At 47.1% G+C, this 71456-nt stretch overlaps 3 protein-coding genes across 3 annotated transcripts; 2 read left to right on the forward strand and 1 right to left on the reverse strand.

Annotated features, from left to right (window-relative positions):
- Positions 1-5892: 5892 nt before the first annotated feature.
- On the reverse strand, positions 5893-23030 carry LOC140905469 (olfactory receptor 52P1). The gene is made up of 3 exons (XM_073328879.1): positions 22955-23030; positions 8809-8892; positions 5893-6875 (listed from the first exon to the last, which is right to left on the reverse strand). Exons 1-3 carry the CDS (start codon positions 23028-23030, stop codon positions 5893-5895), a joined length of 1143 nt encoding a protein of 380 aa, XP_073184980.1.
- A 5295-nt stretch (positions 23031-28325) lies between these two features.
- On the forward strand, positions 28326-29285 carry LOC140905533 (olfactory receptor 51G2). Its single transcript, XM_073329018.2, has one exon. The coding sequence runs from the start codon at positions 28326-28328 to the stop codon at positions 29283-29285; it is 960 nt and encodes a 319-aa protein (XP_073185119.2).
- Positions 29286-62974: 33689 nt separating this feature from the next.
- LOC140915597 (olfactory receptor 51G2-like) lies at positions 62975-63910 on the forward strand. Its single transcript, XM_073355531.1, has one exon. It carries the CDS (start codon positions 62975-62977, stop codon positions 63908-63910), a length of 936 nt encoding a protein of 311 aa, XP_073211632.1.
- The last annotated feature ends 7546 nt before the right edge of the window (positions 63911-71456 follow it).

Below are 71456 nucleotides of genomic sequence, written 5' to 3' on the forward strand. Positions count from 1 at the left end.
AATTAAAACTGAATGCCACTATTGAAAAAGCAAGAGACTACATGGATTCTTATGTGGCTCAGGACAGTAAATTATGAAAAAATAGGAGATAGAATAATGTATTTTAAATTAATAGAGAAAAATCATGTTCTGGAGTCTAGATGGGTTGGACCTTTTTCCATCCTGGATAAAATTTCACCTACTGTGGTGAAGATCAACAGGGGTGAAAAGGGAAAGTGAGTCCACACATCACAGTAAAAGTGGTGTCCTAAAGATTAAATAACATTCCTTTAGTTATTATGAGAACAATCTGAATATGAGTATTATGAACTGTACCTTTTTGAGCTTGGGATTTGATATAGTCACCCTAGATGTGACTAATGAACAAGAATTGGCTAAGACATCAGATGGAATGAGTCAACGGCTCTCCGTTTTTGTGAATGTGGGGTACTGGGAAATCCTTCCATGATGATAAGATTGAGTTGCTTCAGTAAAATTAATTGGGGAATATATTTTCAGGGATAAGTCAAGTTTTATGTTTATTACCAGATCCCAGTAAACAAGATTGCACCAGGAATCATGGCAGACGAGAAGTAATGGAGGGGAGAAGTAATTGAAGCCCCAACTATTGTGTACCAAATAACTGGGTTGGGGAGAGCGCAAGTCAATATAAGGGCACAACATCCGGAGCGTATGCCATCTGCCGCACCTCTATCACAAGCATGGCAACAACAGTGGGGAGATGGTATAATACAAAATAAAGGAGGTAAAGGGGAAAATATTGTAGATGGCATTGGCGCTGGAGTTTTAAACTCATTTGATATTGAGACGTTACAAGGGAAAATGTCAGCCTTGGGTAAGATTTTTGACGGCTGTACAGAAAGATGTGATACCCAATTTTGGTGCATTATCGGAACAAGGTATAAGAAGTGGGGAACTCCAGTTCAAACAAGCCCAAACCGTCACAACATCTCTAAATGTGAATATATTTGGTGTGTCTGAGATTGAGAGTGGAACTGTGCCAGCAATATGATGTGTGCAGATGCAAATGTATGGGCTATATTATATAGAGAGAATAGTTAATCTGTTAAATAATGGGCAGTGGGCTTCTGAGTGGTTCAAAGATCCTCATATATGGAATCAACAAATTGTAGGATAGAAGAAATATATGGAATTTAATTGGAATAAAACCACCCTTGAGGGGAGAGTGGGAAGGCAGAATGCTGTTACACAACACAGGGAAGCAAAGAAAACCAATAATGGCCTGGGTGTTGCCAAAAATATTAATGGAGAGTTATTGCAGAAAGAAATAAGTGGGACACATGACTCAAGAAGAAAGGGATTATAAATTAGGAAAATTCAGGAAACATTGTGAAGAGTGGGGATGAAGTAAATGGGTGTGTCCAGAACTAATTTGGTCCCTAGAGGGATGCCATTTGAATCACTCAAGTGGACAATGTACCGTGGAATATTTAGCCTCTGGTGGCACAAGAGTGTGTCATTTAGGCAAGGGGTGTATTTGTGTGGTAACCACTGAAAAACATGTATTTTGAGGAAGTATGACAGAAAAAGGCCCAATTGAATCATGTAAATGTAATGTAACAGAGGTAATTATTAATGGGATCATTTACTGAGGACTTCTATTTCTATAAAAGGACATTATCTGGGAACCAAAAGATGTAGATTGGTCATTTGATTTGGGAATACATTGGGAACAGAGGGGAAAAATGATGGATAAAAGTGAAAAAAACCAAGCAATATGCAAAAGATTTATCTATCTAAGTCTGCTCAGCTGGGAAAAATCAACATTCTGATACACAATGATCAAACATTAAACCTGGGGAAAGAAGGAGAAGAATTGACAGTCCATCATTGGTTTGATGTTTTTAAAGGATGGTCTCCCAGTCTCATAGCTTCTAAATTTAATGCTACATCCTATTGTGATATTATTTGTGGCACCTTAGAGACTAACCAATTTATTTGAGCATAAGCTGTGAGCTGTAGCTCACGAAAGCTTATGCTCAAATAAATTGGTTAGTCTCTAAGGTGCCACAAGTACTCCTTTTCTTTTTGCGAATACAGACTAACACGGCTGTTACTCTGAAACTTGTGATATTATTTGCATTAATGATTTTGTTAACCTTTATTATGCTATGTTTATACTGCTGAATAAGAAAGTGACAAGAAGTTTCACAGAAAGTGGTATATAAAATTGAATACCTTGAAAAATTATAAAGTGATATAATATTTCATAGAATCATAGAATCATAGAATATCAGGGTTGGAAGGGACCCCAGAAGGTCATCTAGTCCAACCCCCTGCTCAAAGCAGGACCAATTCCCAGTTAAATCATCCCAGCCAGGGCTTTGTCAAGCCTGACCTTAAAAACCTCTAAGGAAGGAGATTCTACCACCTCCCTAGGTAACGCATTCCAGTGTTTCACCACCCTCTTAGTGAAAAAGTTTTTCCTAATATCCAATCTAAACCTCCCCCACTGCAACTTGAGACCATTACTCCTCGTTCTGTCATCTGCTACCATTGAGAACAGTCTAGAGCCATCCTCTTTGGAACCCCCTTTCAGGTAGTTGAAAGCAGCTATCAAATCCCCCCTCATTCTTCTCTTCTGCAGGCTAAACAATCCCAGCTCCCTCAGCCTCTCCTCATAAGTCATGTGTTCCAGTCCCCTAATCATTTTTGTTGCCCTTCGCTGGACTCTCTCCAATTTATCCACATCCTTCTTGAAGTGTGGGGCCCAAAACTGGACACAGTACTCCAGATGAGGCCTCACCAATGTCGAATAGAGGGGAACGATCACGTCCCTCGATCTGCTCGCTATGCCCCTACTTATACATCCCAAAATGCCATTGGCCTTCTTGGCAACAAGGGCACACTGCTGACTCATATCCAGCTTCTCGTCCACTGTCACCCCTAGGTCCTTTTCCGCAGAACTGCTGCCTAGCCATTCGGTCCCTAGTCTGTAGCTGTGCATTGGGTTCTTCCGTCCTAAGTGCAGGACCCTGCACTTATCCTTATTGAACCTCATCAGATTTCTTTTGGCCCAATCCTCCAATTTGTCTAGGTCCTTCTGTATCCTATCCCTCCCCTCCAGCGTATCTACCACTCCTCCTCCACAAATTTAATGGCATTAATCATGTATCAAGAGTGCAGAATGTTGGAATCTCTCTCTCTCTCTCCATGTAATATGTTATGGGTCATTGAGGCCTGGTATGAATGACACATGCTGATATGAATACATGTGTTGTGACATAACAGCTGAAACAAGAACTTAAGTTCAAAATGTCAAGAACTATTAGAACTTTTGTGCAAAAAAAACAATTTTGCTCTGTTCTGGGATAAATACAGAGAACCAACAGCAATGGAAACAACAGCTACACTGATAAGAATTGGAGGACATGGTGGGCCACCCAGGATTGTCTCTACGGAATTGCATGGGTAGAAGACCTTGTAAACAAAGACAAATGGGCGGAATGGACTATAATTGGTCCTTCTGATTTTTGCAAGTCGGAGATTTTTATTGATCCAAAGCCCTGTGTGGAATGGTTATCTATGTGTTTTTCACCGGCTCACCACATCTTATGATTCGAAGGAATCTTGAGTGGCCATTCGGACTATTCTGGTCTTTTTGAGACTCCAGTATAATATGTTTGAGGTGTGACTGTAAAGTGAGTAAGGTTTGTTTTGTAATCAATTAAGAGTGTATCAAGTATTATATACCGACACTATGTCTGGTAACTTCATGCTCCATGTTGCATAGAGAGACCTCTATTGTGGGGTTTAACACTACTCCTTGTATTCCAATAGAGTTTTGGCAGTTGTTTCAAACAAAAAAGTAGCTAATGGTGGCATAAAACTAATCCAAAAGTAGCGCAAAACATACATAGTATAAAGACAACAATAACATTATTACATTATTTATGTCTAATGGCATTCAGTGATGGTGGTCAAAGTCCACATTTTGTGTTGAATTAGTTAGTTACTGTTAGTTTTTATTTGGTTTATCCTCCAGCTTTCCTGAAGGATTGGACATAAAAAAAAAAATCATTTAAATTGTACTCACATATCACAAAGAAGTTCAGCATTGTAGTTTCTTTCTGTTCTCTTTGGCTATCTGAAAGTGTATGATTATATACTGCAGGCTGTACCTCTCTACACCGGTAGTCCCTGGTCCGGCATCATCCGTTGTCCAGCATAGGTGCAGCGTGTCAGCAGATCCCGCCCAGGGTCACAGATGCTGGCCCCAGGTCCCCGCTGCCAGCACTTCTGCAGCCACCCAGGTCCCAGCTACATGTCCTAGGTCCCTGTCGGCCCCCTCCGCAGCTGCCCATGGTGCCGCTGGCCCCAGATCCCAACCGCCAGCCCCTCTGCAGCCAGCAGGATCCCAGCCACTGGGCTCCACTCCTGGTCCCGACCTGGGGTCCCACAGCCTCCCCCCGCTGTGGTCCCAGCCTGGGCCAGTGAGGGGCATGGACAGAGGTAAGGCTGGGTGTAAGGAACCAGACATATGCATGGTAACTTTGCCTTAGCACAACATACAGGATGTTGCCTGTAAGTTTCTTCTGTTACACCCAAACCACTTTAATATAAACCTATTATAACCTACTATAATAAAACAAATAATCAAAACCATAAAGAAATAAGAAATCTGGAAGAAAATATGTCTCTATAGTAGAGCAAGCAGGTTAGCCATATAGGCTACGAGCCCTTTTTGTTGGGATGATTTGTAAAATGAACCTCGTCACACAAATACAGATGTGGATGGTCAAGCATTTGTGGGGATAGTTTCATTGCTATTTTGCACCTCTCAGAATGGAGGAAGAGTATCATAAAAATGATACTCTGGACCCTGGTATGTTTTTTGGGATGTGTACCATATATATAGGCTCCATCATCAGTGTTTGGTACTGACCTAGGTCTTTGAGGTTTTTGCTTATATTCTTTGAGTTTGCACTAGGTACATTCATAAATAATTCATCTTGTAATTTCTTAGACAATAACCCATCCTTTTACTTCAACATCTACGTTAGGGATTCTTGAAAAATTATTACCTTTACTCATTAATTGGGTAATAGCTTGTTTGGCTTTATCCATATTGTTAGTAATTTCTATGAGGTGGGTCTCCTTACGAGCCAACAATGACTTTAATTGTAATCCTAGCAGGGGAATATAGACAAGAAATGCGGGTGACTTTGGATAATTAAATCCTGAGAGACTGGGTTAAACGGGATGACGATGATGTTTTTAAAGGTGGGAATAGGGGAAATTACTTGATTCCCTAACAAAATAAATTGCCTTGGAGTAAAACAAATTTGTGTCTGTGAAAGGACACTCCAAGGGACCATATTGGTACCTTTTTGATTGGTTACCATGCAAAATTGGCTGTTTCCAGCATAGGTCACCCTCTTCGTCAGCGTCTTCCCCTTGGTCAGCCTCACCAGAAACGATGATGATGATTTATTCTGTAAATCCTCTCCCTATAGGCCACACAAAACAGTGTCTGTCTCAAACACATTACACCTACAGATGTACTGAGGGCCTTAACCAATATTTTCAGCTCCCCAAATATTCAAGGTTTTCCATTGGACTGTTAGTCTCTACAAAGCTTATTTAAAGATCATAGGCCTCAAGACTTACGTTAACTAGTTAAAGCTAATATCTTACAGGATAGTGGTCTGTCAGTTTCTTGCATTACTACTGAATCTCATGAAAAACAGAATATAATGCAAAGCAGTGAATATAATAGAGCTGGGCTACAGTAGCAGTGAATATGACAAAGACAAACTCGCCCAATGGGCTACAGAACTCAGCCAAACTGGGACATAACACCCTTCATTAATGAGGAGATATCTTTTCCCCCTCTTGTCACACAGGTTTAAAGTCAGTCGCCCACACTGATCACCTTCTGCAGGTGTATTTGCCCACTTTGTCATGAAGCTCTTTGGTTTTGATCCCATAAATGATAGGGTTCAGCATGGGAGGGAGGAGCAAATAGAGGTTGGCTAAGATGATGTGAACATGGGGAGCGATGCCCTGACCAAACCTGTGAGTCACGCTGGTGAGGAAGCCGGGAGTATACATCATCAGCATCACACAGATGTGGGCTGTGCAGGTGTTGAGGGCTTTCTGGTGGGCTCTCTTGGAGGAGATTCTGAGGATGGCCCTGATGATCAGACTGTAGGACAGAGCAATGAGTGTCAGGTCGATCCCAATGACCACAAACACTATAACAAAACTATACATCTTGTTCACTGTGATGTCCCCACATGATATCTTCACCACAGCCATGTGCTCACAGTGTGTTTGGAGGATACTGCGGTCAGCACAGAATGGCAACCTGCTCAGGAGCATGGGCAGAGGCAGCATGCAGATAACAGATCTGATCAAACCCACGAGCCCAAGCTTAGCTATTCGTGCATTGGTGAGGATGGTGGCATATCTCAGAGGGTTACATATGGCAACATAGCGATCGAAAGCCATTGTCACGAGAATGGCTGACTGCATAAAAGAAACCGTGTGAAGTAAGAACATCTGAGTGAGGCAGCCATGCACTGTAATGCCTTTCAAATTGAACCAAAATATACACAGTGCCTTTGGCACGACGAAGGTAGATGTGGCGATGTCTGTGAGTGCGAGCAGGCAGATTAGCAGGTACATTGGCTTGTGGAGGGTCTGCTCTTTACTTACAACAAAAAGAAGCATAATATTTCCAAAAAGGCTAATAAGGTAGGAAGTAGAGAAAGGGATGGAAATCCGGATGTGTCTAGCTTCCAGACCAGGGATACCCATTAGGATGAATGTTGAAGGGTCAGATGTGGTGAAGTTGAAAATTGCCATGAAATCATCAATGTGTCGATCAACCTCAGAAATGCTCAAGGTGCCTGTGAAGGGAGAGAAGCACAGTGAGGGGGGTTACACACTTTATACAACAGTTGGTATGGTAAATGTTTTATAGTTATTAACAATCTAGAAAGGGGATGAGCACTGTGGTCATAGTCAAATCCAGAGAAGTCCCCAGAAGGAGCTAACCAAGCCAGGTGAATGGGCAGCAGGATAGCAGATGAATTTTAATGTCAATAACTTCAGAGTGTATGCCCATTCACGGGAAAAGTTGAACTCCTCAAACACTTCACAAGGTTCTAATTTTACTGTGTGAATGCAGGACAGGGACCTGGGCTTCATGGTACACAGCTCTGTGAAACCATTCTCAAAATGCAAACATGGACAGAAACTAAGCAGAAACATTGAATTCCAATAGGATTGGGATGGAGAATCATACAGAAAATACAATGTCATGAGATCAGTCAGTCAGTGCTTCACTCTCCCCTAGACTCCTCTGTGTAGTATAGGAGATCCTTTTCACACAGGATATTGCAGAAATAGAGGGGTTCAGGCATGTGCAACAAGAATGACCAAGAGCCTGGGGAAACTCTTGTATGGAGAGAGATTGAGAGACTGGGATTGTTACTTTACAAAGGATATGAATAAAAGGGGACATGAGAAAAGTCTATAAAATACTGATTGGGGTCTCATAACACAAGATCTAGAAGTCATTGGGAACGTACAGACCTCTCCCCAGGAGTCAGCTGGAGACATTTTGCCTGCAAGATCGTGCCTGAGCGTGCTGAAAGCATTTTTACTATTCATGACCCTGTTGAACCTATCCTAAGGGGACAAATTCTCATGTGACCATGGTGCCTTGAAAGTATTACACTAGGTGTGCGTTTCAGGAGTCTGAGGGATCCCACGGCGTACTGCATGGATGAACGTTTTTGGGGAGAAAAATAATGATTTGACCAAATTAAATCTCTGCACAGTGGAATGTATGTACAACTCTCACCATGAATGACTGGCTAGCAAATGGTCACAGAACATCCTGGGTTTAACGTGTGTGTCCCGGTGGCCCACTGTTTCTGAGTGCTGCCAGTGGGTCCTGCACGTGGCACCTGTATTTATCTAGGCCCTCCTTTGTCCCAGAGACTCTCGCTTTCATTATATAGTGTGCATAGTTCTCAGCTGGTGATTTGTTCCTGTTCTGCACCAAGATCAGTAGCACATGTGTGCTGGTATTTGCCACTCTGTGAGATTTCTCACCGGTGAGACACAGTCATTGATTACCCCACAGCCAATGGAGAAGGTGTGACTGGCGACACCTCACCCCCTGCAAAGGAAGAGCTGTGGGGAGCATGGGGTGGCTTGGAGGTTGCGGGAGCCAGGGATGAGTGGGAAACATGGAGAAGGCACTGGCGACCAGCGTGCTTTTGGAATTGGGGCACCCTGGGATGGGGAAGGAGAGTACGGACAGGGGGTCAGAGTATGATGGGAGATAGAAGCAGCAATCCCCAGCACAGCCCGCTTCTCTGTGTACAGCCTGCTCCCTGCCCCCGTAATGCTCATTACTGCCTGCCTGTCCAGGTACATCTCACTCCCTGCCCCAGAATCTCCGTGATGGCCGCTTGTTCATGTATGTTTCCCATTCCCACAACTTCCCACCATGCCACAGATTGGTACTCATCACACAGGATCAAAACCAGGTGCCAGTCCCCATAGCGACAGCTCACAGAAATATCTCCTCAGATGAGGTTAAACTCAGTGTCTGCCTGCACCCGGGAAGAGGGGGAGATCAGCCTGAACTGCCTTTCTGGGGGTGAAGGGAACCCCAGCAGCAGCTCAGCCTGTGCAGGGAAGGAGAGAGGGACAGACCCAGCGGGAGGGAGAGACGACGTGGAGACTAAAATGAGCCAGCGTGAGTAACTCTGCCTCAAAATGACACAAACTTTACCATATTGCAGCCTGTTAGAAACCCAGACATACTTTCCTGAGGCTTCTTTTCCATGTTGGCAATTGCTGATGTTTCCACAAGGCTGTAGTTGGGTTTCCCAGGCGAGGAAGGATGATCTGGATGGGGGACGGTGTCAGAGACAGTCTGCTATGGTGTGGTCCACGTTCCATTACAGTCTGAGACACCCCCCACCCCAGGAGGCCTCGTTATGCCTTTTTGGTCTGTGCATTAGGCAGGGTGTGCATTCTCTATTTCACCCAATTTTAGGACTCTGTGACAGTGTGATCTGGGTACTGCACATTCCACCCCTTCCCCACCCCACATACATACACAGCACTGTGCGTTTCTGGACCTCTCCTAGTGAGATTTCCAACGCTGCCTGGTTTCCTCTATGCCAGAAACATGTTTTTATTTGTACTGCCTTTTGGATCTCCTTGTCCTCTCCAGACCCAGAGATGCAGGGCTAAAGAGAGAGAAGACCCCTCTCCTCCTTGAAAAAATGGTTATTCTGATTGCTTTGAACCTTTTTGCCATTGATTTCAAAGGGACCAGATTCACTCTTGGTGTTAAACGTTTGGCTCCGAGCTATGAAAATCATGGCTTCGGCTCCTGCTATTCTGTTAGGGTGGTGAAAGTGTCTGAAGGAAACTCCCAGTTTACTTGGCATTCCGAGACCAGGTATGAAAGATGGAGATTGTGAAACACATGGGCCCTGATATTTCTCTCAGAGAGGCCAGTGTCAATCTGCAGTGACCCTGTGCAGGTAGAGTGTCAGAGAAGAAACTTGCCAGTGTGTGGCCCATTCTTGTTGTGATCCCTCTGGTAACACAGATACCCACTGCAAAGGCTTTGGCTGCACTACCTAACGGCTCAGCCCCCCACCCCCAAACACACACACACAAAAGAAGCTATTGAGACAGATAGAAGGACAACGGAGGCGACAAGGAACTGATCTTAAAATCAAATATTTGTCTAAACTGTTTCCAATATTTTTGTAATTCCAATTTTACCACATAAAACTCTTGGTGTTTTTGACAATACTAAATAGTTCAAGTCACTGTGCTAGTGAATTTCTGCCCAGATGGTTCTTGACTTGAACCTGTGAGCCCTAAGCACTAACTTTAATGTAGAAACAGACAACTTACCGCAGTCCCACTCCTCAGAGAGAGGAAATCACCTTCTGGCAACAGAAAAGCAGAGTCTCACGTCTGATACTCACCTTACTGGACAGCCACCTTTATGATTTCCCTGTACAGTCCCTGGGGACTCTCAGGTTGGCAGGCCTCACAGACAATTCCCTTGCTCCAAGAGCAGTGGCTTGAGAAGAAAATAGACCCTGGAGAACATCAGCCTGAGAGCCTCCCCTGGGAGTGAATAAATAATTTGGCAAAAACAAGGGCTCAGATTGTCAGGGCAAACTGAGTCTTGCAAACTGTTGAGCCAAGCAATTGACAATGGCTTTCTTTTCTGTATTTAATATAATTCCATCTGCACTATGCTTGGGAATGCTGCCACAAGATATGGGCAAAAAAGGAACATATTCAATTGATTGTAGCAACGTCCCACTCCAACCACCCATGCAGTTGTAATGTACATTGCATTAGCCTCTGAAATGTCACTGCCACCACGTGGAGGAAAAATGATGTAATCCTGAATTGATGCAAGTTGAAGGGTGTGGAAAAAACTTTTTTCTCTCTGAATTCTTGCATCAAAGATATTTGCGAGTATCCCCTTGTGAACTCCGAAGTGGATATATATCTCGCTGCTCAAACTTTTCCAATAGTTCATCGACTCTCCGCAACAGGTAGCATGAAATTTCAATACTGTGTTGATCTTTCTGAAATTGATTCAGAAATGGCTTGTGTTATCCTTCATGAAAACTCATACTATGGGACTTCTCTACTCATTGTGTGATTCCTTGACCACTCCCATGGGCAAAATGACCTGGAGTATCCCACATTTTATGAGGGAACAACCATGGAGTTTCCCTGATCAGTTGTCCTGGGGTCATTTCAGTATGGTGTTATTTTAAGTAGATGTGCCTTGCTGGGGTGAGAACACAGTGGTAAAGGAATCAAACAACTGCAACATCTGGATCTTTTCTTTGAGCTACAGTCGCCCCCACATGCTTGCCTCATAAGTGCCTGGGGCCCTAATTTGAGCACCAGGAGGTATGAATGTGATAGGTACTCATCCCCGGGAGGCAGTCTGGGAGCTGTGGGAACTGCTGCATCCCGCTAACCACTCAGCTTGGATGGCCCTTTTTCACTCAGCTAATTCAGCCTTTCCAGGCCCTGTAACACCTAACCAGAGCTATCTGAGGGCTTACATATGCAACCAAATTACAAACATCAGATAGCCAATTTCCTACCTCCCCAGGCTCAAACTCTCCACTGAGCATAAACCCAAAATTATACTGTCTTGCACTGCATAGGAATCTGTACATAGAGTTTACCCACCCCTTGATATGGGAAGGATTTGCCACTAGCCTGTGTTAATGAAGCTGAGATGTTCACTCAAAGGCACACTGATTTAGAAAAAGTAAAAGATAAGTTTAACTAAAAATGATAGCAAACAAATCAAATTTGCGGATGATACTAAACTGGGAGGAGTGGTAGATACGCTGGAGGGCAGGGATAGGATACAGAGGGACCTAGACAAATTGGAGGATTGGGCCAAAAGAAATCTGATGAGGTTCAATAAGGATAAGTGCAAGGTCCTGCACTTAGGATGGAAGAACCCAATGCACAGCTACAGACTAGGGGCCGAATGGCTAGGCAGCAGTTCTGCGGAAAAGGACCTAGGGGTGACAGTGGACGAGAAGCTGGATATGAGCCAGCAGTGTGCCCTTGTTGCCAAGAAGGCCAATGGCATTTTGGGATGTATAAGTAGGGGCATAGCGAGCAGATCGAGGGACGTGATCGTCCCCCTCTATTCGACATTGGTGAGGCCTCATCTGGAGTACTGTATCCAGTTTTGGGCCCCACACTACAAGAAGGATGTGGATAAATTGGAGAGAGTCCAGCGAAGGGCAACAAAAATGATTAGGCGTCTGGAACACATGACTTATGAGGAGAGGCTGAGGGAACTGGGATTGTTTAGTTTGCAGAAGAGAAGAATGAGGGGGGATTTGATAGCTGCTTTCAACTACCTGAGAGGTAGTTCCAGAGAGGATGGTTCTAGACTATTCTCAGTGGTGGAAGAGGACAGGACAAGGAGTAATGGTCTCGAGTTGCAGTGGGGGAGGTTTAGGTTGGATATTAGGAAAAACTTTTTCACTAGGAGGGTGGTGAAACATTGGAATGCGTTTCCTAGGGAGGTGGTGGAATCTCCTTCCTTAGAAGTTTTTAAGGTCAGGCTTGACAAAGCCCTGGCTGGGATGATTTAATTGGGTATGGGTCCTGCTTTTGAGCAGGGGGTTGGACTAGATGACCTCCTGAGGTCCCTTGCAACCCTGATATTCTATGATTCTATGATTCTATAATTCAAAGCCGATAACCTAGGAAGTAACAAAACTGGAAACTGAGCCTAATATACAAGATACATCGTCTATGAATAAGCAATTTCTTACTATGGCTGGTGATACAAGCAGTCCACCAGGTTTCCAAACACTGCCTAGAAATCCTTTTAACCTGGGACCAGCACTTCCCCCAGATCAGTGTTTGTTCTTCAGCTGTTTCCAGGAGTTCTCTTTTGTGAAATTGAGGACATTAGATGATGCCACACCCTGTCATAAATATAAAGGGAAGGGTAACCACCTTTCTGTATACGGTGTGATAAAATCCCTCCTGGCCAGAGGCAAAAACCTTTCACCTGTAAAGGGTTAAGAAGCTAACGTAACCTAGCTGGCACCTGATCCAAAATGGCCAATGAGGGGACAAGATACTTTCAAATCTGGAGGAGGGGAACAAAGGGTTTGTCTGGCTGTGTGATGCTTTTGTCAGGAAGAGATCAGGAATTCAACCTGACAACTCCTGTTAAGTTAGTAAGTAATCTAGCTAGAGAAGCATTAGATTTCCTTTTGTTTAATGGCTGGTAAAATAAGCTGTGCTGGATGGGATGTATATTCCTGTTTTTGTGTCTTTTTGTATCTTAAGGGATTCTCTATTGTGACAGGGTCAGGCCAGATGGCTATAGGAGAGTAATAGGATGCAGATATATTAGCCCAAGGCTAAGTAGGTCCCTTTTTCCTGAGTAAGGTAACAGGGAAGGTTTAAAAAAAAAAAAAAGAAAGCAGAAAAGAATTTTATTTTAACACTTGCAAAAAATTACCAAGGAAAACAAAACAAACTATGCAACAAAACAATGCAAACAGAAGGTATAACAGCAGCTTTCAGGAGGGAGAAGTGTTCAGACTACCCTGTGCCCAGAGTGGGAGGGCTTCCTCGACACTCGTGGTCTTCCACCCTCCTGAGTTACCTAGTGCCGTGCTCAGTGTCACCGATTATCCCTCTCCTGAGAGTGCCCGACAAGATGGGCACAGCTGCTGGGTGGGCGGTTTGGGGGTGTGGGGGGTAGACACCCATGTATTATAGGACCCCTCCTAGATGACAGTGATAATGGTATCCACAGTGGCAACGGCTGGGGCTGGCGTCTCTCGCTCTTCCCCTCAATCAAAGGATCAGATGGAGGGAACGGGACGGGGTCACCGAGCAGAGAACCCCGGGCAGTGCCCACCGCTCCTTGAAGGCGTCAAGGGAGTCAGTGGACACTGCCCAGAGGAACTCCGCCCGGATACGTGAATGTACTGAGGATCGGAAAAAGGCCTCACAATCGCAGGACGCTTCATTGGCCAACCTCCTCTCTCTGGTTTTATAAATGGCTGTTTTAGCCAAGGCTAGGAGGAGGTTAACCAGGAGATCTTGCAATTGTGTGGGGCCACAGATGGGGAATGTATAGATAAAAAGGTGAGGGCAGAAATGAAGCCAAAAGCACAATACAATATTTGCGAGGAGCCGAAATGTGGCTGCAATCCGGCACACTCTAGATATACGTGCGCCAGGGTTTCCCTCACATTACAAAAAGGGCAAGTATCCGGGATGGGGGTAAACCGTGTCAGAAACATGCCCGTGCTCACAGCTCCGTGAAGGAGCCGCCAACTGGTGTCACCGACGGGCCTTGGGACCAAGGTGGAATATAGGCTGGCCCACCAAGGTTGCTCACCCTCCAAAGGTGGCAGGAGGTCCCACCACTTTGTATCGGGGCGGGACACCAGGGTGTGGGCTTGAAGGGTGTGAAGCGTGAGTGTGTATAAATATTTCCATGGTGCAATTTGAAAACTGACCGGCTGCAGTTCATGCAGCCGACTTGCAGTAAAAGGGTGAGGGGTTTGTTGGGATCGGCAGGGTAGGGGCCCAATGGAAAGGTCTGGTGGGCCTGGGGTAGAGGATGGGCGGGGTGCGCCCTCGTGCAAGGCTCGGTTGATATAAGCCCAAGCAGCAGGGGTCAAGGTGGCCTTCACCTCCCGAAGTATGAGCCGGGGGGTACGGGGGCTGGAGAGCCCCATCCACTGAGTGAGTGTCAGGGGATCCAGCCAGTCTCTCCGGACATAATCCAGGAGGTCTCCGACCCTCGTGACTTCCGCCAGGACCAACCTCTGGCCCACCGAGCAGGACTCCGCCACCTGCACATGGAGTTGGGAATTGTGTAGCAGGGGCTCTGTGAGGAGATCTGCTCCCACGGTGGCCGCCACGGACCTGGTCATTAGAAACAGTTTCCAGGTCCGGAGGAGGTCCTGGTAGAAGACCGGCAGCCCGGAGAGGTCTCGCGGAAAACCTCTCGTGGACAGATAAAAGAGCTGCTGGTCGTATTGGAGCCCTTGGAAGCGGCGCAGGAAGGCGTGCGCCAATGTGCTCCACGTCGAACTACCTGCACTATAAAGGAGCCTCTGCAGGGCCTGGAGGCGGAAAACGCGGACCTGAGTGTACAGACACTTCAGGCCCTGCCCTCCTTCCTTCAGGGGTAAATGAAGAACTCCAACAGAGGCCCAGTGCATTCCTGACCAAAAGAACTCTAGAATCAATCTCCAGAGGTGGGTCAGTAAACCCGGGGCCAGGGTGTTGAGCCGGTACCAGAGCGTGGACAGGACTAGTTGGTTAAGCACCAGTGATCTCCCTCGGAGGGAGAGACACTGGAGTAGCCTTGTCCATTTCCGGATCCGCTCTATCACCCCGCCCTCTAAATTTTGCCAGTTCTCCGGCGGGGAAGGGTGTGTGGCGGAAAGGTAAATCCCGAGATAGAGCAGTGGACCTGCACTCCACCGGATGTTCTGAAGTGCGGGTGGGAGAGAGCTTACCTGCCACCAGTCCCCCACCTCCAAGCCAGAGCTCTTGACCCAGTTGACTCGGGCGGAGGAGGCTGCCGAATAGATGGCCTGGCATGCCTCCACTCGCGCCAAGTCGCCCAGGTCCTGGACCACGAGGAGTATGTCATTGGCGTATGCCGACAGGACCAGCCGCAGATCCGGCTCCCGCAGCACCAACCCTGTCATCCTCCTGCGGAGGAGACAGAGGAAAGGCTCGATCGCCAGAGTGTACAGCTAGCCCGACAGGGGCATCCCGCCGCACTCCTCGCCCGAAGCTGACCGGTTCGGTCAGGGTCCAGTTGAGCCTAACCAAACACCCCGCGGAGGCATACAGCACCCGGAGAAAACTCACAAACTGAGGTCTGAATCCAAATGCCTGCAGAGTGCTCAGGAGGTACCCATGGTCTACTCTATCGAACGCCTTCTCCTGAACAAGAGACAGGAGGGCGAACGACAGACCATCTCTCCGCCCGAGTTCCAAAAGGCCTCGGACTAGAAATAGGTTGTCAAAAATGCTGCGACCCGGGACAGTATAGGTCTGGTCTGGGTGAATCACGTCCACCATCACGGACCCTAGCAGCAGCGAGATTGCTTTCGCTACGATTTTGTAATCCGTGCTAAGGAGTGAGACGGGACCCCAGTTTCGTAAATCGCGGAGGTCCCCCTTCTTCGGCAACAAGGCGAGCACCGCTCGCCTGCATGACAGAGGGACGACCCCACTCTGCAAGGACTCAGCCCAGACAGTGAGTAAGTCTGGGCCGAGGATGTCCCAGAACGCGCAGTAAAACTCCACGGTCAGCCCATCCATGCCCGGAGATTTATTGGTGGGCATGAGACGGAGGGCTTCTGAGAACTCGGCCAGGGTGAGAGGCAGCTCTAGTCGGTCTCGGTCGCCCACGCTGACCGTGGGGAGTTCCTCCCAGAACGCCCCGCAAGCTTCAGGATTGGTCGGTTCCGGGGAGAAAAGGCTTGTGTAGAAGTCAGGGCCCTCCCACACATTTCTCCCGGATGCGTCAGGGGGGTGCCATCTTCCGCTAGAAGGCAGGTGACGTGTTTCTTGGCCCCCCTCGTTTTCTCCAGGGCTTCGAAGAAGCGGGAGCCGCGGTCCATCTCCCGAAGGAGGCGGATGCGGGACCGAAAGAAGGCACCTCGGGAGCGGTGGTCCTTGAGGGCCCAGAGCTCCTCCCGCTTCTCTCGGCACGCTCCGCAGAGGGACGGGTCCTCGGGGTTGGCGGCCAGGCACCTCTCCATCTCTAAGACCTCCCGTTCCAACTGCTCTATAGCCGCATTTCTCCATCGGCTGGTGCTCCGAGTGTAGTCACTGCAGAAGAGCTTGGCGCACACCTTCCCGAGATCCCACCATCGCCGCACCGAGGGAAAGGCACGCCACTGCTCTCGCCAGGCCAGCCAAAACTCCTGGAAGGACACCATGAAGCTCTCGTCCTCCAACAGGCTGTTGTTAAAGTGCCAATAGGCCGGCCCCGGTCTCTCTGCACAGAGGGAGACTGTTACGGTGGCTAAATGATGGTCGGAGAATGGGACCGGCCGAATGGTGGAGGAGTGGGCCTGTGAAAGATCGAAACGGGATAAGTAAATACGGTCCAACCGAGAGTGGTGTGACCAATGGGCCTCCACCCGGAAAAAAAAGTGAACATGGATGTGACATCTGTGTGATGGTCACGCCAGATGTCCACTAGGGAGTGATGTTCAACTATTTCTCAGAGAATGTTCGTGGCGGCTGGGCTCGGCTCGGCCCCTGAGCGGTCCTGTTCCTCAAGGGTGGTGTTAAAGTCCCCTCCCAGGACCAGGCACTCGTGCGAATCTAGGGTGCCGAGAAAGTCGGACACTAGCTGATAGAATTGTGGCCACTTTGGGCTTGTTTGCGGGGCATAGATGTTAACAAGGTTGACCACGAGCCCCTCCATATGGACTCGAAGGTGCAGCAGGTGGCCCGGCATGGCCTCAGTGACCCCTAGCACCTCAGGTCGTAGGGTGGGAGAACAGGGTCGCCACTCCAGCTTGCCAAGTCATGAAGTGGCTAAAGTATACCCCGTCCCCCCACTCCAGCCGCCACCTGTCCTCAACAGTCAGGTCTGTATGGGTCTCCTGCAGTAAAGCTACAGAGTATCCCCCTTCCTGAAGGTAAGAGAGAACCTGGGACCTGCAGAGAGCCATCCTACAGCCCCTGGTGTTCAAGGTTGCAATAATAAGAGGCGTCATGCGGAGGGCTGGGGGGGTGGGGGTTTCTTATTGGTGGGGGTGTTCGTGGCCTCCAGCGGGTTACACAGCAACCCATGACCCATCCCGTGGATGAGGAGAACTTTTCAGAAGCCACGGGCCCGCTCATAGGCCGCAGCACCGCGCTTTCCTTGCCCCCTGACGTCTTTTATAAGGGCCCTTGTGGCCTGAAGAATTTGATCAAAGTCCCCCCATAGCTGAAGAGCCAGCTGTACCCTATTGTGGGTGCCACGGGTGTGTTCTAGGAACTTCCATAGTGCATGCTGCAGCTCATGGGGGGGTGGGGTTACGATTTTCGGGGTATTCCCTGGTGGGGCTCTTAATGCAGCCTCGTGGTCCGCTAAGGCGGGTAGGCAGCGTGCGGACCACCGACGGGGTGTCTGACAGGCTGGGGTTATTAAATCCTTTTCACACCTTGGGCTGGAAGGGGATGGTGGGGGAAAAAATGCAACTCCTAATGGGTCGCGACTAGAAAGTGAAAAGACTTCTCCCTGGGGGGAATCTGCAAAAGGCGGGAAAAAATAACCCCAGGGGCGGCAATAGCATTGCAGGAGGAGGTAAATTGGGCAGGGACGGGGGGGGGGGCAGGGGCAGAGGTAAGGCTCTGGGCTTCAGGAGGCGAGCAGCTAAGAGAAGGTGCCTCCTGAGCAGAGTCGAGGGGTAAGGGGTAAGGGAGGGGGCTCCCAGTGACGCTAGGCGCTGGCTCCGTGGTGGTCTTGGCGGCCATGGCATCAGGTGGTGGACCACCTTCTGCAGGGTGCTCGCCCTGGAAGGCAATTAGGGGGAGGGAGCATGGGGAAAGGGGGGCTGGGGTGAGGTTGCCCAGATCAAGGTCAGCCGGCAGTAGATCATCCTCTCCCTGGGTGACCGGGGTCAAATCTAGGGCCTCAATCTCCACATACACGGAGGAGAGGCCAACTCCTGCTACCCCGAGGGCCTCTCCTCTAGGGCCTGCCTCAACGGTTGCTTCAGAGTTCGCAGGGGGTTCGGGTGGTATCTGGGCAGAAGGAGCTTCCTCGGGGGTCTTGGAGGGGACAGTCTCCCTTGGAGGGGGGATTCTGCCCTCCAATGCCAGTCTCTCTTCCCTTCCCTACACCAGCAGATGGATCTCACTCATGGCCATAGTGGAAGCCTCAATATCAGTGCCTCCCTTCCTGGTCTTCCGGGGGGCTTCCGCATCGGATGGGTGCAGCGCAGCTCGAGCCTTCTGCTTGCCTCGCTTCCCCTGGACTAGGGTCCAGCCCTCCATAGCATCGTCTGGGGGTTGGTTAGCAGGGGTCATGTCGGGGGGGCGGAGACAATGGTTCAGAGGTTTGGGGGGGTAATGGTGAGGCAGCATGAGGGGCAGGGGGTTCTCCTTGGGGCGGGCCCTCTCCTATACCCGGTAATATCCTTGCCACTCCCTCCTCCATAGACTCTGCCGGATTGGTAATAGCAAGGGTGGGACTCCCTTGCTCGCCTGGGCGTTGTAGGGAAGGTGTTTCTTGGTCCCGGACGGCAGCAGCAGCGGGTCGAATAGGAGGAGGGTTGGTTTCAGGTGCCGGGTGGCCAGGAGCTTCGGCAACGATGGGGCCAATGTCCTGCCGGGTCTCGGGGGTCTCGGGTGCCCCTCCCCGCTGGGCCAAAGGGCAGTCTCTGCGGACACGCCCCGCTGAGCAGCAGAGGTAGCACCGGGCCTCTCCGGTGGAGTAGAAGACCTGATAGCGGGCTCCTTGGTAAGGGACTAGGAAGGACCCCTCGAGCGCCTCTTCGTCACGCGCCTCTGCCGGCGGTAGAAGCTGCACTTGCCGGCGGAACGAAAGGACGTGAAGGAGGGTGGGGTCCTTGCAGCCCAACGGGAGAGGGCTGATGACAGAAACAAGTTTCCCCAGGGTGGAGAGAGCGGGTAACAGGGCAGCATTGGGTAAAAAGGGAGGAATGGAAGTGAGGACGAGGCGAACGCCCAGGTCTTCTAGCGGCTCTAGGGGCACAAACACCCCCCCCCACCGCCAGGCCCTTCTCCACCGCCTCCTGGGCAGCAGCCTCCGTAGCTAAGAAAAAAATGACATTCCCATGCATTTTGGAGACCGCCACAATAGCCGTGGGTCCTACCACCTTCGCCAATGCCTGCATGTATGTCTCCACGTGGGGCAAGCTGGGCACCAGGAGGCAACTGACACCGTGCCTCCTGGTCAAGGTGGGGAAGGGGCCCCGGCCGCTGGTGATGGTAGCGGAGGCAGTGGGTGGCCGAGATGACGAGGCGGCAGGCAGAGGGGAGCCTGCCACCGCCCGGGCATACGTCCTGGGGGCCGGGGGAGAGACGTTCGCAGAGCTGGTGAAAGGAACAGCAGGGAGGGACGCCATGGTCGATGACGAGGCCACAGCGGTGGGGGCAGCCCCTGCCATGGAGGGCCTAGTGGTTTTAGTGGGGCCCTTTCCTTTCTTCCCACCCTGGCATTTCCGGCCAACTGGGGGGGGGTCCTAGAGTCTGGGGGGGCGGTGGGTGCAGCAGCAGCAGTAATCACCCCGGTACCTCCTGCTGCCGGTGCCCCAGCGGGGGGGGGGGAGCAGTGGCAGGTGTTTTGACAGTGGTGGTGGGAGGGGCTTGGGGGTTGGGCAGGGGGGTAGGTGGGGGAGGGACAACTGATATTGTTAGAGGGGCCTTGCCCCTCTCATTCCCCGCCATTGTGAGCAGGGAGAGCCGGGGACACACCAGAAGGAGGAGGGGGGAGGGGGAAGCAGATTAACCGCTCCTCCCTGCTGGGCTGCAGGCGTGGGGGGGGGAGTACGAAAGGGGTTTGACTGGAAGGGGGGAAAAACAGAAATCAGGGTCCGGTGATAGGGGCAAGCTGTGGGGTAAACAGTCCGGGGGCGTGTGTGGGGACCCACGCACGTTTGTCCAAAGAGTCTCGTTTGGTAGGCTGTTATGTCCGGTCCGAAAGGCAAAGTTCAAAGCAAACAGCTGGATCCGAAGGCAGATGGCAGGTTGCCAGCAGGGACGGACAGCGGGGGGCCGTGACAGTTGTAATAATGTTGGGGGGGCACCGATGGATCGGGGGGCAGCTCCATGCCACACCCCCTGTGCCGCCACAAACGCAATTAAACCACAGTCAAACTCCCCCCCAGAGAGTATAATTCAAAAAATTACTCAGTCTTACAGCCCCCTCCATGATGATTTGTAGCTTCTCTGGGTGATTTCTCTATTTTCTATCCTCTTCAGTCCTTGTTGAACCTCATCAGATTTCTTTTGGCCCAGTCCTCTAATTTGTCCAGGGCCCTCTGTATCCTATCCCTACCCTCCAGCGTATCTACCTCTCCTCCCAGTTTAGTGTTATCTGCAAACTTGCTGAGGTCTTGCAGAGGTCTTCTGCAGTCACAGTCCTCGTCCTTCCTGAGCGCTCTGGGAGCTGCATGATCCATTCCACAGCTGTAGACAGGGGCTATTCAAGGGACACAGTCCCGCACCCTTCCCCCATGCCCTCACCCAGGTGCTTGAGACTGAGTCGTATCAGAGACATGATTAACACAGGAGCCCCAGGAGAAGCCATTCAGGTAACAGCCCCCATCCCTTATTGATGGCTCTGCACACAGAAGCATATTTCCTAGGACTCCTCCCCTCTGTTTGTGCTGCCCCAGCAATTGAAAGGGGTATAAACAGACCTCAGCTCTCCAACAGAGTCACGGCAATCTCCTGTCTCAGCCCAGACCATTCAGTGTAGGGTGAGCACCTTCTCGAAAGCCAAAAGCAGGACACAGGCAGGAGCCATGCTCCCTACATGGCCTCACCCCAGCCATCTTCTTCCCCCTAAACTCCCACCTCCTGGTCCTCCTCTTTCCCCAAGCCTCACCCACTGACTAGGCTGGACATCACAGACAGGCCATGGTAAGAGGAGCCCAGGGAGCAAGTGCTGCTCTGGGGAACCCCACACCCTCGACCTGCCCCCTAACTTGGGGCGTGGCCTCATAGAGGGTGGAGGGGGAGCTAAGGACCTCCTCCTCCCCCTAACTATGAAAAGTGTAGCACTGCCCATGAGCCTTCCGCAGGCATGGATCGGCATGGCAGGTAATTCAGGACAAATGCTCTTCTAAAGTCATTCAGCCCACAGTGGGACTTGAACTCTCTATTTTGGGACTCTCCTGCCCAACTGGGGATGGGCAGTCCACCCTAATTCACCACTCCTTTTGCCCCACCACCACAGCCAGAGCCAGAGTAGCGAGGCCCCCTCTCCCAGAGCAGCCCAGAGCTTCCACACACCGCATGGCTGAACCAATGATCCCCCCACCCCACCCCCAATGTTAGAGGAGCCCTGGGCTGGCTGGAGCACTGCCAGCCATGCCGAGCTCACTCTCCTGAGACCCCAAGCCAGCCCATGGGAAAAGCATGTCTCTTCCCAAAGAACCTGAGCTTTTTATATGCCCCCGATATTGATCTTATTGCTATGAATCATAGAATCATAGAATATCAGGGTTGGAAGGGACCCCTGAAGGTCATCTAGTCCAACCCCCTGCTCGAAGCAGGACCAATTCCCAGTTAAATCACCCCAGCCAGGGCTTTGTCAAGCCTGACCTTAAAAACCTCTAAGGAAGGAGATTCTACCACCTCCCTAGGTAACGCATTCCAGTGTTTCACCACCCTCCTAGTGAAAAAGTTTTTCCTAATATCCAACCTAAACCTCCCGCACTGCAACTTGAGACCATTACTCCTCGTTCTGTCATCTGCTACCATTGAGAACAGTCTAGAACCATCCTCTTTGGAACCCCCTTTCAGGTAGTTGAAAGCAGCTATCAAATCCCCCCTCATTCTTCTCTTCTGCAGGCTAAACAATCCCAGCTCCCTCAGCCTCTCCTCATAAGTCATATGATTGTGGTATGACTATGATCTAGTTATGTGTGTCTTGTAGAAAAAAGATTCTTGGATGTTTACTATGGAAAGCTATGATTTGCAGGATATGATGATCCTATTTTTGTGCTTGTGTCATTTTTGCATCTGAAATTATAAATATTGACTATTTATCTGCATTTCAAATGTAGTTCACTCCATTTTGGTAGGTGTATTTTTCTGCTGTATAACACGGGGAGTGACACCATCTCTTGGCCTCACTCCCCACACAAGAGAACTACTGGAAACAGCTGAGGAACAATTTCTGAACAGGGGGAAGTGCTGATCCCAAGCTAAAAGGATTTCTAGCTTGCGTTTGAAAATTTGATGGACTGCTTGTTTCATCACCCAGGGTGAGAAATTGTTCATTCATATCCAATTTATTTTGCGTGTTAGGCTTAGATTTCATTTGTTGTTTACATGCTAGATAATGTGCTTTAATCTGGTTTCTATCCATTTAAAATCCATCTTTTTGTAGGTAATAAAACTATTTTATTCTATATCTTTACCAGCATGTTTTGAGCAAAATGTCTGGGGAAAATCCCAGCTCTGTGTACAAAGGCTGTCGTATATCCTTCCCACATCAAGGGGAAAGCCACCTAGATTACTGAGCTTGTGTTGTACTCCTGTGCCGTGCAAAATGGTATAATCTGGGGTTTATACTCCAGTAAGGGAGCAAAGGCTGGGGAGTTGGGAAATTGTCTGTTGCCTCCAGCCTGTCCTTGAGTGGCTCACTAAAGCACTCAGGCCGCTCAATTGGGGGTGTGGCACCGCCTACCATCGTGTTGGGTGATGACAGGGCTTGAAGAGGCTGTCTTTGTCACCAGCAAAGCAGTGTACGATTGGCCAGCCATGCTGGCGGGATGAGCGGCACAGGGGTTCCCACAGCAGCGAGACTGCCCCCTGGGGGTGACAACCTGTCACAGCGCTCTGTGTTTCTCAGCTTCCTGGTTTCATCAGTAATCTCCATGGAGTGCACCGAGATTCCTGAAGAAGCTGAGTAGCACATATTGCCTCCTCAGCTACCCTGGAACCTGCATGGCACAGAAGAATAAATAGTTCCCTGTGCAAACCCTGCAACTGGCAGCGAGTGGCCACAGCAGCACCAGGGAGGCTGAGCCTGTCCAGGCCTATATCCACCACTGGCGCTTCCCCCCATTCAGTCTTTGTTCCTCAGGTCTTTGCAGGAGTTCCCTTGTGCAGGGAGTGAGGCCAAGAGACAGTGTTATTCCATCCAGCTTAGATAGTGGAAAAATACAGGTAACCACAATGGAGTCAGTGTCTTGTGGTCTGGTCACATGCTGTCAAGGTGAATCCCCACTCTGTCACTCCGAGTGCAGAAGGTGGGGGCCCACAAGGAGTCTAAAAATAATACTGGCCACTCCAGGCTTGTAGTAAACTCCCAAGGTTACAGCTTTTCTCTGACCGTGGCTTGGTAATTGCTGCACCACCCAAACGCAAAAAAACAAAAACAAAATAAAACAACTTGGATCCAGGAAGGAGCACTTGGGAATTCCTCTCTGTGGGGGATGCAAAAGTCCTCCTCCCCGTTCCCCGGGGAAGAACTGGAAAAGAAAACAAAGGAAATTAGCTGTTGCCACCAGCTAATCAAACAGCATGTGCACAAACCTCTTAGAACACCGAAAATCCAGTCCGCTTCTTAAAAAAGGGAAATTTTATTAAAAAGAAAGAGGAAGAAAAATACATCCAGAACTTAGGCATTTGCTAGATTTGAAAAGAGAAATTCCAAAAATTAAGCACCCAAAATAGCTTTCGTGGGGGTTCAGGTTAAAGGTTACAAGCAAACAAAAGCATCTGGGGTTAGCACAGAGGAGCTCCAAAAGCCAAAAAAAAAAGAAATAAACCTAATAACGTCTCTTTAACTATGCCCTGTCCCATGATTTCTTCTAGGTATAGAAGATGAATTTTTATACCTGGTTCAAGACTTACACAGCATTGCTGCTTACAGCATTGCTGGTCCCTGTCTCCTTCTCCAGAGAACATCAGACAAAGGGAAAGTTTCTTTCCCAATTTGAAAAGTTCTAACCTTCCCATTGGCTCTTTTGGTTAGGTGCCCACTCCTTTTGTTTTACCTATGGGCTTGTTACCCCTTTACAGGTAAAGCAAAGAGAGAACAGACACCAAGAGGGATTTTACAGCTAACTGCCTGTCTGGGTGTTCATAAAAGGGAGCTACCCCCCCTACACCTTCATTTATCACATGCCCCCAAAATCACAGACAGTGCTGGCCAGCCTGGTTCAGGTCAGGTCCACACCGGCTGGGATTTCTTCCTGGAGGTTTAGGAAAGAGAGTTAATAAATTATATGCACCGCTAATTTTACTAATAATTACATGAAGATCTAAACAGTAATTTTATATTTGAAGGACTACAATGCCTTAGAATGCAGGGACATTTTTACCCAGCTGATTCTGGGAAACCTTCCCGGGAGAGTGCATCAGCCACTTTGTTAGCGGCTCTTGAAATGTGTTGTATCTCAACATCAAAGTGTTGAATAACTAAACTGCACCGAAGATGATTTTGTTCGTCTCTCTGACTGTGTGAAGCCACTTCAGCGCAGCATGGTCAGTCTGCAGTTGGAAGCACAGTCCCCAGATGTATGGGCGTAGCTTCTCTAGAGCATACACAATGGCGTAATCTTCTTTTTCGGAGAGTGACCAGTGGCTTTGCCTCTCGGAAAGTTCTTTTGCTGAGAAACACGACAGGATGGAATTGCTGATGTGGTCCTTATTGCATTTAAACTCCTCCTACACCATGCTCGGATGGATCTGTGATTGCCCCTGAATCTGAGAATACAGCCACATCATCAATGTAGGTGACTGCAAATTCCTCACATCCAGCCAGAAGGTTATGTACCAATTACTGGAAGGTGGAGGATGTATTTCAGAGTCCGAAAGGGAGCTACCCCCCAAACAGAAACTTCATTTATCTCACATGCCCTTGCATGCCCTACTGAGTCATAGGAGCCATTACCAATAAGCTGTCTGGGACTTTCTCAGGAAGGCTCACCTGGTGAGGGAAAAACTTCTCTTAAGGCCTATTGTTTCCCCTAATGGCCCACTACCCTGAACCAGCCCTTCACAGCTAGCTGTCTTCAATGGAAACATTCTACCTGGTGGTTGTCAAGCCAGTGTAACCACATTTGGAACATAGATACATAGTCTATATTCGTAAGTTTAGATATAAAAATGATACATGCACACAAATAGGATCATCATATTCTGGCAACCATAACTTTTTCATAGGCATGTCACAGGCTATATTTTGTAGAAGATATGTCAGAACTATGTCATAAACATATTGCAAGGATACTACTGTGATGAATATGTGGGCAGTGTCAGAACCCTCTCCTCGGCTGCCCTGGAACCTGCAGGGTGAAAATAACAAGCTCAGGGTTTTTGGGACGAGACAAGCTTTTCCCCAGGTTGGCTTCAGGGAGGTGGAATGGCACGGCTCAGGCGGGCGGGGGGCAGCTCGATCCCCGTGGGCTGTGGAGGCTCTGGGGATCTCCAGGATGGGGGGCTTGGCATTCCGGGTGCAGGGTAGGGTGTGCCTCGTGCAGAAGGAGTGGGGCCCGCGGGCTCGCCTCCCCAAAGTGTGCCTCCACCTGCCACCCCTTTTCAAAACCATTAGGAAAAGGATAAATAATCTGACAGAAATATACGACTCTCTAAATCTGTGGTATGCCCACACCTTGAATACTTTGTGTCGTTCTGGTCGCCCCATCTCAGAAAAGATATATTAGACTTGGAAAGTGTACAGACAAAGGTGACAAAAATCTTTAGGGGCAGGGAACAGCTTCCATATGAGGAGAGGAAAAGCCTGGGAATTTTCAGCTTGGAAAAGAGACGACTCAGAGGTGATATGAGAGAGGTCTATAATGTCATGATTGATGTGGAGGAAGTGATTCAGGAAGAGCTATTTGCCCCTTCACAGGGGTCACCCGTGAAGTTAATGATCATCAGGTTTAAAAGAAACAAAAGGAAGTATTTCTTCACACAAGGCACAGTCAGCCTGTGGGACTCATTGCTAGGTGATGTTATGAAGACCAAATTTCCATGTAGGGAGCCTTGTTGGATCTCCCTTCCCTGGGCTGCACCTTGGGTTTGTAACACAGGACAGGGGGGCTACTGGAGTGAAATCAGGTCCTATATTAATCATATTTTCATTATTAATTTATTTATTTATTAATTTTATTTCAGCAAGTTCACAGCTGTGACATTGTTACCACTTGGCAGCCCCCGAGGTAGCCATGTGACTAATCGGAACCATACGAACAGTGACGACAAACCCGGATCCCAGGAATAAAGCCTGCAGCAGGGCTTGGCACTGCAGTCCAGTTGACTAGCATCACCACGCATCCCCTGTGATTTGGCCTCCTGCAGTTTGCCATTGGCTGTCACGGGGATGAAACCTGGTGCAAACTAAGCCGAGCAGCTGAGGTTCCCTGATGGCCAAGTAAGCCCCAAGGGAATGTGCAAACCTGCTTCATAAAGAGAGTTTCCTCCCTGTCTGAACAGATACTGCCTGCAGCCTGCTGCCCACGCAACCGCTCCGGTGACTCCTTGTGCAACAGGGTGAAGACCTCTGGTGTTAGTAGCTCCCCTTCCAGCAGGAATTGGGTACGTTGGCAGGTTTGGCTATCTTTCAAATGTGAAGTGAAGGGGAAAGGCTGTAAGGTGTTTCCATTGGCAGATATTGTCTGAAGCAGCAGAGGACACAGTGACGGGGCTGGAGGGAAGGCAGAGCTAGGTCATTTGGGAACTCCTCCCCTACCTCTACCCATGCTGCACAGTGAATGATTTCTGCTACACAGAAATCTGACATTCCAAACGAGCTCAGAGTGTTAAAACCTGATGCCCTGCGTCAGGGTTTCTCAAGGGCTCCTCTTTCTGTAGATGCCGTGTGCTCTGGGCCCGATAATGGTCTGGGCTGAGCAAGAAGAGACCCCAGGGAATAAGAGTTACTAGTTCCCCAATCACGCCAGGTTTATTTTGTCCTGGAAATTTAATTAGCAAATGCATTTTCAACCATTTTATTCTCTGGCTCGATTGTGAATGCAAGAATTCAGGGCCGTGCACTCAGCCACTTTGTAATACCTTTGGAAGACTTTCCAAAAGGTCCTGGAGAACAGAACTGCTGGTCTGTGTTTCAGCAAAGAGTAGATCTGAGGTGCATGAAAGGGGAGTGTAATAGTGGTTTCAATGTAATGTACATACATCACCTGTTACACGAGCATAGCTGAAGTAACTTGCACACTCAGCTGGATATTAGTGCAAACTTAGTGTTTTCACTATTCACCCTTTTGTAACACCAACCCCATCCCAGCTGAAATAACTCTCTGTCTTTTCTGTCAAGCTTCTCATTTGCCAAATACAGGATGCAGATCCTGTGAGAATGAAGGGAAGTCTGTATGACAATTGAACTCTCTGCATTCAGTCAACACTGGCTAGGAAAATCACTTTAGCTTCTCTTGGGGGTCAGAGTGTATTACTGGGAGCATTTGGCAAAGAAAAGTTAATGGAGTCCTCTTCTAATTGAATTGACACATGTAAAGCTGGAGTGATGCCGTTACAGTCAATGTTACTGAATTCAGAAAATGGTGCTAAAAATGATCTCATGTGCTCCAAAGAGGTAGTGGCATAATTTGGATTCTCTGGATAGGATAAAGTAAATAAAATATATATAATGAGGCAATGAAACACGTAAATAGCTTCAGTGCAGGGTAGATAAATACTATCACCATATTCACCGTGCACTTGCCATGTGTTTACACACATGTTATGATACAATGGGCCACACTCAGAAGTGCAGGGCCAAAAAGGGTGTGTGTGGGAAGGTCACAATTGCAAAAGCACACAGTGCTCAAATAGGCTGTGGCACTGTGATCCACAAGATATCAATGGGGCCAGTTGCTTAGAAGAATGCAAAGAGGGGCAGGGTGTTTAAATGGGTTACTATTGGTGGTGAAAATCCAAAACTATGTTTTTGCTGATCTTCCTTGAACTCCAGGGAGTCTCTAGAGTTCCACTCAGAGCAGAATGATGTCTCAATAAATATCATCTAGTCTCCTGTGCTTTTTCCTTCCAGGAAGAAAAGTTTAAAACTCATCGGACCTTCTCAGTCCATTATGTCAGCTGTCAATGAAACCAAATTCAACCCTGCCGTTTTCTTTCTCACTGGGATACCTGGGAAGGAAGACGTCCATCTCTGGATCTCTATCCCCTTCTGCTTAGTGTATGTTACTTCAATAGTAGGAAATTCACTCATTCTGTTTGCTATAAAAACAGATCCAAGCCTCCATGAGCCCATGTACATTTTACTTTCCATGTTGGCCGTCACAGACCTTGGTTTATCGATAACCACTATACCGACGATACTGGGTATATACTTGTTTAACTCTAGGGAAATCAGCCACAATGCTTGTTTTACCCAGATGTTCTTTATCCATTTTCTTGCAAAAATTGAATCCGCCATGCTCTTGATGATGGCCTTTGACCGCTTCATTGCAATCTGTAACCCACTGAGATATGCTTCCATCTTAACCCTGCCGAGATTAGCCAAGATGGGGTCGGTGTTTGTGCTAAGAGGTGTGGCCATAGAATTACCATTCCCCTTACTCCTGAAACGGTTCCAATACTGTCGAGCCAACGTCCTCTCCCATTCCTACTGCCTGCACCAGGACATCATGAAGTTGGCATGTGCGGACATCACAGTCAATAACATCTATGGCTTGTTTGTTACAGTCATAACACTGTGGTTGGACTCTATGCTCATCTTCCTCTCTTATGTGATGATCCTCAAAGCAGTGCTGGGCATCGCATCCCACATAGAGTGCCTCAGGGCCTTGAACACCTGCGTCTCCCACCTATGCGCCGTCCTGGTCTTCTACATGCCAGGTTTCAGCCTGACTGTCATACACAGATTCTGGAAGAGCTCTTCTCCCTTGCTTCAAATTCTCCTGGGCTACATCTACTTGCTGGGCCCGCCCCTGATTAATCCAGTAGTGTACAGCGTGAAAAGCAAACACCTTCGTGCAAGGATAATTAGGGTGTTTTGTCAAATGAATAGTCAGTTCATCATCCAGTGACACAGGAGTTAAGAAAAACAGGCCGTGGCCACCTATTCAGTCCTGGACCCTTACGTGCGAGTCTAGGGCCAAGTCTACACAATCTCCGATTGCTCTGCTGTCTACTCCAGAACTCCACCAGAGCCAGAGGCGGAAGTGGAGTCAACAGGGTAGCGGCGGCCATCGATCCAACACCGCGAGGATGCAAAGTAAGTGATTCCAAGTTGATCTAAGATACGTCAACTTCAGTTATGCTATTCCCGTAGCTAAAGTTGCATATCTTTGATCGATTCCACCCCGGACAGTGTAGAACAGGCCTAGAAGAGCTACTGATTTCCACTCTTTAGAGAGAAGTTCAGATGGGGTGTAAGACGCGGAGCAGTGGAAGTGGGGCTGTTCACACTCGCTGGTCAGAGAGGACAGGGCACTGGGGGAATGAGACCAAGGCAGGCAGCAGCATTTACAAAGTGACTGTGCTCGTGGAGAGCCAGGGGACTGGTGAGATGTTGGCCCATGAAGAGCCGTATCGGTGGCTGTTCCAACCTCAGAATTCCGGTCAATACAGTTTTCAGAGGAACAGCCGTGTTAGTCTGTATTCGCAAAAAGAAAAGGAGTACTTGTGGCACCTTAGAGACTAACCAATTTATTTGAGCATGAGCTTTCGTGAGCTACAGCTCACTTCATCAGATGTTTACCGTGGATTTCCACTCCATACGGCTAAATGCAGTGCCTTGCATAATGACAGGTTTCAGAGGAACAGCCGTGTTAGTCTGTATTCGCAAAAAGAAAAGGAGTACTTGTGGCACCTTAGAGACTAACCAATTTATTTGAGCATGAGCTTTCGTGAGCTACAGCTCACTTCATCAGATGTTTACCGTGGATTTCCACTCCATACGGCTAAATGCAGTGCCTTGCATAATGACAGGTTTCAGAGGAACAGCCGTGTTAGTCTGTATTCGCAAAAAGAAAAGGAGTACTTGTGGCACCTTAGAGACTAACCAATTTATTTGAGCATGAGCTTTCGTGAGCTACAGCTCACTTCATCAGATGTTTACCGTGGATTTCCACTCCATACGGCTAAATGCAGTGCCTTGCATAATGACAGGTTTCAGAGGAACAGCCGTGTTAGTCTGTATTCGCAAAAAGAAAAGGAGTACTTGTGGCACCTTAGAGACTAACCAATTTATTTGAGCATGAGCTTTCGTGAGCTACAGCTCACTTCATCAGATGTTTACCGTGGATTTCCACTCCATACGGCTAAATGCAGTGCCTTGCATAATGACAGGTTTCAGAGGAACAGCCGTGTTAGTCTGTATTCGCAAAAAGAAAAGGAGTACTTGTGGCACCTTAGAGACTAACCAATTTATTTGAGCATGAGCTTTCGTGAGCTACAGCTCACTTCATCAGATGTTTACCGTGGATTTCCACTCCATACGGCTAAATGCAGTGCCTTGCATAATGACAGGTTTCAGAGGAACAGCCGTGTTAGTCTGTATTCGCAAAAAGAAAAGGAGTACTTGTGGCACCTTAGAGACTAACCAATTTATTTGAGCATGAGCTTTCGTGAGCTACAGCTCACTTCATCAGATGTTTACCGTGGATTTCCACTCCATACGGCTAAATGCAGTGCCTTGCATAATGACAGGTTTCAGAGGAACAGCCGTGTTAGTCTGTATTCGCAAAAAGAAAAGGAGTACTTGTGGCACCTTAGAGACTAACCAATTTATTTGAGCATGAGCTTTCGTGAGCTACAGCTCACTTCATCAGATGTTTACCGTGGATTTCCACTCCATACGGCTAAATGCAGTGCCTTGCATAATGACAGGTTTCAGAGGAACAGCCGTGTTAGTCTGTATTCGCAAAAAGAAAAGGAGTACTTGTGGCACCTTAGAGACTAACCAATTTATTTGAGCATGAGCTTTCGTGAGCTACAGCTCACTTCATCAGATGTTTACCGTGGATTTCCACTCCATACGGCTAAATGCAGTGCCTTGCATAATGACAGGTTTCAGAGGAACAGCCGTGTTAGTCTGTATTCGCAAAAAGAAAAGGAGTACTTGTGGCACCTTAGAGACTAACCAATTTATTTGAGCATGAGCTTTCGTGAGCTACAGCTCACTTCATCAGATGTTTACCGTGGATTTCCACTCCATATGGCTAAATGCAGTGCCTTGCATAATGACAGGTTTCAGAGGAACAGCCGTGTTAGTCTGTATTCGCAAAAAGAAAAGGAGTACTTGTGGCACCTTAGAGACTAACCAATTTATTTGAGCATGAGCTTTCGTGAGCTACAGCTCACTTCATCAGATGTTTACCGTGGATTTCCACTCCATACGGCTAAATGCAGTGCCTTGCATAATGACAGGTTTCAGAGGAACAGCCGTGTTAGTCTGTATTCGCAAAAAGAAAAGGAGTACTTGTGGCACCTTAGAGACTAACCAATTTATTTGAGCATGAGCTTTCGTGAGCTACAGCTCACTTCATCAGATGTTTACCGTGGATTTCCACTCCATACGGCTAAATGCAGTGCCTTGCATAATGACAGGTTTCAGAGGAACAGCCGTGTTAGTCTGTATTCGCAAAAAGAAAAGGAGTACTTGTGGCACCTTAGAGACTAACCAATTTATTTGAGCATGAGCTTTCGTGAGCTACAGCTCACTTCATCAGATGAATCAAGAGAATGGGTGTGGAGGTTGTTTCCATTTTCACCTGGCCTGTCACACTATCCAAATCATAGAATCATAGAATCATAGAATATCAGGGTTGGAAGGGACCTCAGGAGGTTATCTAGTCCAACCCCCGCTCAAAACAGGACCAATCCCCAACTAAATCATCCCAGCCAGGGCTTTGTCAAGCCTGACCTTAAAAACTTCAAAGGAAGGAGATTCCACCGCCTCCCTAGGGAACGCATTCCAGTGTTTCACCACCGTCCTAGTGAAATTATTTTTCCTAATATCCAACCTAAACCTCCCGCACTGCAACTTGAGACCATTACTCCTTGTTCTGTCATCTGCTACCACTGAGAACAGTCTAGATCCATCCTCTTTGGAACCCCCTTTCAGGTAGTTGAAAGCAGCTATCAAATCCCCCCTCATTCTTCTCTTCCATAGATTAAACAATCCTAGTTCCCTCAGCCTCTTCTCATAAGTCATGTGTTCCAGTCCCCTAATAATTTTTGTTGCCCTCCGCTGGACTCTTCCCAATTTTTCCACATCCTTCTTATAGTGTGGGTACCAAAACTGGACACAGGTCTCGAAATGAGGCCTCACCAAGGTCGAATAGAGGGGAATGATCATGTCCCTCGATGTGCTGGCAACGCCCCTATATATACATCCCAAAATGTCATTGGCCTTCTTGGCTACAAGGGCACACTGTTGACTCATATCCAGCTTCTCATCCACTGTAACCCCTCGGTCCTTTTCTGCAGAACTGCTGCCGAGCCATTTGGTCCCTAGTCTGTAGCGGTGCATGGGATTCTTCAGTGCTAAGTGTAGGACTCTGCACTTGTCCTTGTTGAAACTCATCAGATTTCTTTTGGCCCAATCCTCTAATTTGTCCAGGGCCCTCTGTATCCTATCCCTACCCTCCAGCGTATCTACCTCTCCTCCAAGTTTAGTGTCTTCTGCAAACTTGCTGAGGTCTTGCATAGCTCTTCTGCAGTTACAGTCCTCGTCCTTCCTGAGTGCTCTGGAAGCTGCATGATCCATGCACCAGCTGTGGACAGAGGCTATTCAAGGGACACAGTCCCACACCCTTCCCCCATGCCCTCACCCAGGTGCTTGAGACTGAGTCGTGTCAGAGACATGATTAACACTGGAGCCCCAGGAGAAGCCATTCAGGTAACATCCCCCACCCCTTATTGATGGCTCTGCACACAGAAGCATATTTCCTAGGACTCCTCCCCTCTGTTTGTGCTGCCCCAGCAATTGAAAGGGGTAGAAACAGGCCTCAGGTCTCCAACGGAGTCACAACAATCTCCTGTCTCAGCCCAGCCCATTCAGTGTAGGGTGAGCACCTTCTCGAAAGCCAAAGCAGGACACAGGCAGGAGCCCTGCCCCCTACATGGCCTCACCCTTGGCCCTCTTCTTCCCCCTGAACTCCCACCTCCAGGTCCTCTTCTTTCCCCAAGCCTCACTCACTGACTAGGCTGGACATCACAGACAGGCCATGATAAGAGGAGCCCAGGGAGGAAGTGCTGCTCTGGGGACCCCCAGACCCTCCACCTGCCCCCTAACTTGGGGCGTGGCCTCATAGTGGGTGGAGGGGGAGCTAAGGACCTCCTCTTTCCCCTAACTGTGAAAGGGTGGCGCTGCCCATGAGGCTTGGGCAGGCGTGGATCGGCATGGCAGGTAATTCAGGACAAATGCTCTTCTAAAGTCATTCGGCCCACAGTGGGACTTGAACTCTGAATTTCGGGACTCTCCTGCCCAACTGGGGATGGGCAGTCCACTCTAATTCACCACTCCTTTTGCCCCACCACCACAGCCAGAGCCAGAGTAGCGAGGCCCCCTCTCCCAGAGCAGCCCAGAGCTTCCACACACCGCATAGCTGAACCAATGATCCCCCCACCCCACCCCCAATGTTAGAGGAGCCCTGGGCTGGCTGGAGCACTGCCAGCCATGCCAAGCTCACTCTCCTGAGACCCCAAGCCAGCCCATGGGAAAAGCATGTCTCTTCCCAAAGAACCTGAGCTTTTTATATGCCCCTGATATTGATCTTAGTGCTATGATTGTGGTATGACTATGATCTAGTTATGTGTGTCTTGTAGAAAAAAGATTCTTGGGTGTTTACTATGGAAAGCTATGATGTGGAGAATATGATGGTCCTATTTGTGTGCTTGTATCATTTTTGCATCTGAAATTATGAATATTGACTATGTATCTGTATTTCAAATGTAGTTCACTCCATTTTGGTATGTCAATTTGACTGCTATATAACACGGGGAGTGACACCATCTCTTGGCCTCACTCCCCACACAAGAGAACTACTGGAAACAGCTGAGGAACAATGTCTGAACATGGGGAAGTGCTGATCCCAAGCTAAAGGATTTCTAGCTTGTGTTTGAAAATTTGATGGACTGCTTGTTTCATCACCCAGGGTGAGAAATTGTTCATTCATATCCAATTTATTTTGCATGTTTTCATTTATTGTTTACATGCTAGATAATTTGCTTTAATCTGGTTTCTATCCATTTAAAATCCATCTTTTTGTAGGTAATAAAACTATTTTATGCTTTATCTTTACCAGCGTGTTTTGAGTAAAGTGTCTGGGGAAAATCCAAGCTCTGTGTACAAAGGCTGTCGTATATCCTTCCCACATCAAGGGGAAAGCCACCTAGATTAATGAGCTTGTCTTGTACTCCTGTGCCGTGCAAAATGGTATAATTTGGGGTTTATACTCCAGTAAGGGAGCAAAGGCTGGGGAGTTGGGAAATTGTCTGTTGCCTCCAGCCTGTCCTTGAGTGGCTCACTAAAGCACTCAGGCCGCTCAATTGGGGGTGTGGCGCCACCTACCGTTGTGTTGGGTGATGACAGGTCTTGAAGAGGCTGTCTTTGTCACCAGCAAAGCAGTGTACGATTGGCCAGCCGTGCTGGCGGGATGAGCGGCACAGGGGTTCCCACAGCACCGAGACTGCCCCCTGGGGGTGACAACCTGTCACAGCGCTCTGTGTTTCTCAGCTTCCTGGTTTCATCAGTCATCTCCATGGAGTGCAGCGAGATTCCTGAAGAAGCTGAGTAGCACATATTGCCTTCTCAGCTACCCTGGAACCTGTTTGGCACATAAGAATAAATAGTTCCCTGTGCGAACCCTGCAACTGGCAGCGAGTGGCCACAGCAGCACCAGGGAGGCTGAACCTGTCCAGGCCTATATCCACCACTGGCACTTTCCCCCGTTCAGTCTTTGTTCCCCAGGTGTTTGCAGGAGTTCCCTTGTGTAGGGCTTGAGGCCGAGAGATGGTGTTATTCCCCAGCTTAGATAGTGGAAAAATACGGGTAACCACAATGGAGTCAGTGTCATGTGGTCTGGTCACATGCTGTCAAGGTGAATCCCCACTCTGTCACTCCGAGTGCAGAAGGTGGGGGCCCACAAGGAGTCTAAAAATAATACTGGCCACTCCAGGCTTGTAGTAAACTCCCAAGGTTACAGCTTTTCTCTGACCGTGGCTTGGTAATTGCTGCCACCACCCAAATGCAAAAAAACAAAAACAAAATAAAACAACTTGGACCCAGGAAGGAGCACTTGGGAATTCCTATCTGTGGGGGACCCGCAAGTCCTCCCCCCATTCCCTGGGGAAGAACTGGAAAAGAAAACAAAGGAAAGTAGCTGTTGCCACCAGCTATATCAAACAGCATGTGCACAAACCTCTTAGAACACCAAAAATACAGTCCTCTTCTTAAAAAAGGGAAATTTTATTCAAAACAAAGAGGAAGAAAAATACATCCAGAACTTAGGCTTTTGCCAGATTTGTAAAGAGCAATTCCAAAAATTAAGCACCCAAAATAGCTTTCGTGGGGGTTCAGGTTAAAGGTTACAAGCAAACAAAAGCATCTGGGGTTAGCACAGAGGAGCTCCAAAAGCCAAAACAAAGAAATAAACCTAATCATGTCTCTTTAACCATGCCGTGTGCCATGATTTCTTCTAGGTGTGGAAGATGAATTTTTATACCTGGTTGAAGCCTTACACAGCATTGCTGCTTACAGCATTGCTGGTCCCTGTCTCCCTCTCCAGAGAACAACAGACAAAGGGAAAGTTTCTTTCCCAATTTGAAAAGTTCTTGCCTTCCCATTGGCCCTTTTGGTTAGGTGCCCACTCCTTTTCTTTTACCTGTTGGCTTGTTAACCCTTTACAGGTAAGGCAAACAGAGAACAGACAGCAAGCGGGATTTTATAGCTAACTGCCTGTCTGGGTGTTCATAAAAGGGAGCTACCCCCCCTACACCTTCACTTATCTCATGCCCCCCAAATCACAGAACTTGCTGGCCAGCCTGGTTCAGGTCAGGTCCACACCGGCTGGGATTTCTTCCTGGAGGTTTAGGAAAGAGAGTTAATAAATTATATGCACCGCTAATTTTACTAATAATTACATGAAGATCTAAACAGTAATTTTATATTTGAAGGACTACAATGCCTTAGAATGCAGGGACATTTTTACCCAGCTGATTCTGGGAAACCTTCCCGGGAGAGTGCATCAGCCACTTTGTTAGCGGCTCTTGAAATGTGTTGTATCTCAACATCAAAGTGTTGACTAGCTAAACTGCAGAAAGATGGTTTTTTTTCATCTCTCTGGCTGTGTAAAGCCACTTCAGTGCAGCATGGTCATTTTGCAGTTGGAAGCGCAGTCCCCAAATGTATGGGCGTAGCTTCTCCAGAGCATACACAATGGCATAATCTTCTTTTTCGGAGAGTTTCCAGTGGCTTTGCCTCTCAGAAAGTTCTTTTGCTGAGAAACATGACAGGATGGAATTGTTGATGTGGTCCTTATTGCTTTTAAACTCCTCCTATACCATGCTCGGATGCATCTGTGATTCCCCATGAATCTGAGAATATAGCCACATCATCAAGGTAGGTGACTGCAAATTCCCCACATCCATCCAGAAGGTTATGTAGCAATTTCTGGAATGTGGAGGGTGCATTTTCCAGTCCAAAAGGGAGCTACCCCCCACACAGAAATTTCATTTATCTCATATGCCGTTGCATGCCCGACTGAGTCATAGGAGCCATTACCAATAGGCTGTCTGGAATGTTCTCAGGAAGGCTCACCTGGTGAGGGATAAACTTCTCTTAAGGCCTATTGTTTCCCCTAACGGCCCATTACCCTGAACCGGCCCTTGACAGCTAGCTGTCTTCAATGGAAACATTCTACCAGGTGGTTGTCAAGCCAGTGTAACCACATTTGGAACATAGATACATAGTCAATATTCATAAGTTCAGATATAAAAATGATTCATGCACACAAATAGGATCATCATATTCTGGAAACCATAACTTTTTCATAGACACCTCACAGGCTATATTTTGTAGAAGATATGTCAGAACTAGTCATAAACATATTGCAAGGATACTACTGTGATGAATATGTGGGCAGTGTCACAACCGTCTCCTTGGCTGCCCTGGAACCTGCATGGTGAAAATAACAAGCTCAGGATTTTTGGGACGAGAGAAGCTTTTCCCCAGGTTGGCTTCAGGTCTCAAGAGAGGTGGAGTGGCACGGCTCGGGCAGGTGGGGGTTGGCTCCATCCCCGTGGGCTGTGGAGGCTCTGGGCATCTCCAGGATGGGGGGGGCTTGGCATTCCGGATGCAGGGTAGGGTGTGGCTCATTCAGAAGGAGTGGGGCTGGCGGGCTTGCCTCCCCGAAGTGTGACAGAAATATACGAATCTCTAAATCTGTGGTATGCCCACACCTTGAATACTTTGTGTAGTTCTGGTTGCCCCATCTCAGAAAAGATATATTAGACTTGGAAAATGTACAGACAAAGGTGACAAAAATCTTTAGGGGTAGGGAACAGCTTCCATATGAGGAGAGGAAAAGCCTGGGAATTTTCAGCTTGGAAAAGAAACGACTCAGAGGGGATATGAGAGAGGTCTGTAAAATCATGATTGATGTGGAGGAAGTGATTCAGGAAGAGCTATTTGCCCCTTCACAGGGGTCACCCGTGAAGTTAATGATCATCAGGTTTAAAAGAAACAAAAGGAAGTATTTCTTCACACAAGGCACAGTCAGCCTGTGGAACTCATTGCTAGGTGACGTTGTGAAGGCCAAATGCATAACTGGGTCCAGGTAAGATCAAGGGAGAGAGGTTCATCAGTGGCTATTAGCCAGGATATTGAGGGACGAAACCTCATGCTCTGGTATCTGTAAACCACTGTCTGTCAGAGGATGGGAGCAAATGACAGAGGATGAAACACTCAACAATTGTGCTGTTCTGTTAATTGCCTCTGAAGTATCTTCGCTGGCCATTGTCAGAAGACAGGACACTGGGCTAGATGGACCATTCGTCTGAATCCATATGGTCATGCTTATGTTCTGAATCTGTTCCTCTGATGGATGGTTTGATTCAGACAAGCCTTTTCCAGGGGCTCCCTCCATAATAGATATTGTGTAGCCTCCATCCATGGTAGGGTGACAATACTTATAGTTTCAATATGTATCTTTTTGGGCCAGGACAGTCCCTTTTTTAAGTCCTGTGTGAGACTTTTTTTTTTTTTCCGGAAGGAGGAATTTGTCCTCTTTGCTCTTGCTGTCATGATCAGCTGGGAACAGCAAAGAGGAGATATGCCCACTTCTGTCAAAGAAGTGGGGAAGTGGAGAGTGGAGGAATGTTCGGCGGAGGTGAGTGGAGATGCCAGCCACCTGCAAGGGATGAGGCAGAGGTGTTGGGGAGGAAACAGCCTCCTGAAATCTGAGGGGGCCCCTACAGAGTTACAGCAATAGGCAACAGCATCTCATGGAGGTGGGAGGCTTAATGCGATCATCTGGGGGTCTCCTGTTTTCTCTTTGGGAATTATAGTCACCCTAAGGGGCTGCTCAGTGTGGGAGGCTGATGGAGGGCTACTGCCAGCTAGTGGCTGGAGCTGGGCTGGAAAACACACAACATTTTGACCCAAACTAAAATGTTTCCTTTGCATCCTTTTCGGGGGTTACTCTTCATAGGAAATGGAACATTGTTCTCTGAAAGCTCAGCTTCCAGGTGCCTGGATCCCCAAGAGAAATTGGAGGCTTTTCATCTGCCTCATCCTCAGAATGTAAATGATGGTTGAACTGATGGAGTCTATGACTCTGGAGTCTCGAAACCTCCTGACCGTCTGCAGGTGGGTTATTGTGCCCATTAACTACTCTAACCAGCCTTCCCATCTATGTGTTGCCCCCTCCACAGCGTACAATGTGCCTTCAGCACATCCTGCAGGCAGTGGCTACTGTGACAGGCCCTGGTAGCACATCTCTGATGAGCCTGTGCTAGCAGGGTGCTGGAGAGGGTCCTAGAGCAGTTGTGGAGGCCCAGAGATTGTGGGTGGGGGGCCTAGCTACCAGTGGATCACCAAGATCTTCGCGTAACTTTGGGGATCCCTTGATCCTGGGTCCCCCTTTTCATTCCTCGGGAGCAGGGAAGGGACCCCCTTCCTGGAACGATCCAAGGGAAATTTCCATGTAGGGAGCCTTGTGGAATCTCCATTCCCTGGTCTGCACCTTGGGTTTGTAATACAGGTCAGGGGGCTACTGGGGAAAAATCTGGTCCTATATTAATAATATTTTTATTATTAATTTACTTATTTATTAATTTTATTTCGGCAAGATCACAGCTGTGACATTGTTACCACGTGGCCGCCCCTGATGTAGCCATGTGACTAATCGGAGCCATACGAACAGTGACGACAAGCCTGGATTCCAGGAATAGAGCCTGCAGCTGGGCTGGTGCTGTAGCCCGGTTGGGTAGGTTCACCAAGCGTCTCCTGTGATTTGGCCTCTGCAGTTTGTCATTGGCCATGATGGGGGTTAAAGCTGGTGCACACTAACCCAAGGGCCAATTGCCCCCTACGGGAATGTGCAAACATTCTTCATATAGACAGTTACTTCCCTATCTCAACAAATGCTGCTGCTCGTGCAACCTCTCTGATGACTCCTTGTCCTTTAGGGTGAAGAGCTCTGGTGTCAGCAACTCCCTTCTAGCAGAAATTCGGTATGTTGGCAGGTTTCACTCTCTTTAAAATGCAAACTTGCAGGGAAAAGTCTGCAAGCTGTTTCCATTTGCCGCTGTTCTGTGGAGCGGCAGAGGACACAGGTGGGCTGTCGCGGTAACTCTGTAATGGGACTGGAGGGCAGGCAGCAGTAGGTAGCTTAGGAGCCCTTCCTCTACATCTTCCCATGCTCCATGATGAGCTGTGCAAGCAACACAGAAATGTGACATTCAAAGCAAGCTCGGAGTGTTAAAACTCCAGTGCACTGTGTCAGAATTTCTCAAGGGCTCTCATTTCGAGAGGTGCTGTGTGCTCTGGGCCTGATCCTACGAGCAGATGAGTGAGAAGAGACCCCCCTGGAATATCAGTGACTAGTTCCCAAATCACCTCCTGTTTATTTCCTCCTGGAAATTTAATCAGCAAATGCATTTTCAAAGCTTTTATTCTCTGGCTCGATTGTTAAGGCAGAAATTCAGTTATGTTGCTCTGTGGTAACAGGTCCGATAGGGCATATTTTTGTTTCCTGACTGGCTGAGGGCTCCAGCACTTCTAGCCTATAGATACCCCTCAGAGTTATGGGGCTCCTGGTATCTTGACCCCCGTTCTGGTCTCTGAGTGCCAGATGTCAGACCTCAGACCCTGCCCTCTCCTAGGGGTGGAATCCCGCGATCCTCCCACCCTCAGACTAGGCCCTGGGCTACAGCACACTGTGGGCGGACTGTGCTTGCTGAGTGGGTTCGGCACCTGTGGTTCTTCCCTTTGGGAGTCTGTGAGTAGTGGTGAGAGGAGTGACCAGCCAGCCTTCTAGAGCCAAAACACTGTTTAGTCTGAACACAAGAAATAAAGTGTAACATGGGAGAATTAAAGGGTTTTCAAACAACGGTCTGACCTTGTCTCTTACCCCAAGCCCTCCCATTCTGACGGGGGACACAGGCAGACTTCCCTACTGCTGTTGGTCCCTGTCAGTCTGAAGAGCTTCTCAGGATAATACAAGCTGTGTAATGTGGCTGGAGCCCCAAAATAGGCTATTCCCAGCTTATAGCTCTGGTGTTGTCTCTCAACTGCCTTGTTTCTGAACAATGGCTTTTCTTGATCTGTTGCTTCCCTTCCTGCTTGTTTTCTAACAGCCTGCTATTAAACTAAGAGAAGCTGGACTGATTTAACATAATATAGCCATAAGATAAACATCCCAAAAAATAACCCACTATAGCTCTACAGGAAACATCCCAAGAATTGCGTTTAACTCACTGTCATAAATATAAAGGGAAGGGTAAACCCCTTTAAAATCCCTCCTGCCCAGAGGAAAAATCCTCTCACCTGTAAAGGGTTAAGAAGCTAAAGGTAACCTCACTGGCACCTGACCAAAATGACCAATGAGGATACAAGATACTTTCAAAAGCTGGGAGGAGGGAGAGAAACAAAGGGTCTGTGTCTGTCTGTGTGATGCTTTTGCTGGAGACAGAACAGGAATGGAGTCTTAGAACTTAGTAAGTAATCTAGCTAGGTATGTGTTAGATTATGAATTCTTGAAATGACTGAGAAAATAGCTGTGCTGAATAGAATGACTATTCCTGTCTGTGTGTCTTTGTTGTAACGTAAGGTTTTGCCTAGAGGGATTCTCCATGTTTTGAATCTAATTACCCTGTAAGGTATTCACCATCCTGATTTTACAGAGGTGATTCTTTTCTTTTTACTTCTATTAAAAGTCTTCTTGTAAGGAAGCTGAATGCTTTTTCATTGTTCTAAGATCCAAGGGTTTGGGTCTGTGGTCACCTATGCAAATTGGTGAGGATTTTTACCAAACCTTCCCCAGGAAGTGGGGTGCAAGGGTTGGGAGGATTTTTGGGGGGAAAGACGTGTCCAAACTCCTTTTTTTCAGGAACCCAGATAAAGGTTGGTGGTGGCAGTGGAAGTCCAAGGGCAAAGGGTAAAACAATTTGTACCTTGGGGAAGTTTTAACCTAGGCTGGTAAAAGTAAGCTTAGGAGGTTTTCATGCAGGTCCCCACATCTGTACCTTAGAGTTCAGAGTGGGGAAGGAACCTTGACACTCACACATTCATTTTGTCAGCTCAGCTCTGTCTGTCACAATACCAGAACCTGAGGAGAACCAGTCAGCTATTACCCCAGGGAGAGAGGATACTAGACTTTTGTTTGCTGACAAGTGATTGAATGAAGGCTGAAACGCTGTGATCTTTTCAGGTTCTGAAGAAATCCAGATGACAGATGCTACAGTTTAAGTCCAGCTCTAAAATGAGAAATTATCTCTGAAAGTAGATGAGAGGGGAAAGAATGGGTTGACATGTGTGTACTAAAGTGCAAATGTGTAAAGGTTAGGCCAACATGTTTCATTGTAACCCAAATATTAGAAACCAAACTTTGATGACATGGAATGTATAGTGAAAGCCAGCAGCAGAGTTGTTGGAATCTCTGTACAGGAAGGAGCAGTGGTAACTTTACTACTTAATCATAGAATCATAGAAATGTAGAACTGTAAGTCACCTTGAGAGGCCATCAAGTCCAGTCTCCCCTGCACTCATGGCAGGGCCAAACACCATCTAGACCATCCCTGACAGGTGTTTGTCTAACCTGCTCTTAAAAATCTCTAATGATGGAGATTCTACAACACGTCTAGGCAATTTATTCCAGTACTTAATCACCCTGACAGTTAGGAACTTTCTCCTAATGTCCAAACTAAACCTCCCTTGCTTCAATTTAAGCCCATTGCTTCTTCTCCTATCCTCAGAGGTTAGGGAGAATAATTTTTTTCTCCCCTCCTTGTAACAACATTTATGTATTTGAAAACTGTTATTGTGTCCCCTCTCAGTCTTCTGTTTTCCAGACTAAAACCCATTTCTTTCAATCTTCCCTCATGAGTCATGTTTGCTAGACCTTTAATCATTTTTGTTGCTCTTCTCTGGACTTTCTCCAGTTTGTCCACATCTTTTCTGAAAGGTAGCAGCCAGAACTGGGCACAATACTCCAGTTGTGACTGAATCAGAGCAGAGTAGAGCGGAAGAATTATTTCTTGTGTCTTGCTTTCAACACTCCTGCTAATGCATCTGAGAATGATTGTTGCTGTTTTTGCAACAGCTTTACACTGCTGACTCATATTTAGCATGTGGCCCACTATGACACTTAAATCCCTTTCTGCAGTACTCCGTCCTAGGAAGTCATTTCCCTTTTTGTATGTGTGCAACTGATTGTTGCTTCCTAAATGGAGTACTTTGCATTTGTCTTTAATGAATTTCATCTATTTACTTAAAATCGTTTCTCCAGTTTGTCCAGATCATTTTGAATTATAATCCTATCCTCCAAAGCACTTGCAACCCTTCCCAGGTTTGTATCATCTGCAAACTTTATAAGTGTACTCTGTATGCCATTATCTAAATCATTGGTGAAGATATTGAACAGAACTGGACCCAGAAATGATCCCTGTGGAATGGCTTTTGTGTAAAATGTTATATAAATATTAGAAACCACATTTTCATGACAGGATGTATATTGAAAGCCAATGGCAGAGTTGTTGGAATCTCTACAGGAAGGAGCAGTGGTAACTTTACTGCTTAATTGGTGTTGTTTTAGAAAGCATTTTAGAAGTACTCCACATACTGTTTGGAACGGATTTGTGCTGTTAACTCTTTGTTCAGTGAACAGCTGTATGATATTGTCTCCTGGTAACTGATCAGAAGTTCTTTCTAACACTTACATCCAGGGACATGAACAAAATCCCTGTGCAATACCTGTGTGAGACTTTCCAAAAAGTCCTGAGAGATCAGAACTGCTGGTCTGTGTTTCAGCAAAGAGTCGAGCTGAGATCCAGGAAAGGGGAATGCAATAGTGGTTGTATATAATTTTTGCCCACCACCTGTTACATGCACATGGCTGAAGTAACTTGCACACTCAAATGGATACTAGTGAAAACCCAGTGTTTGCAATATTCACCCATGTGGAAGGCCAACCCTGCCCCTGCACAGCTGAAGTAACTGTCTGTGTTAGCTTGTAACTTTGCAGATATCTACAGAACCTTGGATGGGGAGAGGATACAAGTCCTGTGACGATGAAGAGAAACTCGTTGGGTGATTGAACTCTGTGAATTCAGTCAACATTTGCCAGGCAAAGCACTTCAGGTTCTCTTGTAGGGACTCTTGGGGTCAGAGTGTATCACTGGGAGCATGTTTAAGGGAAAGTTAATATAGCCCAGTTCTGATCGAATTTACACATGTAAATCTGGAGTGATGCAGTTGAAGTCAATGTTATTGAATCCAGAACATACGCCTAAGAATTTATCCCATGTAGTGCAAAAAGGAACTGGCATAACTGGGACTCTCAGAAGTGGAGAACAGTTTTAAAAAAAAATACATATAATGAGGCAATGAAACACATTTGTAAATATCTTCAAAGCAGGACGTATACATACAATGACCTTTCATAACCATGCAATTGCCATGCGTTTATACATGTCATGATAAAATGGGCCACATTCCAAAGGGAAGGGCCAGAAAAGGATGTCTTTGGGAAGGTCAGAACTCTAAAATCACACAATGCACATTAGGTTGTGGAACTCCCAGGCACAAGATATCAATGGGGCCAAAACTTAGCAAGATTCAAAGAGGGACGGGATGTTTATATGGTTAACCAGAAAATCCAATTATAATAATGAGGATTTTAAAAAGAGGTTTGTAAGGGTTCTAAGCTTTCCTCATTTACACCACAAAATATGTCTAACTACTGGGTGTCAGGGGGAAACATTCCCTAGGAGCAGGTTATCTCATAGCTACCTATTTCAGGGCTTCTTGAACCTTCCTCTGCAGCATCTGGAACTGGCCACTGGGCTAAATGGACTGCAGGTCTGATCCAGTCTGGCAGTGCCTATCTTCCTATTGCTGTAAATCCATTACTATGTTTTTGCTGATCTACCTTGAACTCCTGAGAGTCTCTAGACTTCAACTACGAGCAGAATGATGTCTAGTTAAATATCATCTAGTCTCCTGTTCTCTTTCCTTTTAGGAAAGAAAGTTCAACCCTTCTCAGACATGCCCAGTACATTATGTCAGCTCTCAATGACACCAACTTCAACTCTGCAGTAGGTATACCTGGGCAGGAAGACATCTATCTGTGGATCGCTATCCCCTTCTGCTTAATGTATGTTATTTCAATAGTAGGAAATTCAGTCATTCTGTTCATTATAAAAAGAGATCCAAGCCTCCATGATCCCATGTACATTTTCCTTTCCATGTTGGCCATCACAGACCTTGGCTTATTGATAGCCACCATACCGACGATATTGGGCACATTCTTGTTCAACTCAATAGAGATCAGCCTCCATGCCTGTTTTGCCCAGTTGTTCTTCATCCACTTGCTTCAATGCATTGAATCCTCCATGCTCTTGTTGATGGCCTTTGACCACTTTGTTGCGATCTGTAACCCACTGAGATATGCCTCCATCTTAACCCTGCTGAGAATAGCCAAGATGGGGCTGGTGTTTTGCTAAGAGGAGTAGCCATAGTAATCCCACTCCCCCTTCTCCTGAAATGGTACCAATACTGTCGAGTCAATGTCCTCTCCCATTCCTACTGCCTGCACCAGGAGGTCATGAAGATGACTTGTTCAGACATCACAGTCAACAGCATCTGTGACTTGTCTGGTTCACTCTTAACGATGGGGTTGGATTCGCTGCTCATCTTCTTCTCTTATGTGATGATCTTCAAAACAGTGTTGAGCATTGCATCGAAGGTGGAGTGTCTCAGAGCCCTGAAAACCTGTGTTTCCCACCTCTGTGTTGTCTTGCTCTTCTATATACCAGAGATAAGTTTGTCTGCACATAAGAGTGAGCTGTAGCTCACAAAAGCTTATGCTCAAATAAACTGGTTAGTCTCTAAGGTGCCACAAGTACTCCTTTTCTTTTTACAGATTTGGGAATAGTTCTTCTGACTTGCTTCAGATTGTCTTGTCTGTGCTTCAGCTATGTCTACCTGCTGGTCCCACCCCTGATGAACCCAATCGTGTACAGTGTGAAAAGCAAACATCTTTGTGGGAGGATAATCAGGTTGTTCATCAAGTGAAGGGTCAGTTCATCACCTGGCTCCAGCGCCTGTGACATGGGAGATTAAAAAATGATCCACCTATTACATTATGGACCCTTACATCCAGGACCAATGAGCTATTCATCTCCATTCAATAGAGAAAGCTTCTGATGGGATCTAAGGCTTGGTGCAATGGAATAGGGGCTGTCCTCACCAGCTAGGGAGTGAGGACAGAGCACTTGGAGAAGGAGACAATGGCAGGCAGCAGCATTCACCTAGTGACTGTGTTCATGGAAATCCAGGGCACCGGTAGGTTCTTGGCCCATAAATAGCCATATCAGTGGCTGCTTTGACCTCAGAATATCTGTCAATACAGTCAATAAAGAGAAGGAACGTGGATGTTGTTTCCTGTTACACCTGACCTGTCCCTGTCCCGTCTCTGGTTAAACATCGAGGGACCATGAAGAAAGCTGCAGGGCTGTTCTGCAGTCGAAGTCCTGGCCCTTCCTGAGCGCTCTGGGTGCTGCGTGATCCATGGGGCTGCACCAGCTCTGGACAGGGGCTATTCAAGGGGCACGGACACCCACCCTTCCCCCACACACTCAGCCAGGAAATTTTGACTGTGTCCTGTCAGAAACATAATTAACACAGGAGTTCTGGAGAAGCCATTCAGGCAGCTGCCCCCACCCCCATTGATGACTCTGCACACAGCACACCTACTGAACAGGGCAGAGCTGTGTGTGTGAGTGAGGGTCTGACACACAGGAGTCCTGGAAAGAGACTCAGGCCCAGACTCCATCCCTGTCTGCTCCATTTCTGCTTCCCCAGCAGTGCAAAGTGAAAACTGGCCTCAGCTCCCCCACAGTCACCGCCATCTCCTGTCCTAGGTCAGCCCATTCAGTGAGGGGTGACTACCTTTTAAAAAGGCAAAAGCAGAACATATGCAGGAGCCACATCCCCCCAATGACCCAGTCCCTGCTCCTCTTCTTCCCCCTCTGCCCCATCCCTTCCTGCAAGCCTCACCGCTGCTCCTCCTCTTTACCTGAGGCTCCACCCCCTCTCCAGGCCCAACACCAGAGACTGGATTTTGTAAGAGCTGCCCAGGGAGCCAGAGCCACCGTATGGAGCCCCAGACCCTCATCCTGCCCTGGGCAAGTGGCTGTGGGCCCCAAGAGCAGCCCTCAGCTTGTGTCCCATCATCCCTGGACACCCCAGGACATACCCCCAGGGACGTTGGAGAGTCTGGGGCTCCCCACAGTGGCCTGGGATCCTGGGGTAGCTCTTAGGCCTGGGATCCTGGGGTAGCTCTTACCACAGCCCAGTCTCAGCTTGGCCAGGGATGGAGCCTCAGGAGAAGTGGAGGACCGGGGGAAGGGCCTAGTGGGAAGAGATGGGGCGGGATGTGTGACAAGCCTGAACCAATGCTCACTGCAGCAAGCAGGGTGTGTGTGTGGGGGGTCCTGAGTAAAGGAGGAGGATGGGCCTGGAGGGTTGGAGAGCCTGTGTTTTGGAGACGACTGGATTAATGTGACCTCTTTATGTACCCCAAGCTGAGAGTAAGTCATTGCAAGGGCTTTACAAGGAAAGACAGGGCACCTGCAGGGCTACCTCAGGCCACAAGGGGGCTCTCTGGGGTAGCCCCTAGCCACAGGGACTTGACCAGAATGGGCTCTGCTCTTGGAAGCCGCCAGGCTGTATTGTGTTAGGCTAAACTAACCAAACTCTTTTATTCTCCTCCCAGTACAGGTCCTCCATTGCCCTGACCACCCTAGGAGTAAGTGGCTCTTGCTGTTCCTGCTCTCTGCAGTGTATGGGAGATTCCAGCTAGGTCTGTCAACATTCAGAGGGCTGGAAGTCTGGCCCTGTGGTTTGTCACGGCTGGGTAACTCAACAGAGTTTGGTTTGATTCCCGTGCCATGTGCGACCATTGGCAAGCTATGGGCTGTCTCTGAGCCTCTTCACAGGTGGATAATAGCCCTGCCCTGGCTCACAGAGGTGGCAGGAAGATAAAGACATTCCAGGTGCTCAGATACTCTGAGACCCTAAGTTCGGGGGGGTGTCAGGGTTCCACAGGGCAACACCTCTGACCTTTGCCTATAAAAGGCTTCTTACCACAGCCTCCTGTGACAGCTGGCCTCTGGGAAGCGCCATGAGTCCAGCCCCTTGGTGTCTGTGGCTAATGTGGGGGTGGTGTTCAGGGTGATAGTGAGGGGTAGGTAGTGGATTTATGAGGGGAGCATTGAAGCATCACGGGAACACCCGAAGTTTCAGGCAGTCACCGGACTGGTATTTGCCACCCGTTGAGGCTGAATGGATCTAATTGCCAAACAATGGAGTAACAGCCACAGGGAATCATCTTAGAAGGTCTGGCTGGGAGAAAGCAATCTGAGTTCAAAGGTCAGATTCACACATTAGTCCTGTAACACTGACACCGCTGAGCCCTATGGTGATTGGACCCAGGCTCACAGAGCTTTTAGCAAAGGCTGCTTCCACAAGAAAGGGGCAACCAGAGGGGACGATGCTCTCAGAGGCACAGTGAAACTAGGCTGGGTCCCAAGAACTCCATGTTGTCCCAAAAGAATGTAAGTTGGGCCAGTTCTGTTTCTCTGTCTCCAGAGCAAATCCTGTCTAACTTAGATTATAGTGAGATGGATGAGTGTATATGTGTGACAGCTTCCTGGTACTTTAAAACCATTTTCTCTAATGCTTTGTGCTGTTTTCCAATAAACCTACTAGTGTTTAAGGAGGCTGGGGGAGATTGTGTCACTCTGGTCACAAGATTCAGGTGTCCCATCAGACCTGCTTCGTGATAAATTTTCGTCATGGATGGGGTGTTATTCCCAGCTCAAAGAGTGAGCTAATTGTGAGATTTGCCCCAAGACAGGAAAGGAGCTGGTTTAGAGGGTAAGGAGACCATATATCCCAGTTTTACTGTGACAATCCTGATTCTTCTTGTCCAGAAGCTATCCTTGTTGAGTGCCTATCAACTTGTTGATGTTGCATCCAGATAATGATCCACTCAAGATAATGATTCATAGAGTTATAGAGATTTCTGTTACGCTTGCACCACATTATACAAAGTCAACGCCAGTTGTAGGTGGATCTGTTTGGTATGGTGTGGTGTGCACATTTCATTGTAAGCAGGGACCACAATCACAGTTTTGCTTTTGCTCTTATTCCAATTGATCGTTGGCTCATACCCAGTTATAAACTCTGGACAAACATAAAAAATATAAAAAAAGAAGCAAACATATAACGTAAAAACACTACATCTAGAGTTTGTTGCTCCTGCCATTCAGAAGAAGTGTGCCATCACAGAAAAAACTGTAATTGGAATTGAAACAATAAAGCAACTAAGAATAATAATGCCTTTCTCAAATAGGTTTCAGAGTAACAGCCGTGTTAGTCTGTATTCGCAAAAAGAAAAGGAGTACTTGTGGCACCTTAGAGACTAACCAATTTATTTGAGCATGAGCTTTCGTGAGCTACAGCTCACTTCATCGGATGTATACCGTGGAAACTGCAGCAGACTTTATATACACACAGAGAATATAAAGTCTGCTGCAGTTTCCACGGTATGCATCCGATGAAGTGAGCTGTAGCTCACGAAAGCTCATGCTCAAATAAATTGGTTAGTCTCTAAGGTGCCACAAGTACTCCTTTTCTTTTCTCAAATAGGTGTATCAAAGCAGCCATTATTTTAAAAGAGGAAAAGGACAGTGTTAATCTAATCCCCATTGGGTTTGCTATTCAAACTGTAAAAGCAATAAAACCAAAAAAGCCACCTCCCATGCCAAAAGGCTGGAAAACCTGGTGGACTGAAAAATAAAATGTATGGGCTACAAATAATCTAAATACAGGAAAGGTACAAATTTTGATTACACTAGAAGGAGACATGCCTCAGTACGTTAAATAATATCGAATACCCCAACCTCCCCAAAAAATTCATTAAAACAAGTCATAGAAGAAACAGAAAAATGGAAATGAATCCAGAGGAGTTTAGGGATATGGAACAGCTTCCATATGAAGAAAGAGTAAAAAGACGGGGGACTGTTCAACTTGGAAAAGAGATGAGTAAGGGGGGATATAATAGAGGTCTATAAAAGCATGAATGATCTGGAGAAAGTGAAGAGGGAAGTGTTATTTACCCCTTCCCATAACACAAGAACGAAGGGTCACCCAATGAAATCTGTAGACAGCAGCTTTAAAACAAACAACAGGAAGTATTTCTTCACACAACACAGTCAGCCTGTGGAACTCTTAGCCAAGGGATGTCGCGAAGACCAAAAGAATAACTGGTCCAAAAAGAATTAGATACATTCATGGAGGATAGGTCCATCAGTAGCTATTAGCCAGGATGGTCAGGGACACAGCCCCATGATCTGGGTGCCTCTAAATCTCTGATTACCTGAAGATGAGAGCAGACAATGGTCGATGGCTCACTCAATAATTACCCTGCTTCGTTCATTCCCTCTGAAGCATCTGCAGTGGCCACTGTCACAAGACAGGACACAGGGCTAGATGGACCATTGGTCAGACCCAATATGGCCATTCTTATGTTCTTAAATTGTTGCTATAGAGCTGGGGTAGCCACCCTACGAGACCCTACCAGACTGGTGTAGCGGAGCAGCTAACGGGAGTTTTGCGAGTGACTTCTCCAGGTGAAGGAGGAGTGATTACATGACACTTGGGGTAAGTTTGTTGTGTGTGTGTTTGTGTTTGCTGCTGGACTCAAATCCATCATGTGGTTTGTTTGTTTGGGGAATCATGTGCTGATGGTGTGGATGCTGAGCCTAGGGGCCTGCTAGACAAGATTGAGATCTGAGAGCTTCTTAAGGAGGCTGTGATCCCTAATCCCTTTAGCACCCAAAGCCTTAACTAGGAGGTGGGGCTACTCAGGAATACCAGGGCTTTAAAAAGCCCACTCCTAAATGAGCAGAGGAGCTAGTGAACGGGAGCAGCTAACGGGAGTTTCGCAACTGATTTTATAGGTGCAACAGGACTCCTTGTTCTTTTAACATTCCTTAAACTTCTTTAAACTGAAGTTAAAAATCACCCCTTCATAGAAACAAAACAACAACAAAGGAACCAGCTGAAGGAGTAGAAAGAGAATGCAGGCAGAAGTCCAGGAACAGAGTGGAGGCTATTCAGTTTATTGCACCCAATGCAGCATGTATTATATTACCTGCCCTAAGGGTGAGGTGCATATGTGTGCATTTGGTGCAAGGGGATCCTGGCCCTCAGCGAGCGTGTACGGGCTTTGGAGAACAGGGTGGCTGAGCTGGAAGAGCTAAAGGAAACAGAGAGGTACAGAGATGAGACTTTCTAGAACACAGTAAAATGTTCTGAGAGCCTCTGTGCTGTTGAGGAGGATAAAAGCCAAAGGGAAGGAGAACATCCAACTGGAGCAGAGGGAAATAATCCCATAGTTGGGACCCTCCTTCCAGATAAAGCTGTGGAATCCTCTCACATTGAGGATACCTCTCCAGGGAAGGGAACTATGGTTATTAGGAAGAGACAGGTAATAGGGGAAATTTGATCATTAGAAACATAGATAGCTGGGTTTGCAATAACTGGGAGAACCGCGTGGTGACTTGCCTACCTGGTGTGCAGGTTGCAGATCTCTTGAGACATCTAGATAGGCTTATGTGTAGTGTAGTGCTGGGGTACATGTAGGTACCAATGACATAGGGAAGGATAGGAGAGACATCCTGGAGGCCAAATTTAGGCTGCTAGGCAAAAGATTGAAGTCCAGGACCCCTGTGGCAGTGTTCTCTGAAACATTTCCAGTTCCATGTGCAGGCAGAACTGCAGGGTCTCAAAGCATGGATGAGATTGTTGCTGGCACCCAGTGCCGAGAGGCTGAACAACAGCTTGAGTTGGTTCGTTACCCGGTGTGCTACACCCAATAATCACAACGGGGTGGAGAAGCAGAAAAGTTTATTTGAAGCTTCAAAAAGGTACAGGGAGATTTTAATCTCAAATCCTGTACAACAGAGCAGGAAGTTACACAGGCTTTTATACATCCTTTTTCCCAGCATACTTATCCAATAGCAAGCTGCTCCAAGTATCCATATAGCCAGCCAATCCAGTTCCCAGCTAGTTCCCTGATTCTCTGTATCATTTGTTAAACTATACATAAAGCTGCTTTATTCAGCATTGTTCTTCCATATCTCCCCTGTTTGGCCTTGCTTAGTTTCAGGCAGTCTGACTCTGCAACATACTGTTGCAGATTCTCAGCATAACTGCTGTGTGTGCCTCCAGGCGGGGGGGCCAAGGACACTTGGGCCTAGCACGCAGAGCTGCTGCGAGTGCCTCCAGGCAGGGGGGGGGGGGCAAGGACACCGGGGCCTAGTGCGAGGGGGCTTCATCGACACTCGTGGTCTTCCATCCCCTCGAGTTACCTAGTGGCCATGCCCCAGTGTTCCCAACAAGATGATGGTGTAGGGAGGAAGGTTTAGATTTATTAGGGAATGGGGAAGCTTTTGGGAGAAGGGGAGCCTCTACAGGAAGGGAAGGTTCTCTCATGGATTGGTAACTGGCTGAAAGATAGTAAACAAAGAGTAGGAATATATGATCAGTTTTCAGAATGCAGAAAGATAAATAGTGGTGTTGCCCAGGAGTCTGTACTGGGCCCAGTCCTATTTAACATATTCATAAATGATCTGTAAAAAGGGGTAAACAGTGAGGTGGAAAAATTTGCAGATGATACAAAACTACTCAAGGTAGATAAGTCCCAGGCAGACTGTGAGGCGATGCAAAAAGATCTTTCAAAACTGGGTGACTGGGCAGCAAAATAGTTGATGAAATTCAATTCTGATAAATGCAAAATAATGCACATTGGAAAACACAATCTCAACTATACATATCAAATGATGGGGTCTAAATTAGCTTTTACCACTCAAGAAAGAGATCTTGGATTCATTGTGGATAGTTCTCTGAAAACATCCACTCAATATGCAGTGACAGTCAGAAAAGTGAACAAAATATTTCGAATCATTAATTAAGGGATGGATAATAAGACCGAAAATATCATATTGCCTCTAAATAAATCCATGGTACGCCCACATCTTGAGTACTGCATGCAGATGTGGTCATTCCATCTCAAAGAAGATATACTGGGATTGGAAAAGGTTCAGAAAAGGGTAACAACAAGGATTAGGGGTATGGAACAGCTTCCATATGAGGAGATATTAATAAGACTGGGACTTTTCAGCCTGAAAAAGAGATGACTAAGGAGGGATATGATAGAAGTCTATAAAATCATGACTGGTATGGAGAAAGTAAATAAGGAAATGTTATTTACTCCTTCTCACAACACGAGAATTAGGGGTCACCAAATGAAATTAATAGGCAACAGGTTTAGTACAAATAAAAGGAAGTATTTCTTCACACAGTGCCCAGTCAACCTGTGAAACTCCTTGACAGAGGGTGTTGTGAAGGCCAAGACTATAAGAGGGTTAAAAAAAGAACTACATAAATTCAAGGAGTTTATGTCCATCAATGTCTATTAGCGAGGATTGGCAGGGATGGTGTCCCTAGCCTCTGTTTGATGGAAGCTGAGAATGGGTGATGAGATGGATGACTTGATGATTGCCTGTCTGTTTATTGTCTCTAGGGCATGTGTCATTTGCCACTGCTGGAAGACAGCATACTGGGTTGAATGGATCTTTGATCTGACCCAGTATGACCATTCTTATGTTCTTATGTTTTTCTATGGTAGTGTCACCATACCTCCCATTTTGGCTGGAACAGTCCCTTTTTTAAGCCTGTCCCAGCCAACTCGACTTTTTTTTTTATTTCAAAAGGAGGCATTTGTCCCTTTCAGTCTTCCTGACCTGATCAGTTGGCAAGAGCAAACGGGACAAATGTCCACCTCTGTCATAAAACTTGGGAAATTGGGATCACAGGAATGTTCGGGGGAGGTGAGTGCAGATGCCAGCCCCGCTCAGGGGGTGAAGCAGAGCTGGGGGTGGTGTGGCAATGATCCACCTTTTCCCCACCAGATGGTGCTGTGGCACTAGAATAGCACAGCAGCTCCAGGCAGAAAATTACTTCAGCAGTTCCGCCTTTCGCCTGCCATAGGGCACTCTAGCAATAGAATAGAGCAGCAGCTCCCACCAATATAGAGAAGAGAAAGAGCCTGCCTTCTTCACAGTGCCTGTTGAGCCAGGTCAGGAGGCAGGGACTATGGGGAGACAGACAGCATGTTTAGCTGGGGGGGGGGCAGATAGGGGCTCATAAGGGCTAGTGGGGGAGGAATAGATTGTGATAGGGGCTGAATTGGAGTGGTGGCACAGGGCAACAGGTGGGAGGGAAGTGCAAGACCCCATGGGAGAATGGAGATGGCTGAGTGGGGGCACAGAGACACACAAGGAAGGCGGGGTGCAGGGCCACCTGGGGATAGGGGGAGTGAGTATCTGAGTGGGGGTGGAGGGAAACATGTGTACAGGGGCAGATATTACTGACTGAATGGGCAGGGGTAGGGCTGAGCTAGGGTCTGCCTCCCTAACAGTCCTTTGCCCAAGAAAACCTCTTCCATATTTTTCCAAACCATAACCAACAACCCTCCAGGTTCACACCCAGGCACCTTCTCAGCAATTTCTTCCCTCTCCCTCAGTTCCTCTGTTACCCAGAACTCCCCCAAGCTTTTGCACTACTTCTGAGGGGCATTGGAAAATACGGTTCTGTATTATAGTTTCAATGAATTATTATTCAGAGTTGTGTATTAATATGCCTAATAAGGAAACTATTTGTCAAAAAATAAATCTTTTTTGTTGTCTGTATTGTTACAGACATATTTGCTGACAGGTATTTTGAAATAAATGACCAAAAATAATTGAAACTGGACTGATTATATATTGTTATTTAACAAATAAAATATGCAGAATTTTACACAATTTGAAAATATAGTGTTCAGATTTTGAATTTTTAATAGTTTTGGCACATAATTCCCCCAGGAGTAAATTTGAAATCTAGAGTTTAGCGGGGAAAAAAAATTTCCCCCAAGAAAAATTTGAACATTTAGTAAAATGTTTCCTTTGTATCCATTTTTTGGGGTGAGTTTTCATAGAAAACAGATAATTTATCTATGAAAGCTCAGCTGCCATGATACTGCCCAGCTGCATCTGCCTGGATCCCCAGGAGAAATTGAGGCTTTTCATCTGCCTCTCCCTCATAACATAAACAAAGGTTGCACTGACAGAGTCTGTAGATGAACTCTGGCTATGGAAAGGTTGAAACATCCCACCCAGTCTAGGGCTGGGGTATTGTGCCCATCAGCTACTCTACCCAGCCTTCCCATCTCTGTGCAGCCCCCTCCACCCTGTACAACACCCCTTCAGCAGGTCCTGTGGGCAGAGGCTACTATGACAGACCCTGGTACCACATCTCTGATGAACCTGTGGTAGCAGGGAGCTGGAGAGTGTCCTAGAGCAGTTGTGGAGACCCAGAGATTGTGGGTGGGGGGCCTAGCTACCAGTGGATCACTGAGAACTGTGCATAACAGGTCCCCCTGTTCATTCCTCAAGAAGAAGGGAAGGGACTCCCCTCCTGGAACAATCCAAGGGAAATTTCCATATAGGGAGCCTTGTGGAATCTCCCTTCCCTGGCCTGCACCCCGGGTTTGTAATTCAGGAAAGGGGCCACCAAGGAGAAATCTGGTCCCATATTATATTATTATTATTACTATTTATTATTATTATTTCAGCAAGATCACAGCTGTAACAGCATCATTGTTACTACTTGGTCTCCCTTGAGGAAGCTATGTGGCTAATCATCACCATACGAGCAGTGATGACAAGCCCAGATTCCAGGAATACAGCCTGCAGCAGGGCCGGCACAGCAGTCCAGTTGGCTAGCATTACCTCTCATCCCCTGTGATTTTGCCTCCAGCAGTTTGCCATTGGCTGTGACGGGGGCTAAAGCTGGTGCACTCAAAGCCAGTTAGCTCATGTTCCCTGATGATCAAGTGGCTCCCAAGGGAATATGCAGTCAAGCTTCATAAAAACGGTTGCTTCTCTATCCCAACAGATGCTGTCTGCTGCCCGTGCAACCTCTCCGATGACTCCTTGTCCTTTTGGGTGAAGACGTCTGGTGTCAGCAGCTTCCCTTCGAGCAGGAATTGGGTAGGTTGGCACTAGGTAGCTAAGGAACCCCTCCCCTACATCTGCCCATGCTCCACAGTGGAGCTGTGGCCAAGCTACACAGAAATCTGACATTGAATGTAAGCTTGGAGTGTGAAAACCCTGATGCCCCGAATCAGGGTTTCTCAATGGGTAGCATTTCTACAGGTGCCCTGTGCTCTGGGCCCAATCCTGCCAGGGGCTGAATGAGACAAGACCCCACAGATTATCAGTGAGTAGTTCCCAAATCTTCTCAGGTTTATTTGCTCCTGGAAATGTATTCAGCAAATGCATTTCCCTAGGTTTTATTCTCTGGCTCGATTATGAAGGCAGAAATTCAGAGTTGCGTTCCTCTATGGTAAAAGATCTGATAGGACATATTTCTGTTTCCTAACTGGCTGAGGGCTTTAGCTCCTGTACCCTATGATTTCATACTTCCCCAGTGGTTTCTGTATCTGTCAATCTAAAGAGCTTCTCAGCAACAGCTGCCCAACCTCTGGAAAGACTCCCAGCTCTGGCAAAACAAGCTGTGTAACGTGGCTGGGGCCTGGAAATAGCCTCTTCCCAGCTTGTATCTCTGGTGTGGTCCCTCACCCTCCCTGAAGTGATTACAGAGCAATGGCTTTTCTTGAGCTGTTGCTTCCCTTGCTGCTTGTTTTTCAGCAGCCTGCTATTAAACTAAGAGCCATATTGGTTTAATCTAATATAGCCATAACATAAACATCCCAATACTTAACCCAATATAGCTCTACAGCAAACATCCCAGGAACTGGGTTTAACATACACATTCAGTATGCCAGCTCAGCTCCATGTCTGTCACAGTGCAGTTCCCACATGCTACAGATTTTATGAATACTGTAAACAGGAAGTCCGAGAGACAGCAATAGACTACTTTCTTGTGTGAAATGAAGTTCCCTTTCCATCAATACACATCCATTAGACTTTGAAATCCACAACTTCCAAATCCTTATCATGTGCAAACCCTTATCATGCCTGAATAACAGGTGCTGGGATCACTGTGTACTAGAAAGTAAGAGCTCAGGGAATGAATATTTCCTATACTGATCCCAATGCCTGTTACCACTCCGGATACAGGCTACAGACTGACAGAACAGAACCTAAGGAGAACCAGTCAGCTATTAACCCAGGGACAGGAGAGCTACTAGACTTTTGTTTGCTGACAAGTGACTGACTGAGGGCTGAGACTCTGCGATCTTTTCAGGTTCTGAAGAAATCCAGGTGCCAGACACTACATTTTAAGTCCCACTCTAACCTGAGAAATCATCTCTGAAAGAAGATCAGAGGGAAAGAATGGGTTGACATGCGTGTGCTAAAGTACAGAGGTGTAAATATTACAAGCCAAAACTTTTCAGGGTAATACAAACATTACAAACCAAACTTTCATGACATGAATTTATGTCGAAAGCCAGCAGCAGTGTTGTTGGAATCTCTCCAGGAAGGAGCAGTGGCAACTTTCCTGCTTAATGGCTTTTGTTTTTGAAAATATGTGAAGAGTACTCCACATACCGTTTGCAAAGGGTTTATGCTATGGAATCGTTTCCAGTGAATAGCTGTATGATACTGTCTCTTAGTAACGGACCAGAAACTGTTCCTCATATTTACATTCAGGGTGCTGCAAGACTTTCCAAAAATTCTGGAGAGAACAGAACTGCTGGTCTGTGTTTCATGGAAGAGTAGAGCTGAGGTGCAGGAAAGGGGAGTGTAATAGTGGTTGTGTGTAACCTATCCCCATCACCTCTTACAGGAGCATTGCTCAAGTAATTTTCACACTCATCTGGATATTAGTGCAAACCTATTGTTTGTACTATTCACCCATTTGTGTTGCTGTTCCCCTCTCCTGCCCAGGTGATGTAACTGTCTGAGTTAGACTGTAACTTCCCAAATATCTGCAGACCCTGGCATGGGGAGCAGATATGGGTACAGTGAGGATGAAGAGAAGCCTTCAGGATGATTGGACTCTCTGGATTCAGCCTATGCTAGCCAGGCAAAGCACTCCTGCTCCTCTTAGGGGTTTTCTTTGGGGTCAGAGTGTGTCACTGTCACGGAGGTACAGGTCCGATGCTCTGGAACTGCTCTGTATGGGCTGAGACACTGCATTTTTTTCAGGTTCTGAAGAAATCCAGCCTGAGAACTCATAAGAACAGCCCTACTGGGTCAGACTGAAGGTCCATCTAGCCCAGTGTCCTGTCTTCTGACAGTGACCAATGCCAGGTGCCCCAGAGGGAATGACCAGAACAGGGAATCATCAAGTGGTCCATCCCCTGTCGCTCATTCCCAGCTTCTGGCAAACAGAGGCTAGAGACACCATCCCTGCCCATCCTGGCTAATAGCCATTGATGGACCTATCCTCCATGAATTTATCTAGTTCTTTTTTGAAGCCTGTTATGGTCTTGGTCTTCACAACATCCTCTGGCAAGGAATTCCACAGGTTGACTGTGCGTTGTTTGAAGAAAGGAGATGAGAGGGGAAAGAATGAGCTGACTTGTGTGCACTAAAGAACAGATGTGTGACTGTTATGCCAAACTTTTTATTGTAATACAAAGGTGACAATAGGCTGGTGCTCCCCGGTACACCGTATGGGTAAGAAAGTGGCTGGCTGGGGCAGGACCCTGGATGCTGGTTAACAGTTCCCCACGTAGTGCCAGTGTTGGGGCCACGGAGCTAGAAGCTTCTTCTTCTTCTCTAGACCAGTGACACTGGGGTGGTGCTTGGGCAACGGTGCTCCCGGGGCAGGGGCTGGGAGCCAGGTTGACTGTGCCAGGGCTTGACTGGCCGTGGCACTGGAGTTGAAGGCAAGCGCACGCTCCCAGCCGGGCTCTCGCTGGCAGTGTGGGGCTCCCAGCCTGTCCTGCTGTCCCCACGCTGCCCCGGGAGCCGTGCAGGCACGTCCGTGTGGCCCCTGGGGGGAAGCAAGCAGCAGGGGGTCTTCGCGCACTGCCTGGCCTGCAGGCGCCACCCCCACATCTCCCATTTGGCCAGGAACAGGAGCAGCGCAGGACAGGGTCACCAACCATGATCAGAGCTGCCCTCCTCTCACTCTCCCTACAACCCCCCAACCACTTGCCCTAAGCTCCACCACTCCGCAAACCCCTGCCCTGACTCCTGCACCCCCACACCCCAAGCCCTTGCCCTGAGCCCCCCCATACCCCAACACCCTGCCCTGGACCCCCTCACACCCCTTCTACTCAGTGGAATCCTCTGCCATATGTGAAATTGTGTCTTGGAAAAGGCCGACATGCAGCACATTCATCTCAAAGCCTGCCACATCAAGAACAAGGAGAGCAGCAAGACCAGCTGTACGGGCCAATGTGGGAGTTTCTGTAAGGTTACTTCAGGCTTTTATTCCAATATTCAAGTTTTATTCCAGAGTATTGGTCATAACTTTAAGTATCAAAGTCAGGCAAAGGGATCCATGAAGCAAAGTGTCTAGGAGTGGAGGTTGGACGGGGGGTTGCGATACGACAGTACTTGTAAGAAATTTAAGTTACTTTCACTCCGATTACAAACCAAACCTTCGTGACATGCATATATATTGAAAGCCAGCAGCAAAGTTGTTGGGACCTCTACAGGAAGGAGCAGTGGTAACATTAATGCTTTTGCTTCAGAAAGTATTTCAGAAATGCTCCACATATTGTTAGCAATAAGTTTGTGCTATCACCTCTTTGTTCAGTGAACAGTTCTATGAAGCTGTTTCTACCTCTTATATTCAGACCATGCGTTTACACTCATGTCATGATACAATGGGCCACACTCAGAAGTGGAGGGCCAGAAAGGTGTCTGTGGGAAGGTCACAACTGCAAAATCACAAAGTGCTCAAATAGGCTGCGGAAATCCCAGCAACAAGATATTAATGGGGACAAGAGTTTAGCAGGATTGAAAGAGGGACTGGATGTTTATATGGGTAACCAGAAAATCCAATTACAGTAGTGAGGATTTTTTTTTTTTTAAAAAAAGGCTCGGTTGGGCTCTAAATTTTCCTGATTTACATCACAAAATATGTCTAACTAGTGGGTGTCGGGGAGAAATTTTCCCTAGGAGCAGGTTATGTCATAGCTGCCCATTGCAGGGATTCTTCCGCCTTCCTCTGCAGCATCTGGAACTGGCCACTGGATACTGAGCTAGATGGACTGCAGGTCTGATCCAGTCTGGCAGTGCCTATCTTCCTATCGGTGTTGTAAATCCACGACTATGTTTTTGCTAAAACAACGAGGAGTCCTTGTGGCACTCTAACAAATTTATTTGGGCATAAGCTTTCATGGGCTAGAACCCACTTTATCAGATGCATGGAGTGGAAAATACAGGAGCAGGTATAAATACATGAAAAGATGGGAGTTGCCTTACAAATTGTGAGGTCAGTCTAATGAGACAATCCAATTAACAGCAGGATACCAAGGGAGGAAAAATAACTTTTGAAATGGTAATGAGAGTGCCCCATTTCAGACAGTTGACAAGAAGGTGTGAGTAACAGTAGGGGGAATTTAGTAGGGGGGAAATTAGGTTTAGGTTTTGTAACGACCCAACCACTCCCAGTCTTTATTCAGGCCTAATCTGATGGTGTCCAGTTTGCAAGTTAATTTCAGTTCTGCAGTTTCTCATTGAAGTCTGGTTCTGAAGTTTTTTTGTTGAAGAATGGTGACTTTTAAGTCTGTTATTGAGTGTCCAGGGAGATTGAAGTGCTCTCCTACTGATTTTTTGATGTTACAGTTCTTGATGTCTGATTTGTGTCCATTTATTCTTTTGTGCAGAGACTGTCCGTTTTGGCCAATGTGCATGGCAGAGGGGCTTTGCTGGCACATGATGGCATATATCATATTGGTAGATGTGCAGGTGAATGAGCCCCTGATGGTGTAGCTAATGTGATTAGGTCCTATGATGGAGTCACTTGAATAAATATGTGGACAGAGTTGGCATTGGGCTTTGTTCCAAGGATAGGTTCCTGGCTTAGTGTTTTTGTTGTGTGGTGTGTGGTTGCTGGTGAGTATTTGCTTTAGGTTGGGTGGCTGTCTGTAAGAGACGACTGGCCTGTCCCCCAAGGTCTGTGAGAGTGAGGGATCGTCCTTCAGGATAGGTTGTAGATCCTTGATGATGCACTGGAGAGGTTTTAGTTGGGGGCTGTAGGTGATGGCGAGTGGCATTCTGTTACTTTCTTTGTTGGGCCTGTCCTGTAGTAGGTGACTTCTGGGTACTCTTCTGGCTCTGTCAATCTTTTTCTTCACTTCAGCAGGTGGGTATTGTAGTTTTAAGAATGCTTGATAGAGATCCTGAAGGTGTTTGTCTCTGTCTGAGGGGTTGGAGCAAATGTGGTTGTAACTTAGAGCTTGGCTGTAGACAATGGATCATGTGATATGATCTGGATGGAAGCTGGAGGCATGTAGGTAAGTAGGTTTCTGGTATAGGGTGATGTTTATGTGACCATCACTTATTAGCACCGTAGTGTCCAGGAAGTGGATCTCTTGTATGGACTGCTCCAGGCTGAGGTTGATGGTGGGGTGGAAATTGTTGAAATCTTGGTGGAATTCCTCAAGGGCTTCTTTTCCATGGGTCCAGAGAATGAAGATGTCATCAACGTAGCACAAGTAGAGTAGGGGCATTAGGGGACGAGAGCTGAGGAAGCGTTGTTCTAAGTCAGCCATAAAAAAGTTGGCATACTTTGGGGCCATGTGGGTACCCATAGCAGTCCTGCTGACTTGAAGGTATAAATTGTCTCTAGATCTGAAATAGTTGTGGGTGAGGACAAAGCCACAAAGTTCAGCCATCAGTTTTGGCATGATTGTATAGGGTATGCTGTTCCTGATGGCTTGTGGTCCATCTTTGTGTGGAATGTTGGTGTAGAGGGCTTCTGCATCCATAGTGGCCAGGATGGTGTTTTCTGGAAGATCACCAAAGGATTGTAGTTTCCTCAGGAAGTCAGTGGTGTCTCAAAGGTAGCTGGGAGTGCTGGTAGTGTAGGGCCTGAGGAGAGAGTCTACATAGCTAGATAATCGTGCTGTCACAGTGCCAATGCCTGAGATGATGGAGCATCCAGGATTCCCAGGTTTATGGATTTTGGGTAGCAGATAGAATACCCCTGGTCGGGGCTCTAGGGGTGTGTCAGTGTAGATTTGTTCCTGTGCTTCTTTGGGGAGTTTCTTGAGCAGATGGTGTGGAGGAAGAAATTAGTGGACCCAAGTTAGGCCTAAACTTCCCAAGTAGGCCTAAAACTTTGATCAAGCTAACTGTGTATATGAAGCATAAGGAGAGAGTGAGGAAAATTCCATTGAAAATTGCAAACAGCACAGCTTAAAAAATGTAACCATAACCCCTAGAAGTTTGAAAAAAAAAAGCATTAACTGCAAAGGAAACACCCATCAATAACAGGAAAAGCTTGTTTTTGCTAAACTCCAAGTAAGGCAAAGCTACTGTTAAAGCTTGCACTATATGCCAAATAAGAAAAATGCTGTTGAAGGCAGTGGGTTTGACAAATTTTGGTTTTCAGCAATATAAGCTCCTGTATTTTCTGTTTACACCAGAGCAGCTCCAGCTGACTCTCCCTGTATGTGCATGCTTGAATACAAGGAACCTCAGATTTGTTCTGATCCAAACACAACTCATGGTTAATTTTCCATGACCGTGTAGTTTCTTTTGGTAATCCTCAGTGGGGTCAGAGTGTAATGGCCTGTAGAATGTGGTGTCTAACAGCCTCTTCTTCATATTCCAACCTATTCATAATGACTACAGCACCTCCTTTTGCTGATCTTCATTGAGCTCCTGGGAGTCTCTAGACTTGCACTGAGAGCAGAAAGATGTCTCGTTAAATATAATCTAGTCTCCTGTTCTTTTTCCTTTCAGGAAGGAAAGTTCAAAACTCTTCAGACCTGCCCAGTACATTATGTCAGCTGACAATTACACCAAATTCAAATCTGCAGTGTTCCTTCTCACTGGGATACCTGGGCAGGAAGATGTCTATCCCTGGATCTCTGTCCCCTTCTGCTTAATGTATGTTATTTCGATAGTAGGAAATTCAGTCATTCTGTTCATTATAAAAACTGATCAAAGCCTCCATGAGCCCATGTACATTTTCCTTTCCATGTTGGCCATCACAGACCTTGGTTTATCGGTATCAACTATACCAACGACACTGGGAATATTCTTATTTAACTCTAGGGAGATCAGCCTCGATGCCTGCTTTGCCCAGCTATTCTTCATCCACTCATTTTCATACATTGAATCTTCTGTGCTTTTGTTGATGGCCTTTGACCGCTTCATTGCAATCTGTAACCCGCTGAGATATGCTTCCATCTTAACCCCACCTAGAATATACAGGATGGGACTTTTGTTTGTGCTAAGATCGGTGGCCCTAATATCTCCACTGCCCTTTCTCTTGAAACGGTTCCGATACTGTCGAGCCAATGTCCTCTCCCATTCTTACTGCCTGCACCAGGAGGTCATGAAGATGGCTTGTTCAGATGTCACAGTCAACAGCATCTATGGTTTCACTATTAAACTCTTATCGGTGGGATTGGACTCGTTGTTCATCTTTTTCTCCTATGTGATGATCCTTAAAACTGTGCTGAGTATAACATCCCCCAAAGAGTGCATCAGGGCGCTGAACACCTGCGTCTCCCACCTCTGGGCTGTCCTGCTCTTCTACATACCAGCTATTGGCTTGTCTGTGATACACAGATTTGGGAACAGCTCTTCTCACTTGCTTCAGATTATCCTGGGCTATATCTACTTGCTGGTCCCACCCCTGATGAACCCAATCGTGTACAGTGTGAAAAGCAAACACCTTCGTGCAAGGATAATTAGGGTTTTCTTCAAGTGAAGGGTGAGTTCATCACTTGGCTACAGAACTGGTGACATGACCCATGAAAAACATGGGCCTATTCCATTCCGGGCCCTTACATCCAAGATTAAATGAACTACTGATCTCCACTCTGTAGAGAGAGGTTCTGAAGGGGTCTAAGGCCTGGAGTAGTGGGATAGGGTCTGTCGCCACCCACTGGTGAGTGAGGACAGTGTAGTGGGGGAAGGACACCAAGGCAGGCAGCAGCATTTAAAAATTGAATATGTTTGTGGAGAGCCAGGGCACCAATAGGAGTCTGGCCTATAAAGAGCCATATCAGTGGCTGCTCCAACCTCAGAATTCCTCTCGATATAGACAATAAAGAGAAGGGATGTGGATGTTGTTTCCCATTACACCTGGCCTGTCCCTGTCCCGTCTCTGGTTAAACATTGAGGGGCCATGAAAAAAGCTGCAGGGCTGTTCTGCAGTTGCAATCCTGGCCCTTCCTGAGCGCTCTGGGAGCTGCGTGATCCATGGGGGCTGCACCAGCTGTGGGCATGGGCTATTCAAGGGGCACGGACACCCACCCTTCCCCCATGCCCTCAGCCAGGTGCTTGTGACTGAGTCATGTCAGAGACATGATTAACACCAGAGCCCCAGGAGAAGCCATGGTGGCAGAGCTGTTGATGGCTCTGCATACAGCACACATGCTGAGCCCCCTCCCCACCAAGGCAGAGCAGAGCTGCATTGTGAGTGAGTGTCTGACACACAGGAGTCCTGGCAAGAGACTCAATCCCAGATTCCCTCCTACTCCTCCCCTCTGTTTCCCCTGCTGCAGGGGTGGAAATGGTCCTCAGCTCCCCCACAGAGGCACAGCTAGCTCCTATCCCAACCCAGCCCATTCAGTGTAGGGTGGCCACCTATTCAAAAGACAAAAGCGAGACATATATAGAAGCCCTGTCCCCTCTGTGACCGCGCCCCTGCCTCTCTTCTGCCCCATCATTTTCCCCAAGACCCCATCCTTGCTTCTCCCAAATATACGAGGCTCCACCCCATCTCCAGGACAGAAGCCAGTGTCAGGCCATGGTAAAAGCAGCCCAGTGAGCTAGAGCAGCTATGAAGAGCTCCAGACTCTCTGCCTATCCTGGACAAGGAGCTGGGGGCCCAAGAGAAGCCCCCAGCCTGTGTTCCCGCCTCCCATGATGTTCAATCCAGGGATGGTGGAGAGTCTGAGGCTCCTCACAGCAGCCTGGGCTTCTGAGACAGTTCTTAGCATGGGCTGGTTCTGAACTGGCCAGGGTGCAGAGCCTCAGGGGAAGTGGAGGAGAAGGGGATAGGGCCTAGTGGGAAGAGATGGGGCAGGGTCTGGGGCCCCAGGGGAAATGGAGATGCATGGGGCTCAGCAAGCCTGAACCAAAGCTGACCCCCATCAAGCAGTATGGGGAGAGTATGAGTAAAAGAAAAGGATGCGGCTGTGTCAGGGTCCCACAGAGCAACACCTCTGGCACTGGTCTATAAAAGGCTGCCTACTATAGCCTCCTGTGACAGCTGGCTTCTGGGAAGCCCCGTGATTCCTGCACCTTTGGCCAGTTCTGGTTCTCTAACTCAAGATCAAAGCCTGCCTAACTTAGGTTGCAGCGATCAGTGTAGATGTGTGACAGCTGCCTGTTATTTTAAAAACGTTTTCTCTAATGCTTTGTGCTGTTTGCTAATAAACATCTTTGTTTTAAGGAGGTTGGGGGTGACTGTATAGTTCTGGTCACAAGCTCCCGAAGGGAAGAAACTGAAGTGTCCTGTCAGACCTGCTTGATAATAAGCGTTTAGCATACATGTGGTGTTGTAGCCAGCTCAAAGAGTGAGGGAATTCTGAGATTCCCTGCAAGAGTGGAAAGAATCTGGTTTACAGGGTAAAGAGACCATATATCCTGGTTTTACTGTGACAATCCAAATTCCTCTTAGCCAGCATCTATCCTTGTTGATTGCTAATCAGCATTCAGAGGAGCAACTTGTTCAAGTTGCATCCAATATAACGATCCACTCAAAACAAAAGTAATGGATGTTAGAACAATCTAATGTCATTAATATGTATGCATATGTCACCACATACAAACATACCAGCCTCTGGAGTAAGTGCACCCTAACATTTTTGTGGGTGGGGAGAATAAATTTGGATCTAGAAGGAGGGCCCGAGCACCCATGCTCTATAAGAAGGGGTGACCCAACTTGCCAAGAGAACTTGTTTTTCTGCACTTCTGAGCTTCTGTGTTCCAGAGCTTATTTACTAAGTTTTCTAAGCTCCATGCTTCTTCGTTCTTCATTTATGAGTTTATTAGTCTGTTCATTTTAATTTTTAAGCTTTAAATCAGTTAGTTATGTGAAAATCTAAGTTAGCTTCAATAGCTTAGCTTTACCTTCTCCTAAGCTCTGTATCTTCCACTCAAGAATTGAGGCATTTGAACCTTTGTCTCGTACCACCAAGTTATCAAGGAAGGGTGTGAATATATATTAAACAAAAGCTTTATAGTGTATAATATATCTTTAGAATAATAGTGCTTCCTTTGTAACTCTGAATATTTTACTATTTAGTTACTATTTGAGTACTATTCCATTTTTCTCAATAAAAGTTTTTAAGATGATATTTGTCTCAGTGTGAGTGTCCTGTCATACCCCCAAGGGTCCTTTGCAAACTGTGTGTAACCTGATTCTGGGACAAGAAGCTTATTATCTTCTGATGAGATTAATTGGTGAACCTATAACCCATACTATCAAAATTAATAATATTAACCTCCTAAAATCAGGCAACACCCAGGATGACTGTGAGCCACCAATGTGTTGTGGCTGTGAACTAGGTAGATGAGATCCTAGAATGTGTCAGTTGAGATAGGGACGTATTAATATCCTTGTACAAGGCACCAATGAGACCCCATCTGGCAAACTGTGTAAAATTCTGGTCACTCCTATTCCAGAAAGATTAATTTAAACTGGAGGACGTGTAGAGAAGAGCTCCTAGAATGGTCAGGGCAATGGAGGACCTGTATTATGAGGAGAATAAAAGAGCTTGGTTGGTTTAGCCTAACAAAATACAGGCTGAGGAGGGATTTGAGTGCTCTATAAGTATATTGGGGAGTGGTGAGTGTTAAACACCAGAGAGGCAGAGGAGCTTTTGAAGCTAAAGGACAGCACTGGCAAAAGAACAAATGGGGAGAAACTGGCCAGGAGTAAACTGAGGCTGGAAAGGAGAAGAAGGTTTCTGACCATCCAAGCAAGGGGGTTATGGAACCGCCGCCCAACAGAAGCAGTGTGGGGAAAACAAGTCAGCTGGTTTAGGATGGAGCTTGACAGATTTATGCACCGGATGATATGCTGGGGGTCACCTGCCATAGCAGGGAAATGGGCTCATTGACCCAGGAGGTTCTTTCCAGGCCTATGTCCCTATGGGTAACATTAGCCCATTTTATGTCACAATGGGAGCTCATGTGGAGTTGCTTGTCCACTATGACTATGCTCTGTGCCCTGGCCAATGGATTTTTCCCTCAATAGGTTCAGGGGAAAGCATGACTTTGTGTCATCATCTGGAAAAGGAATTGCTCTTGGGTTCCTGTTTAGTGATATGACAGAAGTTTAATTCCCTGAGTTTCTGGTAATCTCAGCATGCTGAGCTGCCAGCCGCTCCATCCCCAGCCACTAGCCCCAGAGAGGAAGGATGGTTCAGGGGTTAAAGTGCTAGCCTGGGACTCAGAGGAACTAGCTTCCTTGTTGGAGTATGTGTATATATATCTATATCTATATATATATCTATATATAACCTATATATCCATGTAATATGTTACAGGTCATGGTGCCTAGTGTGGTTGGAGTGTGTCTGGAACATGAGTGCATGACCTGCGTTGACCTGCATTTTGGAAACCAAAGTGAGAACTTAAAGGTCAAGTGGTCAGAACTCTCTTTGTATTAAACATTTTTGTTGTGTGTCCTTGGAAAAAGTGGAGAGTCAGCAGATAAGGAAACAGCACCAGATGGACTGCTATGGATAAGAACTGGAGGAAATGGTATTCCTTAGATAATGGTGGCCTGCCCAGGATTGTCTCTTTGGAATTGCATGGGTAAAAGGCCGAGTAAACAAAGGCAAAGGACTGATGACACAATGGAATGGACTATACATGATTGCCTATCCAGGAGGTACAACCATGGGAATCTGGAGTAGGAGCAGAAAGGTTATTTAACTCCTGTATTTGGCATTGTTGTGAGCACTTCTGGAATAGAATAGTGTTTCCTTTTCTCGTGTCTACAGTTCAAGAAGGGTGTTGATAAATTGGAGATGGGTCAGAGAAGAGCCACGAGAATTATTAAGGGATTATAAAACCTGCCTTAGAGTGATAGACTCCAGGAGTTCAGTCTATTTAGCTTAACGGAGAGAAGGTTAAGGGGTGACTTGATCACAGTCTGTAAATAACTACATGAGGAACCAATTTTTAACAATGGGCTCTTCAATTTAGCAGAGAAAGTTATAGCACAATCCAATGGGTAAAAGCTGAAGTTAAACAAATTCAGAATGGAACTAAGGCCTGGTCTACACTGACAAGTTGTTTTTTTTGTTTTTTTTTTTGGCCAAATGGCAGCTTTTGTGCCTGAAACAGCAGACATGTAAACACTGAAAAAACATTTTTTGTGCGGAAACTCCTCAATTGTATCTCTGTAATAAAACCCACCCCGAGGAGAGTCACAAGGCTTTTTGCTCTGAGGCTGTAGCACCATATTGCCAGTGTAAACACTGTGTTTGATATTAGCTCTGTTATTGGTCTCTGGAAGGTACCACAATGCCCATCCTGACCACTCCAGTCAGCAGTTTCAACTCTGCTGCCCTGCCCCCAGGTGAGCAACTACATGCCCCTCTCCTATAAAGAATTTTGAAATCCCGCTTCCTGTTTGCTCAGTGTGGAGAGCTCATATTTTATCTGTCCAGCTGACCATGGCAACTCCACTCAGCAAACAATCTTCTGCTTGGACCACTCCTGAGCTACTGGATCTGTTCAGTGTTTGGGGAAAGGAGGGTGTCCAGTCCCAGCTGCACCCCAGCCGTAGGGTTTTTGATACTTTGAGCCAGACTGCACACAACTTGTGCGAAAAGGGATATGACAGTGATATGATATGAAGTGCAGAGCAAAGATGAAGAAGCCAAGGCACGCCTTCTGTGTGGCGAGGGAGGCAAAAACCTTGCTCTGGTGCTAAGCCTGCCATTTTTATAGGGAGTTGGGTGCTATCATAGGTGGCAACTCCACCTCCAACTCCAAGAGCCCATTGATGCTTTGGTGGTTCTGGACCCAGTGGAAAGTGGACCTAGCCAAGAGGAGGAAGTCATAGATGAAGAGGTGGAAGCTGAGGAAGATGTGGAGCTGTTCTCCACTCTGGAGGTGTCTAGCCAGTCTCTGCAGTTACTCTTTGGTGAGTCAGAAGAAGGAGAGGAGACCCCTGGTAAGTGGTTTTGCTTTGTGAAGTTCTGAAGCAGGTCGAGGGCAGAGAAATGTACAAGGCTGGCTTGTTTCTGTGTGCTGGGCATTTCCTCAGACAGCTAAGCAGTACTGTGGAACAGAAAGTTGATACACTCTGAGATTTCATGGGAATCCTCCACAGAAATCTCTAGGAAACTTTCCTGGGGGTACTCATCTATCCTCTGCCACAGGTCCCTGGGCAGAGTTAGTTTATTCATTGCCCCACTGAGAGACACTTTCCTGTACCATTCTGCAATTACTTGGGCAGGGACCAAAATTGCACACAGGAAAGCAGCATAGATCGGAAGCCACAAGCGTGTAACAGATGCACCCTTGCTTCCCTGCTTACCCTCTGGAGTGAGATATCTTCCATAGTGACCGCCCCTTGTCGGCAAGTTGAAAGTGTTATCCCTCATAAGTTCCATGTGACCGTTTCACATTGCTTTTGTGCAATAAACCCCTGCCCCTAGGTTCACTCATAATTCCTGGGATCTTCTGGCTCATGTGTGCTAGCCTGGTCACCGAGAAAGAGATAGGTATGTTACCAGTGATGTATTTTAATACAGTGTATCAATGCTCAGTGTGTAGCTAACAAAAGTGCTTCTGTTAATTGTTGCTTGTAGCTCCACAGAAAGCCATCCTCCCACAGCAGCCGAGCAACTCCACCAGATAAGAAAATGCATGAGATTCAGGAAGGAAGACATGTTCCGTGAGGTGCTCCTGTTCTCAGAGACAGAAAAGGGAAAGCGAGAAGTGCGACAGAAAAGACAATTATGGGTTCCATAGGGACACGACGGAGAGGCTGATAAACGTTTGGAGCACCAAACTGACATGATGCAGTTCCTCCTTATGCTTCAGACTGAGCAGATGTGTGCCTGCCCTCCTCTTCAGCAGATGAATTCTTTTCTGCCCACTCCTGAAACTTCCCCTGTGCATCCTATCCACTTTCTGGCACTTTGCACTTTCCTCCACACTACATCTTGGCCGACTGCTTTTAAAATGAAACTGGACTTACACTCACCTATGATAATAAGCCCCCCAGTACCTTCTCTCCCCCACCTCAAATTAGAGTGTGTATGTGTGTGCGTGTGGTGTTGTGATTTATTTGGAAATAAAAGCAATTTTTTTTTCAATTGTAAATTTCTTTATTTGTTTCCACACAAGCTATGATACCTCATGGCATGTGCAATTCAACAGACACTTTTAATAATTCCTTAAATTGAATCCTAGGCCTTAACATTCACAACTGCTTCCTAGCATACCAAATGCAATTAAGCATCACAGTCTCAACATAGCAACAAACATTACTTGTTTTCACCTTTGAAGTGTTGCCTCAAGGCATCCCTGATTCTTATTTCCCCATGTTCCACCCCTCTAATAGCCCTGGTATCTGGCTGCTCAAAATCAGCAACCAGGAATCCATCCTCAGCAGTCCACCCCTGAGTAAACCTGCCTCCCTTCCCTTCACAAATATTATGCAGTGTGCAACACACAGCTATAACTGTGGGAATATTTTCCTCATTCAGGTGTAGCCTTCCATAAAGGCATCACCAGTGTACCTTTAATCAGCCAAATGCATATTCAGCAGTCATTCTGCATCTACTCAGCTTGCTGTTGAATCGCTCCTTCCTACTATGCAAGTTTCCCTTGTATGGCTTCATAAGCAATGGCATTACCGGGTATGTCAGGTCTTCCAGGATCATTACCAGCGTTTCAACTTTCCCTATGGTGATCTTCTGATCTGGAAAGTAAGTCCTTGCTTGCAGCTTTCTGTACAGGCCAGTGTTCCTAAAGATATGTGCATCATGGATCTTTCTGGACCAGTGTGCATTAATGTCTGTGAAACACCCACAGTGATCCAAAAGCAGCTGCAAAACCATGGAAAAGTACCATTTCTGACTGATGTGCTTGATTGCAAGATAGTACGGTGCCAGAATTGGAATATGTATGCCATCTATCACCCTCTGCAGTCAGGGAAACTGATTTCCACAAAGCCATCCACAACGTCATGCTTGTTTCCAAGAGTCATGTCTTTCACAGTAGGATGCAATTAATGGCCTGGCACACTTGCATTAACACAGCCCTAGTGGTCAATT

This window comes from Lepidochelys kempii, chromosome 1 (assembly GCF_965140285.1).
Source record: "Lepidochelys kempii isolate rLepKem1 chromosome 1, rLepKem1.hap1, whole genome shotgun sequence".
Taxonomy (NCBI): domain Eukaryota; kingdom Metazoa; phylum Chordata; order Testudines; family Cheloniidae; genus Lepidochelys; species Lepidochelys kempii.

Coding starts and splice junctions, on each gene's coding strand:
- LOC140905469 (XM_073328879.1), bottom strand. CDS start 23,030: ATGGCTGGCCAATCGTACACTGCTTTGCTGGTGACAAAGACAGCCTCT. Junction 8,893..22,954: donor TGTCATCACCCAACACGATG/GTAGGCGGTGCC, acceptor TCCCCCATCCAG/ATCATCCTTCCTCGCCTGGG. Junction 6,876..8,808: donor GGAAAAGAAGCCTCAGGAAA/GTATGTCTGGGT, acceptor CTCCCTTCACAG/GCACCTTGAGCATTTCTGAG.
- LOC140905533 (XM_073329018.2), top strand. CDS start 28,326: ATGTCAGCTGTCAATGAAACCAAATTCAACCCTGCCGTTTTCTTTCTC.
- LOC140915597 (XM_073355531.1), top strand. CDS start 62,975: ATGTCAGCTGACAATTACACCAAATTCAAATCTGCAGTGTTCCTTCTC.